The sequence below is a fragment of the Nicotiana tabacum genome, chromosome 11 (genome assembly GCF_000715075.1).
Source record: "Nicotiana tabacum cultivar K326 chromosome 11, ASM71507v2, whole genome shotgun sequence".
Classification (NCBI taxonomy): Eukaryota; Viridiplantae; Streptophyta; class Magnoliopsida; order Solanales; family Solanaceae; genus Nicotiana; species Nicotiana tabacum.
In genome coordinates, this window is record NC_134090.1 from 25,572,469 (window position 1) to 25,644,557 (window position 72,089).

The 72,089-nt window shown below is 36.9% G+C and overlaps 2 protein-coding genes across 3 annotated transcripts; both read left to right on the plus strand.

The window, feature by feature from the left end:
- The first annotated feature begins 24,685 nt into the window (after positions 1–24,685).
- LOC107804708 (uncharacterized) lies at positions 24,686–31,733 on the plus strand. Of its 2 annotated transcripts, none has more exons than XM_016628640.2 (3): positions 24,686–26,247; positions 26,358–26,634; positions 31,179–31,733. In XM_016628640.2, the coding sequence occupies exons 1-2, from the start codon at positions 25,173–25,175 to the stop codon at positions 26,366–26,368; spliced, it is 1,086 nt and encodes a 361-aa protein (XP_016484126.1). In that variant the 5' UTR covers positions 24,686–25,172; the 3' UTR covers positions 26,369–26,634; positions 31,179–31,733. The 2 variants fall into 2 exon arrangements, with proteins under 2 accessions (XP_016484126.1, XP_016484127.1); XM_016628641.2 differs by lacking the exon at positions 31,179–31,733 and adding an exon at positions 27,954–31,169.
- Positions 31,734–52,029: 20,296 nt separating this feature from the next.
- Positions 52,030–55,160, plus strand: LOC107777528 (GDSL esterase/lipase At5g33370). Its single transcript, XM_016597574.2, has 5 exons — positions 52,030–52,469; positions 53,271–53,401; positions 53,536–53,778; positions 54,361–54,613; positions 54,691–55,160. Exons 1-5 carry the CDS (start codon positions 52,193–52,195, stop codon positions 54,921–54,923), a joined length of 1,137 nt encoding a protein of 378 aa, XP_016453060.1. The 5' UTR covers positions 52,030–52,192; the 3' UTR covers positions 54,924–55,160.
- Positions 55,161–72,089: the final 16,929 nt, after the last annotated feature.

Sequence of the window (72,089 nt, forward strand, 5' to 3'; positions counted from 1 at the left end):
TTTCTTTCATTATTAAAAGCGGTCGAATCTTATGGGGATTGCCTACGTATCACGTCCCCGCGTGAATCAGACCAGGCGTAGTTCTGCCTTAAAGTAAAGAAACACAAAATTCTTGTGAAATCGTTAAATTCATTCTCAAAATTTTGCTATTACAAAATACTTCAAGCAAGGAATAGCAATAGTACAGACTCCACAGTTCTTAACCCGTTTTGACTAAAAGAAAAGAAAACAACATATGGAAAAGCAATAAAGCCAAATAAACAAGACTCAACCAAAGATTAATTTTCCAACTTAGGGGCCCGCGAGGCATCATTCGGCCTTTCCGCGGCCCTTGGTGTGAGGTCCCTCTGCAGGCTTTTCAACTCATTCATGATTCGGTAGACGCAACCCATGATGGAAACAAGGAGGGTCTTCCGAGGCATTTGCTCCCATGCCAGGCATCTCATGTAGATGTAATGCCCAATCTCGTCGATCCTTCCTCGAATGTTGTCCCTTTCTGCGAACAAATGCCTTATCTGTCGGTTCTTCAATCCTAGTGTTTGCGCATTGTTGGCAAGCTGATCCTGGAACATCTCCATTTGTCTTTCCATTCTGGTCATTGCATCGTAACATCGCCTTCTGTCGGCTTGGGCATCTCGTGTTTGCTTGAAGATCCTCTCTTGAAGAGAGGCATTCGTTTCCCTTAATGTCCCGATGCTCAGTTCATAATCCCTTATGACTTGTTGCAGGCGCTGCCTCCGGGCCATTGTACCCTTTGCCCACTTGGTCCGCAATCTTGCTGTGCTAGCCTTGGCTCTTTCCAAATCTTCCTGGCATTCCGCAACCTGATCCTTTAACCCCGCTATCAATCTTTTATCCGCCCGGCTTCTCAGCTGGTTATTAGCCTCCTTTTTCATCCTCCAGATCTGAGCTTTGAGGATCTCACCTTCTCTGATTAATCTGTTCTTTTCTCCCATGTGGGCAGCAAACTGTAATTGGCATTCAAACCTCATATCCTGAACTTGTTGCTTCAATTTGCCTGTTTCGGCAAGATATTCCCGTTCTTTGGCCAACCAGCCCCACTGCTCTTGTGAAGATTTGGCAAATTCTTGCAGGTGAGGTATTTTGGTCGGCCTTCCCGATGATGTCTCCCCTTTGTACCAGGCCTGATACCCGGGCGAAACTTCCCCTTTTGCCCGATTCATTATACAAGTATTAGCTTCTAAGTATTGACATTGGCTCCAAATTTGGCGAACCCTTGCTTCCGGAAACTGGCCGTCGGGACTGATCTCAATCACCTGGGTGCTTAGATCCTCGTCTTTCGGCACTATCTGACACCTCCCAAGTTGCCTTAAAACCCGATGCGGCGCGTATGGTTGAATGCTCTTAAGTCCCATTAAGAGAAAATGGGGCCTGGCTGCTGGCATGTATATGACTTCGTCGATCGGTAACCATCCTAGCGCCCACTGTATTTGACTGGTGTTGAGGGTATGGAAATATGAGGTCCATGCTGTGACTCCTTCCGGTAGGTAGGTCTCATTAACTCTGGTATAGAACTCCTCTATGCAGGTCTTTTCAGCGGATCCATGGCTCAGAAACTGGGCTCGGTGACATAGGTGTTCGGTCATCCATATTTGCAACAACAAATTGCAACCCTCGAAAAAGCTTCCTCCGGCTTTGCAAGACGTGAGAGCCCGGAACATATCAGATACTATCATGGGCGCCAACGTACTATCTCTCTGTGTGAGCAACGTACTGACGACCCCTGCTATCTTTATGTCAATATTCCCGTCTTTTCTTGGGAATACTAGTAGTCCTAAGAAAGTTATCATGAAAGCAATCCGTCTATGTTCTTCCCACTTTTGACGATTACTTTTGCTGCACAACTGGTTTTCTGGCTTGTCGAATCCTCCTATGTGACCATATCTTTGATATATGAAACTCATGCTGCAAAAACCTTTTGCCAAGTCAGGGTTATGAATTGTTCTGACTATCTTTAAGGAGTCCAGAAACCGGTGTATTGCTACAGCTCTTGGAGCAATCAGATATTTGTGCCTCAAAGGAGTCTCAGAACTGCCGATATACCCTGCTATTTCTTCTAAAGTTGGGGTAAGTTCAAAATCCGAGAAATGGAAGACATTGTGCGCAGGATCCCAGTGGGGGACTAGTGCCCTTATGATATCTCCTCGTGGCCTGATATCCAACAAACTCGTGAGGCCTTTCAGATACTTCTTGATTTCGTCATGCCCTTCTTTGCCTAAATCATTCCACCAGAGCCGCAATTGGAGGGGGATTTTACTCATGATTGAAAAGGGTTCATTTGGAGTCGTGCTCATTCTGCACATTTATTAATAAGATTTTAACAAACGACACTTATTCTGATAAAAAAACAAAAATATATGCGATTTTTCTCAAAAGGATTTCTGAACACGACCTCTCAGCACTTCATGAACGAAGATTTTTAAGGTTGTGTGAGGGAAAAAAACGAGGTGGCCGTCTGTACCAAGGCACCCTTCCGGAGTTCCTTTCGGGAACATTTGGCCATTTTTGACATAAGCGGCATCACCCGGACTTGTTCATGACTCTTTTATCATTTTTCAAAAATAGAAAACTCAACATTGCAAACACGGCCTTTCAATGCCTCGGGGACGAAGATTTTTAAGGCTATGTGGGTCGACTAGACCAAGTCTTAAAAAATGACCCAAAGGTGGCTGTTTAAGCAAAGTCAGCCTTCCGGCGTCCCATTCGGGAACATTCGGCTATTTATGACAAAACAACATCACCAAAATTAAAATTTGACATATACTTTTTGTTATTTATTTATTTTTGGCTTTTTTAGCAAAAGGTGGGGTTGGACCCGATGAGGGTTGCCTACGTATCTCACATCCGGTGAGAATCAAACCCGCGTAGTTCGGGCAAATAAGAATAAGTAGGCAAATAATAATAAGCAGCTGAACTAACTTTTTTTTTTTGAATTTTCGTTTAAAAGAACTACTTTAAAAGAAGCAAGGAAATATTATTTTTTGATTGATTTTCTTTTTAAAAGAAAGACTAATATTTTTTGAATTTTCGTTTTTTTTTTTATTCTAAAGAAAAGAAGAAAATATTATTCGGAATTTTACCTTTAATATAAGAAATGCTCCTAAAATGTTTTTTTTTTGAATTTTGAATTTTCTTTTCAATTTCTGAAAGAAGAATCAAAATATTTTCGGATTTGTTTTTTTTTATATATTATATATTTTTTATTATTTTTTTTATTTATTTTTTAAAGAAACAACTAGAAAGACTTTCTAAAGAAGTCAATAATGGAAAATATTTTTGGATTATTTGTTTTGAAAATTGGGATTCTAAAAACTTTTGGTAAGACAAATGTTCTTGAAACAGATAAAGATATATATATACATATTTTGGAAATAAAGAAAAACTTTTTTGGATTTTTTATATATATATATATATATTTGCAACAAATAATAAAACTACTTTCAACGCCCAACTCTTTTTATTTTATTATTTTTATTTTTATTTTGACATTTTCATAAACAGATAAATAAATAAAAACCCATTTTAAACCAAAACCTTTTTTTTATTTTCATTTTTATGGCAAAACAAACTATTTTCTTTTCTATATTTTTTTTTAAAAACAAGACAGAACAATGATGATTTTTTCTATATTTTTCCTTTGCTTTTAATATAACAAACTAATAAGACATTCATTTTCATTTTCTCAAAATTTCGGCAGAGTTTCGATACTACTCGGACATTGATTTTTCTCTAAAAATAAGTAGTTATATCTCTACACTGTCATTTTTTCTCCTCTTTTTCACGATTTTTTTTTAATCTGTGGAAAATAATGAAAACATACAAAATCTTTTTGAATTTTCATGCTTTGTTTTATTTGTAATTTTATTTTTTATATTTATTATTTCTTTCAAAAATGTGGCATGGGAGACATAACGATTTCCAAGACTTCTTGGATTCCGCAAATGCTTCCCATGCGCTTTTCCCAACATATGAAGCGTGGGGGACATATGGGAATTCCAAGACTTCTTGGATTCCACAAATGTTCCCCATGTGCTTTCCCAAAAAGCAAGCGTGGGGGACATAGGGAATTCCAAGGCTTCTTGGATTCCACAAATGTTCCCCATGCTTTGATTAAAATAACATCATGCTGGAAATGACCAAATGACTCATTCGCCCTTGACTGAATACAACATGTAGCACATAGGATGCCATAAGATGGTCTATTATTTTCAGGTTGCTTGTCCTAGACGGACCCAACCCCTGTGTTGAGTCCCCTAAGTCAAATGCACATGATGCAAATAAACGTTCCTACTAGGGATCCGGCATGTGGCTTTGTTATACTAGGTTCAAAAACCTGGGTCGGTGTTCTAGACAGTGTACCCGAGCGGACAACTCGAGCTGAGGAAGGAGCTCCTTTCCGGGAACCAAAAGGCCAGCCGACTTAGAAACTTTCCGAGCCTCTTTTATTCAGGGTATGACACTAACAGAATAGGGAGTCTCAACCAGTAAGCACATCCCCGGAGGTAAGAAGAGAAAGGTTTCGGCACAGTTTATATACAGTTCAAATAATATCAAAGCGGTAAAAGCAGCATTTAGCACATTAGGCTCAAAACATGTAATAATCAGATAATAAATAAATCCAAATAATAACAATTATTCTAAGCTCGAATTCTTAACCCTGAACCAGTGGTTCTGGGTCTCCAAATCCCCAGCGGAGTCGCCAGAGCTGTCACACCTCCTTTTTCCGCACCCGCGAGGGCGCAAGGGGAGTTTTTCCCAATTAAAGGACAATCGAAACGGGATTGGTTTATTAATTTCAGAGTCGCCACTTGGGAGATTTAGGGTGTCCCAAGTCAACAATTTTAATCCCGAATCGAGGAAAAGAATGACTCTATATTATGGTCTGCGTACCAGAAATTCGGATAAGGAATTCTGTTAACCCGGGAGAAGGTGTTAGGCATTCCCGAGTTCCGTGGTTCTAGCACGGTCGCTCAACTGTTATATTTGGCTTGATTATCTAATTTTATACATGTTAAAACCTATGTGCAAGTTTTAAACTCTTGACCGCTTTTATTATTATTATTATTATTTTTTTACGAGAATTGCAACGTCGTAAAAATATATCTCAAACTACGTTACATCAATGCACCCGTGGTTATTGACATATCTCGACTCGGTTGAGATATTGGATTTGGGTCACATAAATGTGCACCCGAATTAGGAAAAATACGTTATTAAGACGCACCCAAAGCAACTAACGTATTGTTATTTTGGAGAAGGCCGCAAAATTTGCTAAACGGCATGTCCCGAATTCTAAATATTTTTAATATATATACATTTAGAGGGCCCCGCAGCTTCTACATTTTTGTTTGTCGAGGCTCGTCTCATTCATTATTTTTAAAAAGAATTTGCAACGTCATGGAAATGCATCTCGGGCCACGCCATAATCAATATACCCGCGATTAGAGACACATTTCGATTCCGTTGAGATTTAGATTTGGGTCACATAAATGTGCACCCGAATTTAGGAAAATTAAATTATTAAAGGCGCGCCTAAAGCAACTAGCGCATTATTATTTTGGGTAGGGCCGTGAAATTTGCTAAACGGCCCGTCCCGGAATCTAAGTATTTAATATACACATTTAGAGGGCCCCGCAGCTTGTATTTTTTTTTTGGCGAGGCTCGTCTCATTTTATTTATTTATTTATTTTTTCTTTTAGAAATAGGACAAGGCTAAAATAACTATGTTTTTTGCTACTTCGCGAGATCATAGGTTATAGATTGAACCTATTTGATGAAGCGAGCATTTTTCCGCGGAATTAAAATTGCTACTATAATTTCAACATTACTACCACATGTATAAACAACTATTAAGACAAACTAAATAATTAACACCTTTCAGAATATGTGCAAACCTCTATTACGACAAATATTTGGATAACAACAATTTAAACATGAAGAAACAAAATGTCAAATGGCTACTTAAAATAACGAAACAACGGAAAAGACATTCACGGCCAAATTTCAATACCATACGGGGTTAATTATCAAATATAGCAATTCGCAATCATCATGTATATATGTCTCGCGTAATGTCGCGTACTATCCGCATGAACTAGGATTGTATTTCAACAAACGCATGTACATGTTACTAAACAGCAAATATGAAGGACACGGACAGAGACGACCTACTTGATATTATCGTCCGATGCGTTGGACCTGCGACGAAACCTCGGACAACAACCTCGAAGCTTCGATGCTCGCCTCCGAACAGACCTCAACAAACGATCTCCCAAAAATGGACTCAAACTAACGGGCTGGGATGCAACGACACTTTGAATGACAAAATAGAGATCGCACAACAAAATGGAACGCGGGGAAGCAACTGCTGGACAGTAGCGTGAATGACCAATTATGGAGGTTCAACTGATCGTGTGGTTGTGGTGTGTGGGGAACGACGGACGAAGCAGAAATGGTGGACTGCTGGTGGTCGCCGGGGAGTGACGGACTGGGCAGTGACAACGAGGGGAGGGCTGTTAACGGGTGTTTGACGGACGAGGCAGCTGGAGAGGGTTTGGAGGTGGAACGAGGGTGGTGGTGTTTGGTGGGGGTGACGACGAGCAGCAGTGTCACCGGGGCCGTGGTCGAGGATGGTTTTGGTGGTGGTTTGGGCGATTTCGGACGTGAGGGAGTCAAGGTTTTGGAGTAGGTTTGGCTGCGACAGTAGTGGTGCCGGGGAAGGTGACGGAGTGGTCGCGAGGGAGTTTGGGAGGAGACGGGGTGGTCGTTTGGTGGTGTCGGACAGGATGGAGCTGGTTGTTTGGGGTGGTTTTGGCGTTGGTTGACGAGGGATGGTTTTTGGTGGTTTGGACAATGGTCGTTGGGTCACGGTGGAAGGTGACGGACTGGGCTGGAGGTTGACGACGAGGGAGGGGGGGGAACTGTTGGTCGTGGTGTTGGGTTGTGACGGGGTGGTGTTTGGTGATGGGTGATGGTGTTCGGTGGTTTTGGGTGGTTTTCACGATGGCTTAGGGCTTCTGCTTCTTCTTCTCAAAGAAGAAGATGAACAGTATTTGTTTTCCAAAAATCTTTCAAGTCCTCCTCTCAAAGTTTTGTCCGTGTATTTGTATAGTCTTTGCCCAGAAAAATGAGCCCCACGCGTGGTGGGGTTCGAGGCTTATGTTCCCCACGCGCGGTGGGGTTCCCCATGTGTCCTGGACTCGGTTTATTATGGGCTAGGTCCGAAATTAGGCCTAAAACCGGGTAGTTTGAACCCGAATATTATTCTTTTGCCCGGACCCGAGAAATAGGAACACGTTGCTTAACTAGTCCTATGTAAGCAAAATAACTACCAAAAATAAGACTAGTATTTAAACAAAACTATATCTTTTTAAATATTTTTTTCAAGATTTAAAATAGCTACAAAAATATTAATGGAACTATTTTTTTTTGTAATTTTCGTTTTTATATAAAGATAAAATATAAAGTAATATTTTTGCATTTTTTCCAAATTAAAATGACTACAAAACCTTAATAGAATTATATTTTTTTTGTAATTTTCGAAATTATATAAAGTACAAAAATAAAGTGCATTTTTTGATTTTTTTCAAGTTTATGAGAAATACATAAACTAAAATTTATATATATATATTTTGTGATTGTTTTTTTTTTCTTTTTGCAACGAAATAAAGTAAAAATAGTTAAAATGGCTATATTAGACCCAATTTCATATTTATGCTAAAGAAAATGTGAAAATCCTCGGGGAGGGTCAAAAATCACGTGCTTACACTCAAAATATCATTTACTATCATTATTCACCTCGAACCGGTCAAATCTCTAACTCGCGACGCCTTTGCCCCTCGAATCGGCCTCCACTCGCGTCGAATCTATCCAAAATCAGAACGAGGACATCAAAATATGCTAAGGGAATGAAGCTCAAGCGAAAATAATCAAAATATGACACAAATCCTGAAATTCCCAAAACTCGACCCCTGGGCCCACGTCTCGGAATTCGATAATTTTTACAACAATAGATTCTTTATCTCCCCACAAGTTCATACATAATAAAAGTTCTGAAATCTGACCTCAAATGGTCCTTCAAATCCTCAAGCAAAGGTCTAAGTTTCCTAGACCTAGTTTTCCCAATTTTAGCCCTTAAATTCCATTAATCATAGCTCTAATCCGTGAAATAATAGCATAGGAACGAGTTTCAGGTCCAAATTCCTTACCTCAATGAAGTTCCTTTGAAATCCCTCTTTAAAATCGTCCAAAAAGCTCCCAAGCCGAATTAGAAATGGTGAAAATAGCTCAAAATTGCGAATGACACAATTTATACCTTCTGCCCAGGCATTTTCGCATCTGCGACCCTATTTACTGCTTCTGTGGTACCGCATATGCGTCCAACTAACCGCTTCTACGGTCCTTCACTTAACGGCTAAAATCGCATCTGCGATCCACATTCCGCATCTTCGACATCACAGATGCGGTCCTCCTTACCGCTTCTGCGGTTTCCTACCTACACCCCAACTTCCGCTTCTGCAACTCCTCTTCCGCATACGCGGCATTGCACCTGCAGTGCCCAATCCGAAGGTGAGGAAATACTAGAAGCAGCAAAATTTGCAGTTGCAACAATTCCTCAGACTCCCCGTCAACCATCCGAAATCACCCGAGGCCCCCGGGACCTCAACCAAAAGCACCAACATATCCCAAAACCTTATTCAAACTTGTACCAATCTTCAAAACAACATCAAATCAACCAAAACGCATCAGATTCAATCCTAAATTCCCAAAATCTTCCGAATTCCGCTTTTGATCAAAAACCCAACCAAATCACGTCCGAATGACTTGAAATTCACATCCCAAATGACACAATGGAACTACTGCAACTCTCGGAATTCCATTCCGACCCCTATATCAAAATCTCGCTTACCAATCGGAAATCGCTAAAATATCAACTTCGCCAATACAAGCCTAAATCTACTCCGAACCTCCAAAACTCATTCCGATCACGCTCCTAAGTCCCAAATCATCTCCCGAAGCTAACTGAACCATCGAAACTCACATCCGAGCCCTCTAACATATAAGTTAACATCCGATTGACTTTCCAACTTAAGCTTCCTCAAAAGAGACTAAGTGTCTCAAACCTTACCAAATCTTTTCCGAGCCCGAGCCAACCAACCCGATCATATATAGAACCGATAGACAAAGCAATAAGAAGCAGAAATGGGGAAAACAAAGAGGTAACTCATGAGAAGACTGGTCGGGTCATCACATCCTCCCCAACTTAAACAAACATTTATCCTCGAACGAGTCAAGAAACATACCTGAAGCCTCAAACATGTGAGGATATCTGCTCTGCATCTCCCGCTCGGTCTCCCAGGTAGCCTCCTCCACGGGCTGACCTCTCCACTGCACTTTTACTGAAGCTATATCCTTTAACCTCAACTTTTGAACCTGACGACCCAAAATAGCTATTGGCTCCACATCATAAGTCAAATAATCATCCAACTGAATCGTGCTGAAATCCAAAACATGAGACAGATCCTCAATATACTTCCGGAGCATAGAAACATGAAATACCGAATGCACACTTGACAAGCTGGGTGGCAAAGCAAGCTCATAAGCCATCTCCCTAATCCTCTGAAGCACCTCAAAAGGCCCAATGAACCGAGGACTCAATTTCCCTTTCTTCCCAAATCTCATAACACCCTTGATGGGCAAAACCTTCAACAGAACCTTCTCGCCAACCATGTAGGACACATCTCAAACCTTCTTGTCAGCATAACTCTTTTGCCTCGACTGCGTTGTACGAAGCCTCTCTTGAATTACCTTCACCTTTTCCAAAGCATCCTGCACAAAGTCTGTCCCTAATAGCCTAGCCTCACCGGGCTCGAACCAACCAACTGGAGATCTACACCGCCTCCCATACAAAGCCTCATATAGAGCCATCTGGATACTTGACTGGTAGTTGTTGTTATAAGCAAACTCTGAAAGCGGTAGAAACCGATCTCATGACCCTCCGAAATCAATGACACAAGCACGCAACATGTCATCCAATATCTGAATAGTGTGCTCGGACTGCCCGTCCGTCTGAGGGTGAAAAGCAGGAATGATCAGCACTCGGGAGCGGGACCAGATACGCCTGAATCTGCACACAGGGTGCAGGGAGTAAAGTGAGTACTCCAACTCAGTGAGTAATAATCATAAATAAAGACTGAAAGCAGGAAATCACGTAAGGCACAAAAGCATGCTATAATGAAGCAGTGAAAACCCTTTTAAAACAGTAAACCAGTGAAAGATAGGTAAAAATCCTTTAACTCAAATTTACTTCCTGAAAAGCCTTTTTCAACAATTCAGCACGTAATTGACAGTCAATTATGAAAAATAAACACATAAAGGTTCGCCTCTCGGGCACAATATCAACAAATCCGCCCCTCGGACAACATCTTAGAACAGTACCAGCCCCTCGGGCTCAATTTCATATCATAATGGGTACCCGCGCTCACTAGGGGTGTCCAGACTCCTGGAGGGGCCCTTACGGCCCAAGCGCAATATCAAGCCACCTCGTGGCGTACATATCTCAGGCCCTCGGCCTCATAATCAGTATCAATTATTTCCTCACAACATAGGCCCTCGGCCTTACTCAGTCAAAATCCTCACAAGCCACTCGAGCAATAGTAAAACATGATTCTCAGCCCAAAATATTATTTAAAATATCATGTAAGTGTTAAAACAGAGTAAACATGACTGAGTACGAAAAAACAGTGAAATATAACATGACAGAGTTCAGTAAAAAGTCAAAACGGTGAGGAAGTACCAGTAAAAATCCCCGAAGGGTTCAAATAGTTGGCACAAGGCCCAAATATGGCATTCAACCCAAATCATGATGATAGCAAATAGATTTCAGTCAAACACGCGGTAAAATAGTGATTTGGGACGGACTAAGTCACAATCCCCAACAGTGCACGACCCCACGCTCGTCATCAAGCGTGTGCGTCACCTTAATATAGCACAACGACAAGTCTGGGGTTTCATACCCTCAATGTCACACCTCCTTTTTCCGCACCCCAAACCGGTCAAATCTCTAACTCGCGACGCCTTTTCCCCTCGAATCGGCCTCCACTCGCGCCGAATCTATCCAAAATTAGAACGAGGACGTCAAAATATGCTAAGGGAACGAAGCTCAAGCGAAAATAATCAAAATATGACACAAATCCTGAAATTCCCAAAACCCGACCCCTGGGCCCACATCTCGGAATTCGATAATTTTTACAATAATAGATTCTTTATCTCCCTACAAGTTCATACATATCAAAAGTTCTGAAATCTGACCTCAAATGGTCCTTCAAATCCTCAAGCAAAGGTCTAAGTTTCCTAGCCCTAGTTTTCCCAATTTTAGCCCTTAAATACCATTAATCATAGCTCTAATCCGTGAAATAATAGCATAGAAACGAGTTTCAGGTCCAAATTCCTTACCTCAATGAAGTTCCTTTGAAATCCCTCTTTAAAATCGTCCAAAAAGCTCCCAAGCCGAATTAGAAATGCTGAAAATAGCTCAAAATTGTGAAGGACACAATTTATACCTTCTGCCCAGGCATTTTCGCATCTGCGACCCTATTTACCGCTTCTGTGGTACCGCATATGCATCCAACTAACCGCTTCTACGGTCCTTCACTTAACGGCTAAAATCACATCTGCGATCCACATTCCGCATCTTCGACATCACAGATGCGGTCCTCCTTACCGCTTCTGCGGTTTCCTGCCTACACTCCAACTTCCGCTTCTGCAACTCCTCTTCCGCATATGCGGCGTTGCACCTGCAGTCCCCAATCCGAAGGTGCGGATATACTAGAAGCAGCAAAATTTGCAGTTGCAACAATTCCTCAAACTCCCCGTCAACCATCCAAAATCACCCGAGGCCCCCGGAACCTCAACCAAAAGCACCAACATATCCCAAAACCTTATTCAAACTAGTACCAATCTTCAAAACACCTCAAACAACATCAAATCAACCAAAACCCATCAGATTCAATCCTAAATTCCCAAAATCTTCCGAATTCCGCTTTTGATCAAAAACCCAACCAAATCACGTCCGAATGACCTGAAATTCACATCCCAAATGACACAATGGAACTACTGCAACTCTCGGAACTCCATTCTGACCCCTATATCAAAATCTCGCTTACCAATCGGAAATCGCTAAAATATCAACTTCGCCAATACAAGCCTAAGTCTACTCCGAACCTCCAAAACTCATTTCGAAACTCACATCCGAGCCCTCTAACATATAAGTTAATATCCGATTGACTTTTCCAACTTAAGCTTCCTCAAAAGAGACTAAGTGTCTCAAACCTTACCAAATCCTTTCCGAACCCGAGCCAACCAACCCGATCATATATAGAACCGATAGACAAAGCAATAAGAAGCAGAAATGGGGAAAACGAAGCGGTAATTCATGAGACGACTGGCCGGGTCATCACATCCTCCCCAACTTAAACAAACGTTCGTCCTCGAACGAGTCAAGAAACATACCTGAAGCCTCAAACATGTGAGGATATCTGCTTTGCATCTCCCGCTCGGTCTCCCAAGTAGCCTCCTCCACGGGCCGACCTCTCCACTGCACTTTCACTGAAGCTATATCCTTTGACCTCAACTTTTGAACCTGACGACCCAAAATAGCTATTGGCTCCACATCATAAGTCAAATAATCATCCAACTGAATCGTGCTGAAATCCAAAACATGAGACAGATCCTCAATATACTTCCGGAGCATAGAAACATGAAATACCGAATGCACACTCGACAAGCTGGGTGGCAAAGCAAGCTCATAAGCCATCTCCCTAATCCTCTGAAGCACCTCAAAAGGCCCAATGAACCGAGGACTCAATTTCCCTTTCTTCCCAAATCTCATAACACCCTTGATGGGCAAAACCTTCAACAGAACCTTCTCGCCAACCATGTAGGACACATCTCAAACCTTCTTGTCAGCATAACTCTTTTCCCTCGACTGCGCTGTACGAAGCCACTCTTGAATTACGTTCACCTTTTCCAAAGCATCCTGCACCAAGTCTGTCCCTAATAGCCTAGCCTCACCGGGCTCGAACCAACCAACTAGAGATCTACACCGCCTCCCATACAAAGCCTCATATAGAGCCATCTGGATACTTGACTGGTAGCTGTTGTTATAAGCAAACTCTGAAAGCGGTCGAAACCGATCTCATGACCCTCCAAAATCAATGACACAAGCACGCAACATGTCATCCAATATCTGAATAGTGCGCTCGGACTGCCCGTCCGTCTGAGGGTGAAAAGTTGTGCTCAACTCAACCTGAGTACTCAACTCTCGCTGCACAGACCTCCAAAACTGCGATGTAAACTGAGTGTCCCTATCTGAAATTATGGAAACTGGGACACCATGCAAACGAACAATCTCTCGGATATAGATCTCTACCAACCGCTCTGAAGAATAGGTAGTACACACAGGAATGAAGTGCGCGGACTTGGTTAGCCGATACACAACCACCCAAATAGCATTGAACTTCCTCAAAGTCCGTGGAAGTCCAACTACAAAGTCCATAGTGATCCTCTCCCACTTCCACTCTGGAATATCTATCTGCTGAAGCAAGCCACCAAGTCTCTGATGCTCATATTTCACCTGCTGACAATTGAGACACCGAGCTACAAATACCACAGTGTCTTTCTTCATTCTCCTCCACCAATAGTGCTGCCTCAAATCCTGATACATCTTTGCGGCACCCGAATGAATGGAATACCGCGAGCTATGGGCCTCTTCCAGAATCAACTCCCGAAGCCCATCCACATTGGGCACACAAATCCAGCCCTCCATCCTCAACACCCCATCATCACCAATGGTCACATCTGTGGCATTATCGTGCTGAACTCTGTCCTTAAGGACAAGCAAATGTGGATCATCATATTGGCGCTCTCTGATGTGATCATATAAGGAAGACCGAGAAACCACACAAGCTAATACCCGACTGGGACTCCAAAATATCTAACCTTACGAACTGATTGGCCAAGGCTTGAACATCAACTGCAAAAGGTTTCTCCCTAACTGGAATATATGCCAAACTTCCCATACTCACTGCCTTTCGGATCAAGGCATTGGCCACCACATTGGCCTTTCCCAGATGGTACAATATAGTGATATTGTAATCCTTAAGCAACTTCAACCACCTCTGCTGCCTCAAATTGAGATCCTTCTGTTTGAATAAGTGCTGGAGGCTACGATGATCAGTAAACACCTCACAAGACACACTATACAAGTAATGCCTCCAAATCTTCAATGCGTGAACTATGGCAGCCAACTTCAAATCATGAACGGGGTAGTTCTTCTCATGGGGCTTCAACTGACGGGAAACATAAGCAATAACTCTACCCTCCTACATCAATACACAACCAATACCAACTCTCGAAGCATCACAATACACAGTATATAAACCTGAAGCTGATGGCAAAACTAATACTAGAGTTGTGGTCAAAGCTGTCTTGAGCTTCTGAAAGCTCTCCTCACACTCGTCAGACCATACAAATGAAGCATCCTTCTGAGTTAACTTGGTTAAAGGCAATGCGATAGATGAGAATCCTTGAACGAAACGGCGATAATAACCCGCCAAACCAAGAAAGTTGTGAATGTCTGGGGCTGAGGACGGTCTGGGCCAACTCTGAACCACTTCTATATTCTTCAGATCAACCTGAATACCCTCGCTAGACGCCACGCGCCCCAAGAAAGCCACTGAACTGAGCCAAAACTCACACTTGGAGAATTTTCCATAAAGCTTCTCCTCTCTCAATATCTGCAACACAACTCTCAAATGCTTCGCATGCTCCTCTTGACTACGCGAATATATCAGAATATCATCAATGAAGACTATGACAAATGAGTCAAGATAAGGCCGGAACACACTGTTCATCAAATGCATGAACGTTGTCGGGGCATTGGTCAGTCCGAAAGACATCACCAAGGACTCATAATGACCATATCGGGTCCTGAAAGCTGTCTTAAGTATATCCGAGTCCCTGATCTTCAACTGGTGATAACCTGAACAGAGATCAATCTTGGAGAACACTCTCGCTCCCTAAAGATGGTCGAATAAATCATCAATGCGAGGCAAAGGATACTTGTTCTAAATTTTTACCTTGTTCAATTGCTTATAATCAATGCACATCCTCATAGTGCCATCCTTCTTCTTCACAAATAGAACCGGCCCACCCCAAGGTGACACACTAGGCCTAATGAACCCTTTATCAAGGAGTTTCTGAAGCTGCTCCTTTAATTCCTTCAACTCCGTTGGTGCCATACGATATGGCAGAATAAAAATGGGCTGAGTGCCCGACACCAGGTCAATACCAAAACAAATATCCTTGTCCAGTGGCATGCCCAGCAGGTCTGCAGGAAACACATCAGGAAAATCCCTCATAACTAGAACAGAATCAATACTGGGAGTCTCAATATCGACCTCCCTCACAAAGGCTAGATACGAAAGACAACCATTCCCAACCATACGCTGGGCTTTCAAGAATGAGATCACTCTACTGGGAACATTATCAGTCACACCTCGCCACTCAATCCGTAGCACACTCGGTATAGCCAACGTGACTATCTTAGCATGATAGTCCAGAATAGCACGACACGAAGATAGCCAATCCATACCCAAAATGACATCAAAATTCACCATACACAATAATAAAATATCCACATAGGTCTCCAAACCCCCAATAGTCACCACACACGACCAGTACACACGGTCTACAACGACAGTATCACCCACTGGGGTAGATACATGAACAGATGAAGCAAGATACTCACGGGGCGTACCCAAATAACGAGCAAAGTATGATGACATATAAGAAAAGGTGGAACCCGGATCAAATAATACAGAGGCATCTCTGTGGCAGACTAAAACAATACATGGAATAACAACATCTGAAGCAATAGCATCGGGTCTGCCTGGGAGTGCATAGAAACGGGCCTGACCACCACCTGATCGACCTCCCCCTCTAGGGCGACCCCTAGCTAACTGACCCGCACCCCTAGCTATTTGGTGATGAAGCCGATGATTGATTCACCCACACATCTCAAACTGGAACCAACATAGCACATAACCGTGCAATCGACTAATTAATAGTGGACTCCCCCACTTGGCTCGAAGCCATAGACTAAAACATACACAATAACTCATAACACATATGCTTTATTGCTGCCATAATACCATAGTGAGATTAAACTCAATCATTCATAAACTCGTGGAACACAGACCATATGGTACTTTATATATTCTGCAAATCTCGCATTCACTCTCGTAGTAGTCAAGCCTACTCTCTTGAGCAACACAAATTCAAATTGTAAAACATATATTTCCCTGGTAATAGAGATCTTCCAATAAATGAAACAAGGGATTACGCAAACTTCATAACAATCCGCAGGAGATAACCTCACCCGCTTTGCCTCAAACTAACATTTCTGTATACCTTCCACTGTCATAAATATTACGCAGTCACTTAAACTTCCTAAGTCTGAACTCAGACCGCAACATGAAATTTACTCCACTCCCAACTAAGAAACAGGGAAAGATTCTTCACACACCCATAACTCAGGGTTATACCTCAAATCAAGATGAAAATCGAGCACCTAATAGTCCTTCTATCCTCCAACAGACCCTCCTTGTTGCTTCCAAATCACATGAATATATCTCGCAGTCACATCACACTCATCACGTAACTATCCAGTCATCACCTCCCTTAATAGGGACACAACAGAACATATGGATCCAGAAACATGCGCTCACGAAATCAACAACTTAGTGCTCATGCTATAGGCGAAAAATCCGGCCTCGAGTCCTCTAGACTGCCCAACATCAACGCACAAAGATCACATCTTGCCCCTCGATCAGGGAATCACAAGCCATCGATGCATATCTAATACCGAGCGCTTATGCGCGCATATGACTGTGTGGAAGGAATTCAAAGAGCTACTTTTCAAGCTGAATCAAGGACGCACGATAAGAATTCAAGAATGTGAAACTTTTCCTAAAGGTTCTGCAGCCTCTCGAGGATAAATACAGATGTCTCCGAACCGATCTACAAAACTCTATTAAACCTGCTCATGACTCGTGAGACCTATGTAACCTAGGCTTTGATACCAACTTGTCATGACCCTAAATCCGGACCCGGTCGTGATGGCGCCTCTCATGAAGACAAGGCCAGCCGATAATTCCCATATCCAATTATTAATAGTTAAAACATAAGAAATAAATCTAAAGCATGATAAGATAATCCAAAGTTAATAGATAATAGCATAATTCGCGGAAAATAACCCAACACAGCCCGATACTGGGGTGTCACTAAACATGAGCATCTAACAACACGGAATATTCCAAATTGACTACAAAGTTTAATACAAAAAACTAAGAACATGTAGAAATAAGATAGGGAAGAGCTCCGGGCTGCGAGCGCCAACAGCTACCTAGAGACTCCTCGGATCCGCCCGAGCCGGAATGATCAGCACTCGGGAGCGGGACCAGATACGCCTGAATCTGCACACAGGGTGCAGGGAGTAAAGTGAGTACTCCAACTCAGTGAGTAAATAATCATAAATAAAAACTGAAAGCAGGAAATCACGTAAGGCACAAAAGCATGCTATAATGAAGCAGTGAAAACCCTTTTAAAACAGTAAACCAGTGAAAGATAGGTAAAAATCCTTTAACTCAAATTTACTTCCTGAACACCCTTTTTCAACAATTAAGTAGGTAATTGACAATCAATTATGAAAAATAAACACATAAAGGTTCGCCCCTCGGGCACAGTATCAACAAATCCGCCCCTCGGGCAACATCTCAGAACAGTACCAGCCCCTAGGGCAACATCTCAGAACAATACCAGCCCCTCGGGCTCAATATCACAATGGGTACCCGCGATCAATAGGGGTGTACAGACACCTGGAGGGGCCCCTTACGGCCCAAACGCAATATCAAGCCACCTCGTGGCATCATTACTAAGCCATCGGCCTCATATCAATCAAGCCACCTCGTGGCGTACATATCTCATGCTCTCGACCTCATAATCAGTATCAAATATTTCCTCACAACATACCCTTGGCCTTACTTAGTCAAAATCCTCACAAGCCACTCGGGCAATAGTAAAACATGATTCTCAGCCCAAAATATCCTTTAAAAGATCATGTAAGTGTTAAAACAGAGTAAACATGGCTGAGTACGAAAAAATAGTGAAATATAACATGATTGAGTTCAGTAAAAAGTCAAAACAGTGAGAAAATACCAGTAAAAATCCCCGAAGTGTTCAAATAGTTGGCACAAGGCCCAAATATGGCATTCAGCCCAAATCATGATGATAACAAATGATTTCAGTCAAACACGCGGTAAAATAGTCATTTGGGACGGACTAAATCACAATCCCCAACAGTGCACGACCCCACACTCATCATCAAGCGTGTGTGTCACCTCAATATAGCACAACAATGTGCAAGTCCGGGATTTCATACCCTCAGAACATCATTTACAATCATTACTCACCTCGAACCGGTCAAATCTCTAATTCACGATGCCTTTGCCCCTCGAATCGGCCTCCACTCACGTCGAATCTATCCAAAATCAGAACAAGGACGTCAAAATATGCTAAGGGAACGAAGCCCAAGCGAAAATAATCAAAATACGGCACAAATCCCAAAATTACCAAAACCTGACCCTCGGGCCCATGTCTCGGAATTCGATAATTTTTACATCAATAGATTCTTTATCTCCCCACGAGATCATACATATCAAAAGTTCTGGAATCTGACCTCAAATGGTCCTTCAAATTCTCAAGCAAAGGTCTAAGTTTCCAAGCCCTAATTTCCCCAATTTTAACCCTTAAATTCCATTAATCATAGCTCTAATCCATGAAATAATAGCATAGGAATGAGTTTCAGGTCCAAATTCCTTACCTCAATGAAGTTCCTTTGAAATCCCTTTTCAAAATCGTCCAAAAAGCTCCCAACCCGAATTAGAAATTGTGAAAATAGCTCAAAATCGCGAAGGACACAATTTATACCTTCTGCCCAGGTATTTTCGCATCTACGACCCTCTTTACCACTTCTGCGGTACCGCATATGCTTCCAACTAACCGCTTCTGCGGTCCTTCACTTAACGGCTAAAATCGCATCTACGATACACATTCCGCATCTGCGACATCGCAGATGCGGTCCTCCTCACTGCTTTTGCGGTTTCTTGCCTACATCCCAACTTCCACTTCTACGACTCCTCTTCCGCATATGCAACGTCGCACCTGCGGTGCCCAATCCGCAGGTGCGAAAATACCAGAAGCAGCAAAATCAGCAGCTGCAACAATTCCTTAAACTCCCCGTCAACCATCCGAAATCACCCCGAGGCCCCCGGGACCTCAACCAAAAGCACCAACATATCCCAAAACTTTATTCAAACTTGTACCAATCTTCAAAACACCTCAAACAACATCAAATCAACCAAAACGCATTGGATTCAAGCCTAAATTCCCAAAATCTTCCGAATTTCGCTTTTGATCAAAAACCCAACCAAACCACGTCCGAATGACCTGAAATTTTGCACACATCTCAAATGATACAACTGAACTATTGCAACTCTCAGAATTCCATTCCGACCCCTATATCAAAATCTCGCCTACCAACCGGAAATTGCCAAAATATCAACTTCGCCAATTCAAGCCTAAATCTACTCCGAACCTCCAAAACTCATTCCGATCACGCTCCTAAGTCCCAAATCACCTCTCGAAGCTAACCGAACCATCAAAACTCACATCCGAGCCCTCTAACACATAAGTCAATATCCAATTGACTTTTCCAACTTAAGTTTCCTCAAAAGAGACTAAGTGTCTCAAACCTTACCAAATCCTTTTCGAACCCGAGCCAGCCAACCAACCCGATCACATATAGAACCGATAGACAAAGCAATAAGAAACAGAAATAGGGAAAACAGAGCGGTAACTCATGAGACGACTGGTCGGGTCATCACAACAGTACCTATTTTGGTATTTGTTTTCGCCCTAATTATCTTAGTAAAGGATTACAAAGTGGATAACATTGTTAGATCCACTTAGACTCCAGCAAAGTTTGCAAGAAATATACAACTACCAAAAGTGGTTATATTTGGTTATCTCATTGTAACTAAATTTTTTTAACCACCAGAAGTGGTATATGTCTATGACCACCAGAAGTGATAATTTAGGCTTTCTATGGTTACAATTGAAGATAAGCTAGAGACATATTTTCTATAGTACATGCACACCTCAATTTGCTCCTGAAGTAGCATTATCGTAAAAGAGCTTCTAAGACATCACACAATTTGTGTGATTAATGCGCGTTCATATAATTATGTTTCGTTCCCTGAAGGATGAGAACTTTTGATAACTTTTAATCTATTTCCTGAAATGAATGTGATAATATTAATAAAGCTCGTAAATATGAACGCGCTCTTGATGTAAACATATTACAACACACCTCCAAAAAAGGTAATATGATTGAGAGAATATATACTCAATATTTTGTATTTTCTCCTAAAGAAGTAACACAATTGAAATTTCCTCATGAAGTAGGAAAATATTACGAAGAGGTGTTTTCTTGTGCTTAAATATTTATATTGTTTATTTGATTATGATTTTGTCTCATGATACCAGAAGCGTTGGAGCAATATTTGATAGTACAAAATGTATCAACAACTCTTGAAGAGCTAACTGTTTGTCTAGAAGACACATGATACAAGTAGTGTCTGAATAATATTTGATTATGAAAAATAAATTGAAGGCTCCCGAAGAGCTTATGTGCAAATTTATCATTCATATTATATGATTGTAGTCAAAGCATATGTTGTGGTAAACCCGAAGTTTACTAATACAAATGGCTATTATATTGAGACTACAAATGATTGGAAGATTGAACATCTTCGTGTTTCCTCAATCATAGGGGGTAAAATAATATGTATCTGAGAAGTGACCCGCCTTATTCTTCAATTTATACTACATCATGTATCACGGTAAACTAGAAGTTTACTAATGCAAAAATAGTCACAATAAACCAAAAGTTTTACCGAGGCAAAAGTAGCTACAGTAAACCAGAAATTTGCTAATACAAAAGTAGCCACGGTAAATTAGAAGTTTACTAATGCAAAAGTTTATGCCATAGTAAACCAGAAGTTTGCTAAGAGATAGCACATGTCATGATAAACTTGAAGTTTTTATTTGCCATTTTTAAATGAGCTATTTGAGAATTCAAATAAGCATATACTGAAGAACGAGAAGATTCTTCAAGAATTCTCATGTGTTGTTTGTTCTCATAATAAATTGATTATACCAGCTAAAGTTGGGACTAAGACCCCTAATTCTGAAATATATAAAAGTTGAATATGGGCCCATTTACCTATCATGTGAACCACTTATAGATGCATATATGAGATGGTTACATGTGTGATTATTGTCAACCTGCAGTTTGGCATTTGGAATTGCTTTTCTCAGTTAAGAGCATAATTTTCAGATTATGAAATCAAGACAGTTCATATTGATAATGTTGGTTTATATCCAAGCTGGTTTAGCATTGAATACCTCCTATTAATGGCTAAACCATTGCATATGAGAGCACATGTATTGGTCTAAGATTTTCTAAATTGCATATAGAAGCACTTGTATGCATGAGACCAACAATATATGATAAGTCCTCCTCTCACGATTGGTTTAGGATCAGAAACCAAATATTTTTACTATCTTTTGATGTGTGGTATATGATTAATTTATCTACCACAATACACAAAGATATATTTCCCAAAGAAGATTGGGGATATATGTTAGTTTTTCTGACATTTGGGGGATGAAATAAACAGCTGAAAAATATACTATATGAATCGAACTATCATTAATATGATCCTCACTTAGAAGATAATTCAAGTCAAATGCCAGAAGCATTTGTTGATCCAAAATTAAATATCATATTTCAGCTGCAAATGCTCCTATTAAAATTAAAGTCCCTAAAGGATAGAGTTTACTATACGAATGAAGCGTGGTAGACCAATCAGTTCCAAAGGTAACAATCCTTGAAAAATGATAAGAGCAAATAATCAAAATAATCATAATGAGGAGAAAATGAGCTGTAGAAGAGCCCACGACATAACATTTCATGAAACTCCAGAAGAAGTTCAGGTACCTAAAAATAAAGAAAGTGATGAGATCTCAACAAGTTATGTCGCTTGCGAACCGATACGAAATGATCGCCGACGATATATTTGATATATTATAGTGCACAATATTGTAAAAGATTGTGAGGATCAGACCTGTAGTCTAGACACCTGACGATGCTATGCCATTTAAATGCATGTCATAACTTATATGACTCATTTGATCAAATTTATGTGAAGATCCCTAAAGGATCTAAAATGCTTAAAGCATATAATTCAAAGTCTTGAGAAATATATTCGATCAAATTACATAGATCTTGTTAGAACTCCAGCAGAGCTCCAAAAGGTAACTGAATATCTTAAGAAAGAATTTGAGATGAAAGATCTTGGAAAGACAAAACTTTGTCTTGGTCTACAAATTCAATATTTAGCAGACAGAATCTTTATCTATCAATCTGCCTATACAGAAAGGGTCTTAAAACACTTTTACATGGACAAAACACACCTATTGAGTACACCAATGGTTGTTCGATCACTTGAAGTGAATAAGCATCTGTTCCAACCTCCAGAAGAGGATGAGGAACTCCTTGGTCCTGAAATACTCTATTTCAATGCAATGGTGCACTGATGTATCTTGCTAATGCTGACAAAGGTGGTGCAGATCGTATTGGTTAAGAAGATGCAGGTTATTTATCTGATCCCCATAAAGCTCGATTTCAAATCGGGTATATGTTTACATGTGGAGATACTGTCATATCATGGTGCTCCACAAAGCAATCTATTGTTGCTACTTCTTCAAATCATGTTGAGATAATAGCTATTCATGAAGCAAGTAGGGAATGCGTATGGTTGAGATCAGTGATTCATTTCATTCGAGAAAAATGTGGTTTGGAATGTGATAAAAGATCCACAATTTTATACGAAGACAATGATATATGCATAGCCCAATTAAAGGGAGGATATATAAAAGGAGATAGAACGAAGCACATTTCACCAAAATTATTCTACACGCATAATATTCAGAAAAATAGTGACATTGATGTGCAACAAATCCGTTCAAGTGACAACCCCGTAGATTTGTTTACTAAATCTTTGCCAACTTCAACTTTTGAGAAGATGGTATACAAGATTGGAATGTAGAGATTCAAATATTTGAAACAAGGTTTTCATCAGGGGGAGTGAAATACGCGTTGTACTCTTTTTTCCTTACTAAGATTTTTTTCCATGGGGTTTTTCTTATAAGGTTTTTAATGAGGCAGCTAGAAATGCGTATTACTAAATATGTGTACTCTTTTTCCTTTACTAGGATTTTTCCCACTGAATTTTTCCTAGTAAGGTTTTAACGATGCACAATATCTTTTAATGAATATCCAAAGGGGAGTGTTATGAAAATAATTATATTATGGATGTTCATTTGATACTCCTCTATACATAATCTTCTTGAAGTTTATCTAAAAGCAGCTGATGCAGGCAGGTTGCAAGCAACTCAATGAAATGATTTGCAGCAGCTTATTATTAAACAGGCAGGTTGCAAGCAGCTCATGCAGACAACTTACAAACAACTAGGGATGTTCAAAAGTGAACCGAAACCGAAAATCGAACCGAACCGAAACCGAAGCTTAATGGCTTATTGGTATCGGGTTAACGGTTTAACGGACGGGGAACAGATTGAAATTTTTTGATTAACAGCTTATCGGTTTGGGGGTGGATTATTCAATTTTCTTAATGGATAATCCGTTAACCCGTTAAGAATATATAAGAATATATATATACATATAAAATTTATTTTTATCCATATATATATATATATATATATATATATATATTAAATAATCAAAAACCCTTCTTCCTCTAGTACTCTATCAAAGTGAATTAGAATAAAAGAAAGCCAAATAAAAGGAGTCATCCAACTATGACAAAAGACAGAATTTGCTGTCTAAAACAAGATAACAACACCAGTTACACCACTGCCTCATCAACTTTGCCTGGGTTTTAAGGCATCCTAGAATTCTAAGCATGACGAACAATTGTTTTAACAACGGCCAATTGGAAATCTTTCACATGGACTAAGGCCAATGTGCATAAACATAAATAAGATTCTAGACAGATGATTTACCCATCACGGTGTCTCTTCTGCTTCGTCCCTCTTAGTGCGTCGACCATCTATTTAAACATGCAGAGACTAAATTTTATTTTATTTTGATTGAATTAGGCCGATAAACCGTCCGATAAGAGCTAAACCGATGCCTGATATCTTATCCGGTGGCTAGCGAATTAATACATTTAAAAGCCGATAACCGATAAGCCAAACCGTTAAAAGTAAATAACCGCCCGATGCAGCCCTACAAGCAGCTCAAGAAAAGCCTCTGCTTCCTTGAATAATATATCAATCTCTCACTCTATACTTATTTTCAATTTATTTACTTTATAGTTTTGATTTTATAACACAGGTGATTTTATTGTCCTAAAAAAATAAAAGTAACTTTAATGGAATATTCCCATAAATTGGATGACATTTAAGAAATTAACTCACCTACTAACAAAACCTGTTAAATTAACTATAGCTCCACACGCCGCCGGTTGAAACCTCCATAGCTCCTCAGCGCCGCCTGACACGCCGGAATCTTACATCATCTCCACCGTGATTCCACCTTAAACAGCCCATTTCATTTCCTGAGACAATAGAACAAACACTGCAGAGCGCAAACATTTTCCCGCCAAAGCCCATTCCTCTTTTCCAAAATACATAACAGCATATAAGTTCCAACCACAAACAAGCAATTTTGTGCTAAGGCGACATAAATCTTCTCAGCAAATTCATCCCGAACAGTGCTCGCAAATTCCTCAATCAATATGCTTAGTGCGTTCTAACCCTTCTTTTTGAATAATTCTTGTAATTAAGCATATCTCCTTTGTGGAGTATCTGAACAGTAAACTGGGTTTTTTTTGCCCTCTATAGTATCAAGAAAGCCTCAATTTTTTGTTCTTTTTTATCAGAAGATGATGAAACTTGTCAAAGCTAGCACCTTTATCCATGCTATTCGCTCCTATAAAAGATTTTGTCACTTTGAATCCAAATCCCTTTTGGGTTTTGGTTCTTTAGGCTCATCAGTTAGAACCAATGTTGGGATTTTCTGGGATTTGGATAACAAACCACCTAAGTCATTCCCACCATTTGAAGCTGCCACAAAGCTAAAAAATGCAGCTGGGGAATTTGGGGTTGTGAGATATACAGTAGCTTATGCTAATCGACACGCGTTTAGTTATGTTCCTCCTTTAGTTAGGCAGCAAAGGAAAGAGAGGAAAACATTGAATTCTTTGGAAAAAAGTGGGGTTGTAAAGGTAGAGGAACCTTATTTTTGTAGAGTGTGCGGGAGGAGATTTTATACTAATGAGAAGCTTGTGAATCATTTTAAGCAAATTCACGAGCGCGAGCATACGAAAAGGTTGAATCAGATAGAGTCTGCTAGAGGAAAAATGAGGATAAAGTTGGTGGCTAAGTATGCAATGAAAATGGATAAGTATAAGAATGCTGTTAGGGATGTTTTGACTCCGAAAGTCGGGTATGGTTTGGCGGATGAGTTAAAACGAGCAGGCTTTTGGGTTAGGACTGTTTCGGATAAGCCACAAGCTGCTGATGTTGCATTGAGGAATCATTTGGTTGATGTGATGGATAAGAGGATGGTGGAGTGTGTGGTTCTTGTGTCTGATGATTCGGATTTCGTGGAAGTCTTGAAGGAGGCGAGGTTGAGGTGTTTGAAGACAGTAGTTGTTGGTGATTGCAATGACGGTGCTCTTAAGAGAACAGCAGATGCTGCTTTCTCGTGGCAAGAGATCATGATGGGAAAGGCCAAGAAAGAAGCTGTCTCTGTTGTTGGCCGGTGGAAAGACCGAGATGTTCTGAAAAGATTGGAGTGGACTTATGATCCAGAGGCAGAGAAAAAGCAGTATTACTCCGAAGTTGAGAGCGATGATTCTGATGGACTCTTTTCAGGGGAAGATGATAACAAGGATGTTGGTGCTTCCATCTCTAAGGAAGATGCTCGTGCATGGTGGGAGTTGGACTCTCGTTCAGGTACTTTTGATTTGATTTATCGTAACATTTTGGTGCAAAGTTAAGTCTCTGACAATGATGTTCTCCACTTTGGACTTCCGAGCAATCATTTTGCATTGTACTTTATTCAGGACATGATTGATGCAGCAATTGATTGTTGGCTTCAGCTTCATTCTTATAAAAAGGAGAGATGAACTGGTGATTCCACTATAGATCCCATCCTATGAAGGATTTCGTAACGTTGAGGAGATGGACAGAGATGATGGATTACCTTTTTCAAATAACTTTGCTGCCAATTGTACATACTGAGGTTTGGTATGCTATAATCCAGTGGAGAGACTCGGAGATTGAGGTTAATCTCAGAGGCAAACAGAAGGGTCTAAATTAATGACAATGTCTTCACAATAGGTAACTAAAGTGCTACTCATAAAAGTACCTGAAGTTTTCTCCAAGATATTGTTATGGATTGTAATTCTAAAATCAACTTCAAGTGAACCCTGATTTAATTCATGACCAAGTTCTCTGATGGGGGCTCAGTTTACCTAAAATTTGAGTTGAAACAAAGAGATATCTTTTTTTTCTTGCTTGGTGAAAGATATTCATAATTATCTTTTAAATTGCAAAGGACTTGGAATTCTCCATCTTTAGTTTACTGGATTTTTTATTCAGGAATATTGTAAACATTAGGTCTCCTCCCTAAGGTCTGCGTACACACTGCCCTCCCAAGACCCCACTTGTGGGATTCACTGGGTTGTTGGTGTTGTTGAATATTGTAAACATATGGGTGCACACATGCACATAACTTTGTGTGTATGTCTCTGTGTGTTTGTGTCTGTCTATCTGTTTGTACATGCACACATTGCTTGTGATTTTGCAAGTTTAGTTTAAGTTTGCTCCTTCATTTTCAAAAAAAAAAAAAAAAAGTTTGCATTTGCTGCAGATATAACAAACAGTTTTCACTTCCTACCTCCACTTTACAGCTAAACATCAAATTCGGATCCCATAATCTTCAAAAGCCTGAACCTCAACACCTTGATTCTCACGCCCATTATCACATTGTATACCATATTGCATGTCTATCAGAACGTGATGATGTAACTCTGATCCTCGGCACCTAAAATTTCACTTTCTTTTGCTCAAGTTTTAAATTGTAGGATTTGATTCATAGGTTTCAATTTAGTGTCCGTTGTGCTTTTGATGTGGATAGATATCTGAAGGTTTAGAATTTCTTAGTAAGAAAGAACACATTAAGTTCTCTTATTTCCTTCCATCATCTGGAATATTTGAAACTTCTATATAAACAAGCATCAGCTAATCCAATTTTCTAAAGAATAAAGATTGTCACTAAAGCATCATTTGACACCGTAACTGACTGTGCTGAAGAAAATCATCTTATTTGTATCCACCTTTAGGTATGGAACTAGCCTTTTAGGTCGATTCATTAAGTAATTCTGTTAATTGACCAAAAGGTTCATAACGGTTCTTCTAGTTTAGGTAGTAGCAAAAGAAGGTTTTATGGATGCATAGACATGTACAGATACTAACAAAATATACGTGATGAGCCATTGCCTTTGGGTGCTAAGAAGAATGATAAAACAAACTGGCAAGGGGTAGTGGATAGATGTACTATAAAGCTCACTTCATGGAAAACACAATATTTATCACTTAGAGGCAGACTTTCTTTAGCCTTGGATGGAATGCCTACTTATCTTATGTCTATGTTTCAGCTACCTGTGTATGTGGAGAAGAAACTGAATACTCTTAAGGAGTAATTTTCTGTGGGAAGGCATGGCAGAGAAGAGGAAGCTACATTTGGTAAAAAGGCAAAAGGTAATGATTGACAGAAAGGGTGGTGGCATGGGGGTTAGAAATTTGAGATTACATAATAAGAGCTTATTGCTCAAATGGCTAAGGAAATATAATGATGGGAGTGACAAAACCTGGAAAAATCTGATAAATGCAAAATATGTGAGGAAAGGCTCACGGTGCCCCCCTGTGGCTCAAAATTCTTCAAGAGGTAGTATCTGGACTAATATGAGTAAGTTGTGGAATGAATTTCAACAACACACTAAATTGAAACTTGGTTACGGGGCCAAGATAAAGTTTTGGTCGGAACTTTGGGTGGGGGAGGAAAGTTTGAAAAACAGATTCCCAACTCTTTACAATTGTTCCTTTAATAGAGAAGGTTGTGTCTCTGAATTTTACTTTCCTGATGGGCGGCAATTGAATTTTAGAAGGGATTTTAATGATTGGGAGGTGGTGGAAGTTGGGCAACTATTACAAGTACTGAGTACAGCAGTGGTTGTAGAAAATAAGGAGGACACTATGGTATGGACAGCAAGCAATGATTTGAAATTCTCTGTTAAAAGTTGCTATAGCATTCTACAAAAGCAATCAGAATATTGTGACCCAACTGGCCATGGAAGATGTTATGGAGATCCAAAGCACCTAGCAAGGTGGCTTGTTTTGGGTGAATTTTCATAAGAAAAGCATGCCTAACCCAAGATAATCTACAGAGGAGGGGTTTCATGTTAAGTAACAAATGCTATCTTTGTGAAGAGGAACTAGAAACAGTTAATCACCTGTTATTCATTGTAGAGTTGCTAAGCAGTGTTGGGAGCTCTTCCTGAATCTATGTGGTGTAATTTGGGTAATGCCCTCAGATGTCAGGTGCTACTGGATAGTTTGAACGATCAGAAGATAGCAAGAACCCAGAAAATGTTTTGGAGGACCATCCCTTTGTGTATTTTCTGGACCATTTGGAGTGAGAGGAACAATGCTTGCTTTGAGAATAAGAAGAATCATATCTCCGGAGTCAAGAACCTTTGCCTTCACAGTCTTTTTTTTGGTGTGAGAAAAGTTTGCTTCGCAATATGGATCAGTATTTGGATTTCTTGAATTCATTTGAGAATTATGTAGCTTGAAATTGGTGTAGGGGTTGTATGTTTCTTTGTACTTTTTATATACCAGCTTGGTACTTTTATTAATAAATTTTTTTACCTTATCAAGAAAAAAGAAGTCCACACATCATATCTAGCTTCTCCCTTAAAATTCTCTGCAGTTCTTACCACTCTGCCTTTTCTGCTGTATTCATAACATGGATTTTCATCTCTCGGCTAAGTCCTCTCCTTTTGGCGGCTTGAAATTCCCGGAACAAAAGGGGTGCAAAAGAATTGATGACAGAGTGACAGCTCCAGCAATTATGCAATGTAATGAAGGAAAAGAGAAAATTAGCCTTGTGCCTAATAACCTCTAGAACTTTCATGAATTAGGTCAGAGGAGTAAAAATATACTACCGTGTCTTCTTACCTTAGTACTTCTCAGCTTTTAAGTCTTTTGCTAAAACTTTTTTGTGCTCTTTTTTTTTTTAAAATAAGAGTAAAATTTTGTAACAGATTACGAGGTATGATTGCTGGCTCAGATTTCAAAATTGAGAAAACTGTCATCTAAGTTCTGTTGTAGTGTTAAAACATGACATTGGCATCTGGTATTGCTGATAAATTTATCTATACTGTGGTCTGATGTAGGATCCCTGTCTCAACTGGTATTGTCAGTAGTGCTTCATTGATGGTTCAAAGTAGATGAACTTCTGCAGCATTATGATTTATAACTGTTACTTCTCGCTCAGTTAAATAAAGCGATCATTGTCAACTTACTTGTTCTTTCTTAAGAAGAATGTTGGCCTGAACTAAGACATCAGAAGAAGCCCAAGTCCACCTGAGTCGCAGATAGAATGTAGAAGAAACCTCTATCTTTACAATTTTTAACTCGATATAAAGGAAAAAAAATGCAAGAAATGGAATACTTGAACCTGACATCAAAAAGCGAAGTATTTCCCCTCTGTTTTTATAAGTTTTAACTGCGTATGCGATACTAGAAAAGATCTTTTGAATTTTCTTGGATTGGCCTTTCATAGAGTTCTTAAAATTTGTAAGCATTCAAACTCAGTCAGTCTTGCATTTGTATTGGTATGGTTTCTGTTTGTAATAGCCATGAACTTTTAGCATATAGTAATATATTTTGGTATCTTGAGAAGTGTGTGTGACTGAAGATAACAACAAGTATACTGCTGGTCAAGGCATGTAATACTGTGAAGCTGGTGCAATGTTTCTCCTAAGAGTAGTTCCCATACCCAAAGTAAAGCATCCAGTTTACAGTGCCTATGCCTTGTGGTTCACTATCTGTTCCTTTATAATCGTTTAGTGTGTTTTGTCGTGGATGTTGGATTTCATGAGTTGATAGCATGTAAGGAAAGAACCTAAGCTATTGAAAAAACTAAACTAAGTGGACAGGCATCTAAAATAGTAGCCGCCATTTGTAACCATTTTTTGTATGGTGTTATTGTTATAAACACTATCAAGAGGGGTTGCTCTGATGGTAAGCAACCTCCACTTCCAACCAAGAGGTTGTGAGTTCGAGTCTCCCCAAGAGCAAGGTGGGAAGTTCTTGGAGGGAAGGATGTCGGGGGTCTATTTGGAAACAGCCTCTCTACCTCAGGGTAGGGGTAAGGTCTGCGTACACACTACCCTCCCCAGACCCCACTAAGTGGGATTATACTGGGTTGTTGTTGTTGTTGTTGTTGTACTATCAAAGAGAGGATTTTCGTACCTTTAAAATGTGTTTTTATTACATGGAAGGAAGGGAAAGGTAAATGGGATAATTAGAATCAAACATACACGTATTGTGTTTGAAACTCCTACTGAAGATACTTGGTGTAATTTAGTTATTTCTCATTTATTTCCAACAATGTTCTCAACAATTCTTGAGCCGAGGGTCTATCGGAAACAGCCTCTCTACTCCTCCGGGGTAGGGGTAAGGTCTGTGTACACACTAACCTCCCCGGACCCCACTTGTGGGATTTTACTGGGTGGTTGTTTATGTTGTTGTTTTTGTAATGGTCTCCTAAGAATCTGCACACCTAATTTGTTGTCTATTTTCTTTCCTCGCCACAGATTTTGGGTCATGAGAAAAGAGGGACCTTTGAAGCAGAACAAAAAAGATGATAAGCTCGTCAAACAACAAACCTGGAATGTTGCAGCTATAGTAAGGAAAGTTCGTGGGGTACAACAGTACAAAAGGCTGTTACTGTCAAATAAAGAACATTTGCTAAATTTAATAGAAGAGCAGCAACGACAAGCACTACAACAACCATGAATAGAAGCCCATATTCAGCAGAAGCATGTCGATTTGTAGAACATCAAGTAGGAACAAGTGCAACTGGATTCGACCACGACTGCAACAAATGGACAAGCCGAAGAACAAGACTAGTACGCATATATTATGATTTAAAATGTTTATGTTTAAAAGAATTTTTACATAGTTATTTCGATTGAATAGAGAGCTATTTTCCTTCGCATACCGAAGCTACAACATTTTCATGACAATACTTTCGGTGTTATTGCTTGAAGAATTTATGCTTCAGCTTGAGATCTAAGCACCCAACAGTCCTGTACTTTTAAGCTCCTCTCCCTTTTCTCAGCTGAAATAGAGAGTTGTGTTTGAGACCATCATCATTTATCATTTTCATTAGTTATTTCATTGAAAACCTTTTCCTTTTATACAGCCATACATTGCTCTTTTGAGGCATTGAGAACATGAACAAGTAGCTCTGTTAATGCATCATTGAGTTAGGAAAGTTGTATAATAGCAGGTACTTGGTGGAGATCTTGGGCTTAATGTTCTCTAGTTCGAGTTTCTTCTTTTACATCAGGATAGTTTTATCCTCTTGAGGTTTCTCCTTTCCACAATTTTGCGGTAGAGCTTTACTTTGCATGTCAGCAAATGAAGTAATTACAGTTAACCAATTGCAAGTTGTCTGTTCTATTATTGTTTTCTTACAAGGATATATTTTTTTTGTTTAACCATTTGGTATTCGAAACCCATTGGCCCGACTAATCCAGATTCACGCCTCCTGGGGCGTAGTTAAAGGGGAAGCACTCCTTACCAGGAATTTCTCCATTTACCATGGTTCGTATCCGAGATCTCAGATTAGAGATGCAGAGATTTCATCCATTCCACAACATCCCTTGATGTTATCCGTATAAGGATCTGCTAAACATTATGCCTGTCTTTGAAGAAATTTGGTAATAACCTTTTGAATTATTCTGTGAAACAGTTCAGGGTTTGTTGAAGTCCCTCATTCAGTAGCTTTTTCATGCTTCTGGTGATCCACATGAAGGTGAGGATTTTAGTTTCGTGGTATTCAAGGATTATCTCTAACCATGATGTCAATCAAAAGGATTATCTTTAGCTCGATTCCGAGCAAGTTGGTGTGGTTACATGAATTTTAAGTATCCATGTAGTCTCATTTAAGCTCGTCTTAATCTAATATTATAGGGGGAAAACAGCATCACTACTTACAATTTTTTTAATTTTTTTTTTACTTATAAATCTCTAACAAAACTAAGGAACTTTTGGTGAAAGTTGGACCTAAATATACAATTCGGAGAAGAATGACTTGCACCAACAGAGTTTTTGAGTAATTATTTCTGAGGGATGTATGTATTATAAGTTGGTTGGCATGTAATAGTAGTTTTCTGGTTGAGGCTATCTTTAATAACAAAAATATTGATTTGTCCGTCAAGGCTCCGGAGAGCATTTTTATTGGTTTTAGTGCGGATGTTGGAGCAGCTCTTCTATGCTGTGGGGTAGAGGGGATGTCACCGCCGGATAGAAGCAGAAGTGGGGGCCACCGGAGCTATCCGTGTCGAGTGTTTCGATTGAAAGAGGAAGGGAGACGATGTATTAGAAAAGTATTTTTACCGTTTAAATACATCTTCATATTTTGAACTCTTATCAGAATGATTAATTTTCTGTCTTTTTGTTTTGTCAAATAGCCAATAGATCATACAAGAAAAAGAGAAAAAGCAAATAGCTTCATTCATAGGAATACCCATATATACACAACGAATAAAAATATTACTCCATATATAGTGTCAACAACAATAACTTAGTGAAATTACACAGGCGGAATTTGGACTCCGTATATAGTGGATTTCGAACAAGAGCTTTCTTCTTTTCTCTATTGCTCCGCAACTTGATTTGCTTTTTTGAAAGTATGAGATTGACAGGAGGTAGGATTTTCTAATTTCTAGCCTAACTAGGAATAACATGCAATCGGTCAATGATATATCAAAATTAGTTTTTTTATCACTCGAGTTAAAGCATATTTAATACTTCGTTAGAATCTGTGACAATTTCTGGTGGTGTAGGCTGTACTGTATAGATATGTCTGATTCTTCTTGAATGTAAAAATTGCACGGGCATCTCTTTTTTATCGCCTCATTTAATCTATACTCATTTTTTAAAAAAGTTTTAACTTGTACTTATTTTTTAAACAACTTCAGCTCTCTTTCTCCTTCTTCTTCTTCTTCTTCTTCTTCTTCTTCTTCTTCTTCTTCTTCTTCTTCTTCTTCTTCTTTTGCTGCTGCTGCTGTTGGTGCTGCTATGAAACTTCAGTTCATGCGGTTAACTACCATAAATATGTTTATCAGATTATTTAATAATAAATTATAATTAACTTTCTAAAGTAAGTTTTGAAGAAGATGATAGTAACTTGTTGGATTCAACTTTGTACATTATCAATGCATTTCAACATGTTGTGCTAAATCATTTATCTAGTTTTTTAAGTTACTAATTCTACTTATGATAAACTTATTATCTGTACAAAAAATCAATTACATGATAGCATAAAACATGCTGAAGTTCAGCAAATATAGAACAAAACTTTAGCTAAAACATGCTGAAGTTCAGCAAATAGAGAACAAAACTTCAGCTACTAGAATGCTTAAGTTCAGCAATTACAAACAAAAACTTCAGCCAACACTAAGTTTACGTGAAAAACTTTAGCTAAACATGCTGAAGTTCAGCAATTACAAACAAAAACTTCAGCAAATAGAGAACAAAACTTCAGCTACTACAAACAAAAACTTCAACACACTTGGTTCAGCAATTTTTGCTACTTCAGGCCCGTCTACTAGAATGCTGAAGTTTGCGTGATTGTCTTTGCTACTTCAGGCCCATATGCTGAAGTTACGCAAAAAAGTGGCTACACTTGCAATTTTTTTGCAAAGCGGGTATAGATGCAAATGCCCCTTCTTGAATTGCGACAATATCATTTCTACAAAGGAAAATTTTCGTTCATATACCATATAGGAAACTATATTACCAAATATGTTCATAGCTTGCATATTACCCTTCATGCTAATAGTATTCCTACAAAATATAGACAATGTATTAAATAAGGAATCATTGTAGCTGTAGGATTCCTTATTTAGGCACGCTAAAATTGAGGAATTAAATATTCTTCAAGATCTTCCACAACGCAGATCACGCACATTCCATAATTATTATCGGCTTCACTCTGATCTTCCACAACACAGATCAAGATTTTTCATACTCTATTTTTGTGATAAACTCTGTTTCCAGAATTCTCTCTACATCTCTCTCTATCTCTCAATCCCAAATTTCAGTAACACAAAGCAAAGGAAAAGAGAGCAGCAATTCCACCATTACAGCCATTAAAAAGTTTGAAAGCTTTGAATTCAAATTTGGGTTTTCAAAAATCATTATTGGATTGGGTGTTGTTGAAAATAATTGGGAATATGGTTTGGAGTTTATATCCCAATTTTGAGGGGTTTTGGTGAAGATTAAACTTGATTTTGACTGAATTTCAGATTGAAACTAGAAGAAGAAGAAGAAGAAGAAGAAGAAGAAGAAGAAGAAGAAGAAGAAGAAGAAGAAGAAGAAGAAGGAAGAAGAAGATGATGATGATGATGATGAAGAAGAAGAAGAAGAAGAAGAAGAAGAAGAAGAAGAAGAAGAAGAAGAAGAAGAAGAAGAAGAAGAAGAAGAAGAAGAAGATGATGATGATGATGATGATGATGATGATGATGATGAAGAAGACATGACATACATTATATTGTAGAAATTGTAGAGAAATTGTAGACTGTTGTTTATTTATTTTTCTTTTATTCATTTACCTATTGTATAAAAGTTGAACAATATTGTATAAACATTGTATTTAAGTGGATGATTTAGTACTGTTTTGGACAAAAATATGTATCAAAAATATGAAACATACATTTCAGGGGAAGCATGTCGAGTCCAAATATGTACCCAGTTTGTAGATATTTTGTAGATAAATTGTAGATTATTTGTATTCTGATTGAAGATGCTTTATTTTCTGTTTTCACAAATAAAAAATGACTAAAACTCCTACAAATCTTCTGAAAAAACGCAATTATGTCAAAAATCCCAATTATGCTACAATTGAATGAGAATTGAGATATTAAAATTCAATGTACCTAGTTTGTAGATATTATGTAGATAAATTGTAGATTATTTGTATTCTGATTGTCAATGCTTTGTTTTCTGTTTTCACAAATCAAAAACGACTAAAACTTCTACAAATCTTCTGCAAAAAATGCAATTATGTCGAAAATCCCAATTATGCTACAACTGAATGGGAATTGGGATATTAAAATTTAATGTACCCAGTTTGTAGATATTTTGTCGATAAATTGTAGATTATTTGTATTCTGATTGTAGATGCTTTATTTTCTGTTTTCACATATCAAAAACGACTAAAACTTCTACAAATCTTCCGCAAAAAACGCAATTATGTCGAAAATTCCGATTATGCTACAATTATGTGATTCTCCTATATGCTCTTGTTACTCCTTACGAAACTGCTATGCTAAATATGAATCCAAAAAAACATGACGAAGGGATAGATCTTCCTAAGAAATTTTGTAGATAATTTGTAGAAACATTGAAATTCTGTATTTTCATATTAATTTTTCAAATGATATGTAGTTTTGTTGTAGATTAAATGTAGAAAACAAGCCATTGTGAGTCTTATTTGACTCATTCCTCACATTCAACTTATTCTACAAATTCACGCCTCTTTAAATACAATACAACCATACTTTCTTGAATTTAAAGGTATAGCAATATATATAACTTAAAAAACATCTTCTCCTCTGCACAAGTTAGCTCCAAAACAGACGAAGTGGAATAACAAGCTCCCATCAAAACTTTTAACACAAAAACACAAAGCTCAAAAATAAATAAACAACAGTCTACAATTTTTCTACAATTTATCTATAATTTCTGCAATATAATGTATGTCATGTCTTCTTCTTCTTCTTCTTCTTCTTCTTCTTCTTCTTCTTCTTCTTCTTCTTCTTCTTCGAGTTTTAATCTGAAATTCAGCCAAAACCTAGTCTAATCTTCACCAAAACCCCTCAAAATTGAGATATAAACTTCAAACCATATTCCCAATTATTTACAACAATACCCAATCCAAACAAATAATGATTTTTGAAAACCCAAATTAGAATTCAAAGCTTCAAAGTTTTTTAATGGCTGTCAATGGTGGAATTGTTGCTCTCTTTTCCTTTCCTCTTATATTACTAAAATTTGGGATTGCGAGATAGAGAGAGACGTAGAGAGAATTCTTAATCTTTGCAACAACATCCAATCCAAACAAACAATGTCTTTTGAAAACCCAAATTCGAATTCAAAGCCTTGGCTATGGAAGAAATAATAGGATTTTGATACAGAAATCGTGGGTGTGGGAGGGAAACGTGGGTGAAGGTGTGGGAATTGGAGAGAGAAACGTGGGGGGAGTGGTATTAGAAGGAATATACGATACCATTAAATTAGGAGTGTAATTAATACCCTTAAAAACCACTAATGGTATATAATTGGTAATTAGGTATACTAAATGTAATTATATCAAACTTTAAACATTGAGAGTAATATAGTTTCCAATATGGCATAGGAATATAAAAATTCCTTTTACAAAACATGTTTGTATTTAAAAGCTTGTTGCACGACCCACTTGTTTTGCTGGGTTGGGGGGTCCAGCTGAGTTATTTTATAATGCACAGTTTGTTTGATCCTTGCTTTACTTGTGAAGATGATGCACTCTACGAAATACGTGACAAACTGACAATTGAATTAGGGGAGATGTGCCCCCCCCCCCCCCTCCAAATAACCCAAAAAAGAAAAAGAAAAAACCTTTCTTAAATTAAAACATAAACAACTTGCTTTACTTGGGAAGATGTGCACACTGCGATTATCACTGTTGTTTTCACTTTAATAAAATTTGCATAAACTCGTATCGTTTGAGGTTTGGCGAAGATAAGTATTAAGTTCTTTATGACTGAATTAAATTAGATTTCGACGATTAGCACTGAATAAAAAGTCATTCTGGAATATATTCACAAACTCTTTTACAAGTTGAACCCGAATTAATATATCTGGGAACAAAAGACAAATCCAGAGAACAACCTTTTATTTTGATAGTAAGAAAAGAAGTCTTTCCACATGAAAGGCTCGGTAAAAAGTTTAATTGTTTACAATGCAACATAATTTAATCTATTATTTAGGGGCTTTGTCAGCATTATTGTGGATGGTTGTGACAGAAAAAAAAAAAAAAGAGTCTTTTGCTTTTTAAAGAGGAGGAAAATAGGTTGGGTTGGTTGGAGAGATATTGTGGCTTGTTCAAAAAAAGAAGGAAGAGATAATTTAAAAGAATCACATCTACTTCCTTAGACATGCTAAACTAATTTGTACTGTGAATATGTTTTAGTTGGAATTAATTAATTGCCTGAAAATATAGGTTTCATGAAACGCCGCCTCCCTCTCATCCTTTTTTTTTTTTTTTTTTTTGCTTTATAATTTTGATTATGGTTGAAGGATTACTTAAAATTTTAATTTTAATTTAACAAGTTATACTACGACTCGTATTACGATCATTTGATTATAGTGGAAAAAAAGTTGTTTCTAACGAAAATAGAAATTTATTAAGCTGGTTCGGAGAATCAGTTAGATATTCTAATAATTATAAGGATCAAACAGACTATAAAAAGAAGGGAGTTCCCCCCCCCCCCCCTACATATAAACTAGCCTTATGGTACGCGCGTTGCACGTGTACCTATATTAATGAGTACACAATTTTTAAAAAATTACGTAAATATTATTCGTACTAATTTTAAATTATATAATAAAAGTTAAAGAAATATTCTTGGAACTGCTGAATGGTGTTCCCATTTAGTTAACTCAATAAATGAAGAAATCTTAGCCGATAAAATTTTTTAGATGATTTATTGTGATTTATGAGTATGTGTGAGGTCTTATGAAAATTATTGTTATTTTAAAGACTTAATACTAAAAACAAAACACAAAAGAGAATAAAAGGTTAGTCTTATAGCTCCAAAAATTAATATTGACAATGTAAAGTCTAAAAAATGAATGTGATTGAATTAATATCTTATAATAAATAATTTAATAAAAAAATAGAGCTAGGCATTGTCATTTGTTGGACTAAATGCAATGAAAAAAATGACAAGTTGTTTAAAATATATTTTTTCCTACTATTTCATTCTTAAATTTCTTATAAAAATATATACCATTTATTAGTATAATTTCGATATATAAATTTATCTTATTTATGTTTCACTTATCTGATTGCGTTTGAGCTTTAACATGTATACGTTCGACAAAAATATTAAAGTACATTATAGTTATTATTACTATAATTATATTATTTTCAAATATAGTCTTGTCATTTTTAAACTTAGTTATAGATAGTTCCTAATATGTTTATAGGTTTGGTTTGCGATGTACATGAGACTTCAATATGTATAAACTTGATATTATAAAGTTATAAAAGTAATTACGATTGAGTTAATAACTACTATAAATAGTTTAATATAAAAAAATATAGTGAGATTAGCATTCGTAGGACTGGATACCAGAAAAGGAAAACATTAAAAATGACGACTTATTTATAATATACTTTATTTTTTACTATTTTATCCTTAAATTTCTTATAAAGAAAAGGTACAATTTATTACCATTAATTAAGATATATAAATTTTGGTTTCTTATTTATACTTCAATTATCTAACCGAGTTTGTGCTTTAACATGTATAACTTCAACGAAAAATTTAAAATACATTATAGTTTATTATTACTATAATATAATTGTAATTATTTTAATAATTGCATTGTTGTCTTTGGTAAACTTATTTATAGATATATTTTTTTACTCATCATGTTAGGTTTATAAGTTTGATTTACCATGTATAGGAAACTTCAACAATATGGACCTAAAATTAAATCTATTACTTATTGGTAAATTTTAATGCACATGCACCCTTTCATTACTTTAAGTTTTTTTTTTTGGTCAAATATTAAACTTTTATTTAATCAGTAAAGAATTTACAGCTCCTCTAACTACTTTGGACTTAGGAGTTAGACTCAAATAACATCAAATAAACATAAAGACTATCTAGAAAAAACACAGCTTTCCTTGACATATTAATAGTTCCTCTACTTCTACATTTCATAGAGGGAAACTATCTACTCCTTCTAATATCTTCTTCCATTTTATCCTCTGTTGTCCTTTGATATGTAGTTGAAGAACAATGTCACGCATGATCTTTTTTGTATCTGTCTGTTTCCCCTGAAACCTGCGCATATTCCTTTCTATCCACGTGTGGTATATCACTGCTGCATACAAAAATGCCAAGATGATATTCCAGGGTCTGGCATTTTTTGTTCTTTTCATCAGCCACAATACTTCCTCATCCCAGGTACCAATTTGATGTCATTCTCCCATCCAGTTTAGCAGTATGTTCAACATGTTCCTTGAAAATTAGCAATCAAAGAATAAGTGAGACATTGTTTCATCTTTTCCACGGTTGCATAGTATGCATCTCATATCAACTTGTATTCCCCATGCTGTCAACCTATCCACTGTGACCAGCCTGTAGTGAAGTGCTAGCCATAGAATGAAGTTGTGTCTAGGTATCGTGGTATCTAATATTAAGGCTTTCCATCGAACCTTTGGAAACTGAGGTCTCGATAAAGTGTACATCTTTTGTATATTGAATTGCCCCTTTCTGCAGAATTTGTTCATGTTTGCAAAGGAGTCTATATTCAGGTACCATTCTCTAATATCAAACACCTTTCTTACCAACCAACAAGCTTGATTAGGAGTACTCATTGTATGGAAGTCCTGCTTTTTTATGTATATAGAGTGAATCCATTTGATCCAGAGAGCATCTTTTTTTGTATGTATTGCCCACATTAGATTGCATACTGCTGCTTTGTTCTACCATGTAAAGTCCATGACATTTAGTCCACCAGCTGAAGTTGGCATACAAATACTGTCTCAAGATATCAAGGCTCTCTTTGAAGAGATCTGGCTACCTGTCCATAGGAATGATCTGCACACAACATTCACCAATTGTATAATCTTCTTTGGCAGCAAAAACACTTGTCCCCAGTATGTTTGCATCTCAAACAACACATTTTTGATTAGTTGAACTCTACCACTATAAGAAAGGAATTTTGAGGTCCAGCATTTTATTCTGTTGGTGATCTTCTCCACTAATGGCATGCATTGTTGTATTGATAGATTCCTTGAGGATAAAGGGACTCCTAGGTATTTGAAAGGTAGAGCTTCCCGCTTGAACTGATAGTCGGTATTGATTATGTCTTTGAAATCCTGAGTGACTCCAGCTACATAGATAGAACTTTTCTCCAAGTTAGCTATGAGTCCTGTCACCTTTGAGAAATGATTGAATTTGTCCAGCATTAATTGAATGGATATTTTATCAGCTCTGCAACATATAATCAGATCATCTGCAAAACAAATATGAGTTAGGTTTAATTTGGCACATTTTGGGTGGAAATTGAAGTCTGGGATGTCTTTAAGGGTCTTCAGTGTTCTACTCCATCACTAGGACAATCAGGTAAGGGGACATGAGATCCCCTTGCCTTAGTCCTTTCCTTGCTTGGAATCTTTAGTAAGCCCTCCATTTATCAGAATTGAGTAGTTCACATTGGTGACACACTCCATAATCCACCTTACCATCTTGTTTGGGAAACCATATTCCTGCAGAACCATTTCTTAGAAAGGCCATTCAACAGAGTCATAGGCCTTCCTTATGTTCACTTTTTATAATGCATCTGGGAGATACTCCTTTTTTGCTATATCCCTTAACCAATTCATGAACAATAATCATATTATCCAGAATGCTTCTTCTTTCTATAAAAGTTGATTGAGCAGGTCCAATAATGAGGTCCACCCCTGTTTTCAATCTTGAAGTGAGAATTCTTGCAATGAGTTTGTAGATAGTTGTGCAGCATGAGGTCGAAACTCCTTTACATAGGAAGGACTGAATACTTTTGGCACCAAAGTAATAGTAGTACTGCTGATATTCTTCAGTAGTTTCCCTGATTTAAAGAATTCCTTGATTGCCTTTATCACTTCCTCTCCAACTATATGCCAGTACTTCTTAAAGAATTCAAATGGGAATCCATCAATTCCTGGTGCTTTTTCTTTTGACATGCCTTTAAGTTCTTGTAAAATCTCTGTATCAGTTACATTTTTGACAAGTTGTTGCTGTTGTTCTCTATTCAAACAAGCTCTATTTCTAGCAATATTGACATCAAGGCAGGGTAATTCAGTAGCCCTTGTTCCCAGTAAACCTTCAAAGAAAGCTATGAACTCCTGTTCTACCAGCCTGGGGTCAGTTAGCATATGCCCCAGGTCATTACATATAGTAGAGACTCTATTTCTGGCTTGCCTCGCTTTTAAATGAGCATAGAAGAATCTTGTATTGGAGTCTCCTGCTGATATCCACATAGCCCTTGATTTCTGCCTGTACACCTTTTCTTGAATACCTTCCCATTTCTCTACTTATAGTAATAGTTCTTTCTCCTTCAACATCAGTGATCTATTGAATAAATCATCATCAATCTCCTGTTGCACTTGTTGCAGTTGATCCTTTAGGCTCTCAAGTCTTTTGTCCACTGAGTTAAAAGCTTGATCATCTCCTTTGCTTTGTTCCCTAGACTCTGCAGCTTCTGCCATACTGAGTACATAGCATATCCACTGATTTTTTGGCTCCAAACCTCTTGGACCATCTTGGTAAATTCATCCTCCTGCATAAGTACAGTCAACAACTTAAATGGTTTAGGCAAAGAGTTTCTTTTGACCTCAGTACACAATAATATGGGAGAATGATCAGAAACACCATAATTCTCATAAATTGCCTCTATGGTGTTATACTTCATGAACCAGTAGGGGTTCCCTAGGGCCCAATCAATGTTGCTATATATTCCATCATCAGCATCTCTTTTACTACACCATGACCATTGGCACCCCTTTCTATTTAGCAGTCCCAGGCTTGTGTCCTCAATACAAGTTTGGAAGTCTATCACCTCACTTTGACTGACTGAATTTCCATTGAGTCTATCATTTACAGACAGCATTGTATTGAAATCTCCTAGCACAAGCCAAGCCTCCACCATATTACTGTTAATCTATCTCATCTGTTTCCATATTTTCTGCCTTTCTACAATGGTATTATATCCATAGATAAAAGTTAACCAACAGTGGAATGTTGAGTTTTTGTCTCTAACTTCACAGTGTACCATTTGAGCTCCAGCATAAATTATGGTTAGGTCTACTTGTTGTGCCTTCCACAATATCCATATTCTCTCATTAGGATAATATGAGTAGTTTGAAAATATGTCCCAATCCCCAAACTTCTTTCTAACTTTCTCCTTATTCTTTATCTTAACTTTTGTCTCAAGGCATCCTAATATGGTTATTTTATTTTTCAGCAGAAAGGCCTTGAGTTCTTTTTGCTTATAGGGCTTATTTAGCCCTCTAATATTCCAAGAGTTGATGATCATGGGGTATGGGCAAGGGGTACTCTTCCTTCCTTAGATGTTTGGCTAACATCCTCCCCTTCTTGAATTCTTAGAGCCTTAAATCTGTTCTGATGTAGGAAACTTTCAATGGCCTCATCAGACATACCCTTGATTGATGTTTTCACTTTTGGACTCTGCACTTGTTTCCCTTTTGATTTGACTACCTGGAATTCTTCTTTTTCTTTATTCTCACTTCTTGAAGTAACTACTTCTTGTATTGTAGTAGTCACTTGTTCTTTGTTCACTTCTTTTCCTTGTACTTCCACAGTAGGTTTTGGTTTGGCAATCCATTTAGTCTGTGGTTTCCCTCCCCTTTTTTGCTGGATTTCTCTCTGACCTTTAGGTATAGGGCTAGGCTGCTTCATCACCTCTGCTGGAGCTCTACATTCCCCTGTCCCATGACCAATCACTAAGCAATCTTGGCAAAAAGTAGGCTGCCAGTCATAACTTAGTCTTTGTTCCCTATTTTTTCCTTCAGCCATTTCTATCAATATTGTCTCAGGTAAAGGTTGAGACACATCCATTTCAATCAGCATGCGGGCATAAGATATCCTTGCTTCTTGAGCTGTCAATTTGTCAGTGCAGATAGGATTCCCAATTGAGCTTGCAATTCTTCCTAAATTCTCCACTGTCCAGTATTTTATAGGCAACTCAGGAAAATTAACCCATACTGGGATATTCTTTGTATTCTCCTTGCTCATTTGGAAATCTGGATCCCATTTCTTCAAGATCATTGGTCTGTTATTGAAGGTATATGGTCCATTATGAAGTACTGCATCTCTATCCTCATCAGATTCAAATTTGAATATGAAATAACCTTCATCATGGATTAATACCTGAGGGGTCGTAACAAATTGCCATACCCCATACACGAATTTCAACATCTCCTTGAATTGAGGGGATCCGCCTATGACATAGCCAATTAGACTTGTGCTCCATCTTCTACTCTGTTCCTCCACTTCTACTTGGTTTAGTCTAACAATTTTTCTTCCATCCTTGATAATGGGGGGGGGGGGGGTTAATAATTCAACTTCAATCCTTGTTGAACAGATCTATTACTTCGGACTATCTCAGCTAACGTTGGTTTTGCCGTTGTTGACGAGAAGGTTAGCTTCCTTGCTGTTGTCGCTGTATCAGCTTCTTTGAGTGCTGGATCTGCAGGTGTCTCTTCAATTTGAGCTATCAGAGCTTGATTCTTCACCGGCTCCGTCAGATCTTTCTTGTCCTGTCCATGCAGAATCGTTGGTGCACTACCCATGCCTTTCATCAAATGGAACAGTTGCACCGACCAAGTGTTTGGGGGATCCTTGTTTCTGGTATAACCAGTCTACCATCTTCTTCTTCGGCCTTCTCATCCTCTTCCTTGTTCTTCACCTTAGCTATGGAGTTCCTCTTCTTCTGTCTAGCCATCCCTAGCGGCGTAGGTTAGCAGTCCTTGCTTAACGTGCGCCGAGAGAGCCTAATGTGTATGCATCCTTAATCATACCTTGCTTAATCCTTGCTTAAGTTATTTGTTGTAAAGAGAATAGTGAATAACCTTTAAAATATTCACACTAAAAGAGTAATAATTTATATTTATTCTCTTTCAATTAATTTTCTTTATTTTTTACTAAAATAGTAAAATTCTAAAGAATTAACCGGCAATAATTCTAAAACAAAGACAACACTCCTAAACCTTGAATGAGTTCTAGTACAACGCTAGTTTCTTACATTGATTATGCTGGTATGTCTTTTATAAATATGGTATATTATATAGTTTAAATAAGGAAAAAGATAATATTGAAATTTAGGTAATTTTAAAGTCATAGATATTAGGAAAATAGTTAAATGACTATTTTGTCTAGTGTATACTTTATTTTCAAAGGGTAAAAAAGGCGAACGATATTTCGCTAAGGGCCTTCGTGCTTTTAATATATATAGATAGATATAGATATACTAATCGCCAACTAAAATTATTTCTGTATATACTAAGAAAAATGCTTCTCCATTTATTTGTTTCTTTAAATACTAACAAAAAAGTTTCTTCAGTGATTTGACCAAATACAAAGTGTCATTCTCTTAAAGTAGTGAAACTTTCACTTTTAATCTCTAAAATATTTATAAATTTTGATTTAGTCCCGGTGATATACTTAACCAATATTTATAAATTTTGATTTGATCTCGATGATATACTTAACCATAAATTAATTAAAATATGCACATTTGATCTTTGTGCTTGTGAATTTTTACAAATTTAATCTTTTAAACCATTCAATTACAAATGTGCTATTTTAAATATGTATTGTTACTCCATTTTGGGGGTAATGTAGCTCTAAAAATAATTGTAATATAAGTATATAACATATTATTCATACATAAAGGGTAAGAAATAAGATTAAATATACTTAATAAAATATTATAAGGACCAAAATCAGAATTTACCAATAGTTACGGCTAAAAATGTAAATATCCCTCCAAAATATTTCTCTAAAAGTTCATATTAACAAAAGTGGTTCTCATCAATATAAGCAAATTATGGAAATTTAACCAAATGGGCCCTTATAAAATAGAGTGATCACTGATCTCTTTTCTTCCTTTATTATTTTTTTAACAAGAATTAACTTAAATAATGTTCATCCAGTTGTTTAAATTTAAAATAGTCCTCAAATAGTCAAATGTATAATATATGTATAACTGTGTATAATAAGTATATAATCCATGTATATCAATTAGGAAAGTGACACTGCATTCGGCCAGCCATTTATGTAAAGATCCCTTATTTCATGAGGGCCGGCCGAGGAGGGGGGGGGGGGGGGAGAATCAGGGTTAGAATATGTATTTGACGATAGAATGTAGTCAAAGTAGTTGAAATCCTCTATTTGCCTATGGCTATGAAAGATAATCAAGACTAATTTGTTTAATCATTGTACGAACACACAGTTGCATTATTTGATTTACTTCCTATTTTCCATGCATAACTTAAATAAGTTGGTGATATATTTGTTGGCCTTTATTTACTCTGATCACATGGACTCTGTCTATCTCCACTAGGCCTTAAGTATCTGAACTACCACTCCTCTCTCTACATTAATAATAAGCATACCAACTACACTAACTACACTATATATTATCTTCCTTTAAATGTGTTCAAAAAACAAAAACCAACGAACAATTAATACAAAGCAAGAAAGCAACAATTTTCCAATCTTTATATAAAATATATATGTGATGAAGCTTAATTAGCTTAATATAAGTATCTATTTAACCACTCAAAAAAAAATATTGACAAATGAAGACTCATAAAAGAAAGATTCTAGCTACCTCCTTAATTGTAGTAGTGGAATATAAGTTTTAATTTCTTTTTAAGATAAAAAACCATAAGTATGCAAAACTGAGGTGGCATGGAGATATATACATGTCAACCACAACATATGCTAGATTTTGTGCAAGTAGTATTGGTCTTTTTTCAGCGACATGGTTTCGTCCAAATTTTACGAAATATATGTAATAATACTGTGGAATAATATGAGAAAGGAAATAACACCAATTGGTACATATTGTTGCGAAAGCCAAATGTATATAGTGTGTATGAGTCACAACTACTATACCAAAAATTATGACAGTCACCGAATAATAAATAAGATAATAAAGCAACAATAAAAGGAACACCAGAATTTACGAGGTTCGGCCAATTTTGCCTACTTCCTCGGACACAACCAATATTTTATTCCACTCCAAAAATACAAGTGAAATAATACTAAAGAGAGAAGATACAAATGCCTTAAGAAGATAAGAAGGCAAATGAGAGGTGTATCTAAATCCTAAACATTAGGCCTCCTTTTATAGGGAAAAATTCCCTACCAAATGGCTAAACCACCGATGTGGGATTTGCCAAATTCAACAAATCTCCACCTTGGCAAAATTCCACATCTTCAATTTTCTCTCAATAACAAATTTTGGTTGTGTCTTCATCTTCAATCTTCAGTGTTCAACAATGTTGATCAAATCCAAACAATGTTGAAACTTGACCGCAGTCACCACTTTTGTCAGCATATCAGCAGGATTCTCTGTAGTATGAATTTTCTTCACCACGACTCCACATTCTTCTATGATTTCTCGTACGAAATGATATCGAACATCAATGTGTTTCGTCCTTGCATGATAAACTTGGTTCTTTGCTAATTGAATAGCACTTTGACTATCACAAAAAATTGTGATACTATTTTATCCAATACCAAGCTCTTTTAGCAACCCCTGAAGCCAAATTGCCTCCTTCACAGCCTCTGTAATAGCCATGTACTCTGCCTCTGTTGTAGACGAAGCAACTGTTGACTGCAAAGTAGACTTCCAACTAACTGGTGTCTTTGCAAAAGTAAACACATAACCAGTAGTTGATCTTCGTTTGTCCAGATCACTCGCAAAATCTGAGTCACAATATCCAACTACAGACTGATTGTCTTCCTGCTCAAAAACTAACCCAACATCTACAGTATTATGAATATACCGTAGAATCCACTTCACAACTTGCCAATGCTCCTTTCCTGGATTATGCATATATCTGCTAATAACTCTAACAACTTGTAAAATGTCAGGTCTCGTACAGACCATTGCATACATCAAGCTACCAACATCATTTGTGTATGGTACCTTTGACATATACTCTCGTTCAGCTTCATCTTTTGGCGACATAGTAGTACTTAGCTTAAAATGGGGAGCAAGTGGAGTACTAACTGGCTTAGTCTTCTCATCTATGCCAAAGTATTGTAGTACTCTCTTTAAATATTCTTTCTGAGATAAACAGAGTTTCTTTGAACGTCTATCTCTTATTATCTCCATGCCAAGAATTTTCTTTGCCTCACCCAAATCCTTCATCTCGAACTCCTTCTTCAGTTGAATCTTCAACTTATCAATTTCTTCTGAATTCTCGGAAGCTATCAACATATCATCAACATATAGGAGAAGATATACAAATGATCCATCTTCAAGCTTGCGCAAATACACACAATGATCGTATTTGCTTCTCTTGTACCTTTGCCGCAACATAAACTTGTCAAATCGCTTGTACCATTGTCTAGAAGATTGTTTCAATCCGTACAATGATTTTTCAAGTTTGCATACCATATTTTCTTTTCCAGCAACTTTGAATCCTTCTGGATGAGTCATGTAGATTTCCTCCTCCAAGTTTCCATGTAAAAACGCGGTTTTTACATCCATTTGAACTAGTTCCAAATCCAATTGTGCTACCAAAAGCCAACATAATTCCAATGGAGGAATGTTTTACAACTGGAGAAAACACTTCATTGTAATCGATTCCCTCCTTTTGAGCATATCCTTTGGTCACCAATCTTGCTTTGTAGCGAACATCTTCTTGGTTAGAAAATCCTTCTTTCTTTGCAAATACCCATTTGCACCCAATTACTTTCTTTCCCTTCGGAAGATTGGCCAATCTCCATGTATGATTCTGATGAAGGGACTGTATTTCATCATTCATGGCAATCCTCCACTTATCTTCTTCTGAACTTTGGACTGCATCTTTATAAGTTGTAGGAACATCATCAGCTACAATTGAGGCAACACAAGCAACCGTCTCTATAAGACGAACAAGTTTTGTTATTGTCCTTTTTGGCATGCTGGTTGCTATTAATTCAAGTTGTTGTTGAGGTTCCTGAGTTGGAATCTCCCACTGTACTGGCTCTTCTTCCAGAGGATACATATGTTTCCTCCTCTGCTTCTTGTGTAGGAAAAATAAACTCCACCTGCTTAGAAGCACCCTCATTTTGTTTGGTATCTTCTGTTACCTTATTTATCATAGCAGATTCATCAAAGGTAACATTCCTGCTGAATGTTACTTTCTTTGTCATAGGACACCATAAGCGATATCCTTTGACTCCAGAAGTAATCCCCATAAAAATAGTCTTCTTTGCCCTTGGATCCAATTTTGACTCTGTCACATGATAATATGCAGTTGAACCAAATACGTGCAAAGAGTCATAATCTACAGCAGGCTTTCCATACCATTTTTCAAATGGTGTCTTGCCATCAATAGCAGCAGATGGTAGACGATTAATGAGGTGGCATGCATATGTAACTACCTCAGCCCAAAATTCTTTGTCCAATCAAGCATTGGACAACATACACTGTACCTTCTCCAGCAATGTCCGGTTCATACGTTCTGCCACTCTATTCTGTTGTGGTGTATGTCTAACAGTGAAGTGTCGGACGATGCCATCATTTTCACAGACCTTATTAAAATGATCATTTTTGTATTCACCTTCATTGTCTGTGCGAATACACTTAATCCTCCTGCATGTTTGATTCTCCACCATAATTTTCCATTTGAGAAAAATTCCCAACACTTCATCTTTGCTCTTTATTGTATACACCCACACTCTTCGGGAAAAATCATAAACAAAGGTTACAAAATAGTGCTTCCCACCCAATGAAGGTGTTTTGGAAAGACCCCAAACATCAGAGTGTACATAATCCAAAATACCTTTAGTATTATGGATTGCTGTACCAAATTTAACCCTTGTCTGTTTCCCTTTGATACAATGCTCGCAAAACTCCAAGTTGCAAGCCTTTACTCATTTTAACAATCCTTGATCTGATAAAGTTTTCAAGGATTTACCTCCAGCACGTACCAAACGCATGTGCCATAACCCGGTTGCTTCTGCCTCTTTTTCGTTACTGGATGTTATTGTCGTTGTCCCAATAATTGTACTACCGCGATAACGGTATATGTTATTGTTCTTCCGATTGGCCTTCATTACCACTAGTGCACCAAGCATACTCTCATCACTCCATTTTCTGCAATGATTTTGAACCCTTTTGATTCTAAGGCTCCCACAGAGATGAGATTCTTCTTCAAATCCGGTACATATCGAACAACTATTAATGTTCTGATCATTCCATCATGGTTTCTTAATCGTATTGAACCAATGTCATATGAGGTAAGAGGGTTGTTATCCGCTGCGTGGACGACTCCATATTCTCCTTCTTGAAAATCAACGAACCAGTCCCTACTGGGACACATATGATAGCTACAAGCCGAGTCCATCAACCAAATAATGTAATGATGTTGATGGCTCTATTGTAACTAATGAGAAGTCTGAATCATCACAATCAGCTACATTTGAATCCATAATGACCTTTCCATTGTTATGTTTGGCCTTATTCTTCAACTTCGGACAATCTTTCTTCCAGTGTCCCTTTTCTCGACAAAAGGCACATTCATCTTTGCTGGGTCTAGATCTTGACTTGGATCTTCCCTTCTTTGTCCTCATTTGATTTTGAGGACGACCCCTCATAACCAGTGTTTCTCCTTCTCCGCCCTTTTGTTTTTCTCCATTTCTTTGTTCATAGCTGTACAAAGCCGAACAAACTTCTCTGAGAGAAATTTCGTCATTCTCATGGAGTAAAGTAGTTTCAAGGTGCTCGTACTCATCAGGAAGTGACCCCAACAACATCAAGGCCAAGTCACCATCATCAAAAGTTGCATCCATATTTTGCAAATATGTGACCAACTTATTGAAACTGGTGATATGTTCGTTCATTGTGGTACCAGGAACATAGGTGAAGCGAAACAGTCTCTTCTTCATGTACAATTTATTTTGACTGTTTTTCTTCAAAAATCTATCCTCCAGTGCTTTCCATAATTTACTTGCAGAAGTTTCCTTTGTGTATGGATATTTCTGCTCTCTAGCAAGGTAGGATCGAATGGTACAGCAAGCAACACGATTGATAATTCTCCAATCTTCTTCTCCAATAACATCTGGTCTTTTTTCTTCATTGGCAAGATCTAGCCCTTGTTGAAAAAGGACATCTAGAACCTCGCCTTGCCATATCCCAAAATGTCCTGACTATCAAAAATTTCTACCGCAAATTTCGCATTTGACACAATTCTTGTCATAAGCGAAGATGCCAATGATGACGTATTGTTGACACTTGATGTAGATTCTTCTTGTTTATTGTCTCCCATCTTTGACACAACTATTATTTAATGGCTGACGACACAAATCAAGATTATTTTCTTTCTGATGTGGAAGATCAGACCAAGCTGCAACCACAGAGCATACTCAGACAGAACCTTGACTCAGTTACCAAGATAAATCTTTTCTGATGTGGAAGATCAGACTATGCTGCAACCACATAGCATACTTAGACAGTACCTTGGCTCTGATACCAATTATTGCGGAAGCCAAATGTATATAGTGTGTATAAGTCACAACTACTATACCAAAAATTATGACAACTACCAAATAATAAATAAGATAATAAAGCAACAATAAAAGGAACACCAGAATTTACGAGGTTCGGCCAATTTTGCCTACTTCCTCGGACACAACCAATATTTTATTCCACTCCAAAAATACAAGTGAAATAATACTAAAGAGAGAAGATACAAATGCCTTAAGAAGATAAGAAGGCAAATGAGAGGTGTATCTAAATCCTAAACATTATGCCTCCTTTTATAGGGAAAAATTCCCTACCAAATGGCTAAACCACTGATGTGGGATTTGCCAAATTCAACATATATTGTCGTTTGACAGTGCAAGTTAAGTTCCTAAATTTCCTCTAAGAGTTGTGGCTAGGTAGAATTGAACTCACACCCTCTTCTAACTTAAGACTCAACAAGCAAAGACCAATGAACTAAGTTTATTTCTTGTTGAGTAATATGATAATTAATGTTATTTATACTTCGCTCTTATATAAATATCGATATCGCTTGGAAAAATCCTGCGTACGAACCTGAGTCTATTATATAATAATATTAGAGTATTATATATATTTAGTGAATGTTCTCGGCTCTTGTGAACAGTGCCTCCACCGGCACCAATAACAATAACAACAAACCCAATAAAGTCCCACAAGTGGCCATTGCCCGTAAAAGGTTTCAACTTTCAAAGGAAAGATTAGTGTTAGGCTCGAAAAAGAAAAGCTTTTGTCTTATGATTAGAAATAACTAGAGTAGTTACTAGTACTACCCAACGAGTCTTCATCTGTCCAAATTAAATACCTCAAACTACCACTATAATCTTTGCTATTGCTTATTTGGTTCTAGTGGTCCATTTTTTTGCCTTTCCAACTGTGCCACCCTGTACTATTTAATTCACTCTCTAGTTTTCACTCTTGTTGCATGTTTTTATATATAAATACATGTCCATTGCTTACAAGAAAGTGCATTCAGAACTAACTTTTTCTGTCTACACAAAAACAGTTAGAACTTAGCTTGTAGGTGTGTTTTGTCATGTCAACATTTGCAAAAATGGCCATGACTAGTTCTTTAACACCTACTACTACTACACTTTCCCTTTTTTTCAGCCTTTTCTTGATTTTAGGAGTGGCTATTTCACAAACTGAGGCTCGTGCATTTTTTGTGTTTGGAGACTCACTTGTTGATAGTGGGAATAATAACTATTTGGCTACTACTGCAAGGGCAGATTCACCTCCTTATGGTATTGATTATCCAACTCGCAGAGCAACTGGTCGTTTCTCCAATGGCTTCAATATTCCTGACATTATCAGCTGAGTCCATCACCTCCTTTTTTCTTTACACTAGCACCTAATTATATACACTCATATTGTAAAAATATTTATATCTTGAGTGAATTTTAATCAGTTGTAGGGAGCAATCTGTCTTATTTTTCAAGTCACGAGTTGGCCACTTTTTAGGGAGATTTGCATGAATAGGATCATTTTTAGGCTATTTTTTTTTTAACTTTTGTCCTTGTTTAAGTAAGTTACGCAAGAATAAGTTGGTGAGGCATAACTTGCTCAAAGTTATTCTATGGTGCGCGTAAAAGTTACGTTGCTTGGTCTTATATCTGCAAAACTTTTAAAGCTAAGGACATAACTTAAACATTAGTCCTCAAAGCATCCTATTTTTGCAAATCTTCGCAATTTTTATGATGGTTACCTATAGTTTTCTTTTAAATTGGGACCTAACAGAACTGTCAAAATTCTTTAACACTGTCGATCGATGCATAAAATTTAAACTCGGAAGATGCAACATTTTGCATCTTTTTACAAGAGTTGTCAAGACAAGAGGTCTAACATGAAGAAGGCTAACATCTTATGTTGCGTGGACTCTCCAAAATATTGCTGTACCCGTGTCGGTCCTCTAAAAATATATTACTTTTGGAGGATTCAACATGCACTCGACGACATTTTCGGAGAGTTCGAGCAACATAGCTGACATCTATATATAACATTACAAAATTAGCTTGATATATATATATGTATATCTTTTACTACAAAACAGGAGAGCAGCATTACATGCATATTTAGATACACAGTTGATCAACGTTGATTATTTACCTTTTCAGGTCAGCAAATTGGTGCTTCAGAATCACCATTGCCATACTTGAGTCCGGAGCTTAATGGACAAAGGCTTTTAGTTGGTGCCAATTTTGCATCAGCTGGAATTGGAATTCTAAATGACACTGGCATCCAATTTGTACATACAAAAACACTAGTCCAAACTCAATTTATTTTTATTTAACATGCTAACTTCTCTTGTTTAAATAGTTCAATTTTGTTGGTTAAGTTAGATATCTTTTGGTTTAATGTAAAGTTATGCTATATGTGCAGATAAATATTATTCGAATTCCACAGCAATTGGAATACTTTAGACAATATCAGAGCAGAGTGAGTGCACTAATTGGAGAAGAAAGTACCAAACAACTTGTAAATCAAGCTCTTGTTCTTATGACTCTTGGAGGCAATGACTTTGTCAACAACTATTATCTCGTGCCCAATTCTGCGCGATCGCGCCAATATGCTTTGCCAGATTATGTCCCTTTTCTGATATCAGAATATCGTAAAATTTTGATGGTAAACGTCTCCTCTTGAACTTCATGCAAAGTGTATCCCCTAAGTCAAATCTCTCTTTAACAGTCTCGTTTGTTTCGTATTTTTTTTGTTGCTACAGTGAAATGTTGTTATAAAGAACATATATTATAACATAACATTAGTTCCAAAATAAACTTGGATGTTATATAAATTGTTGTAGTAGAGGATGAGTGTTAAATCTTAGTGAGAATAAAATACCTACAATATTAGGGCCATCAATATTCTACCAACAATAAAAGAGGCCATCAATATCATACCTAAAATATTAGGGCCTTCAACATAACAGTTATTACCACAATAAAGTTTTCACCAAGATATATAAATGGTTGTCAACTGAGGTTGCTAGCTGTACTTATTTATTTAATTTTTTTTGGTAAATAGCTGTACTTAAAATTGACATGACATTAGATATATTCAGACAGCAATAGTGTAGGCAGATAAATACCTGAAGGTCCCCCCACCCCTTTAATTTTTTCCATATTTTCGATAATATATATCAGTAGAAAATATAGAGAACTTCGAGTGTCTGATATATCTGGACTCGGCTTTTGAATGTCATTGCAGAGGGTTTATGATCTGGGAGCTCGACGAGTGCTTGTTACTGGTACCGGACCCTTAGGTTGCGTCCCAGCAGAACTTGCCCAACGTAGCAGAAACGGCGAATGTGCAGTGGAATTGCAACAAGCTGCAGCTCTGTTCAATCCACAACTTACACAAATGTTGCAGGACCTTAACAGTGAATTAGGCAGCAACATTTTCATTGCTGCAAATACACAACAAATGCACATTGATTTCATTACTAATCCACAAGCATATGGTAAGCAGTTTAGTATAAAATCTATGCTTTAATATTTGCATGTCTTATTATATTGACATTCATTCTGTTAACTGCAGGATTTATAACATCAAAAGTTGCATGTTGTGGACAAGGGCCATACAATGGTCTTGGCCTCTGTACACCACTGTCCAACCTGTGCCCGAATAGAGATGTATTCGCGTTTTGGGATCCGTTCCACCCATCCGAAAGAGCAAATAAGATAATTGTGCAGCAAATCATGACTGGTTCTTCAGAGTACATGAATCCAATGAATCTCAGTACAATTCTGGCCATGGATTCTATGGCTTAATATGTTTTCGGAATTTGTTCATTACCTTTTATCGTTTATTGCAAAAATTTTGGCTGCAATAAGTTGTATCCAGCACCTCATGTGCTATTTTTAAGTTTCAAAAGTTTGGGAGTGTACCATGTTCATTCACAAAAATTGAGTAATCTAATTTGTAGGTGGGAGTGTAATGTTGTTTGAAATGTAAACCAATTGCGCTTTTTTTTTTATATGAAATGAAACAGTTTTCATGGCATGTAATTCAGGCATATTCATATTTCAGATAGTGTGATATAGTGTAATCACTCAAAGTGTAAATGGTAAGAACATGAACGTTGAATCTATCAAATTTAAATATTAGATTACCTCAATATTGTTAATTACTTTTTCGTTTATATTTACGTTTATACGCTAACTTTCTTTTCTCTAGAATTATTATTTACAAATACAGCAAGTAAGAAGATAACAACCCAGTAACATCAAACGATTAGAATTTCGAACCCATAATCTTGGCTCTGCCTATGTGTGTAAGTATTGTATTAGGAGTTAATTCTGTTGAGTTTCTTTTTAAGATGAAAAAGTCTTAAAAAGAGAGTGAATGGGAAATTGAGGGAAAATGAAATTTTTGAGTAAAATTTAAATTTCCCTCTCTTGACAATGAGACATTGTTCCATATTGGAAGAGGAAAAGGCTTTTGGTGGGTATATATACAATTGCTCTTCTTGTAGCTCTTAAAGAGTTAAGAAGAAGGCAAGTCTTGCGCCGTCGTCGCTCGCTCGGCTCGGCTTCGGCTACAACTTCGGCTTCGATCAAATGATCGATTGATTAATTTTTTGGACCAATCCGTAGAGAGAATCCAAGTGTCCCACCAGTTCGGCCAAGTGCATGCTCCATTGTCCATTGGCAGCCTAGTGCTCCTCCTACCATGACCAAGTGTTTGCTCCACATCAGCCTAGTGCATGTTCCACCATGGGTAAATGAGTGGTGGCCGGCTTCAGTCAAATGATCGATTGATTAATTTTTTGGACCAATCCGTGGAGATAATCCAAGTGTCCCACCAGTTCGGCCAAGTGCATACTCCATTGTCCATTGGCAGCCTAGCGCTCCTCCCACCATGGCCAACTGCTTGCTCCACAACAACCTAGTACATGTTCCACCATGGATAAATGAGTGGTGGCTGGTCATTCTCTTAATAGCTGACTGCACTATAAATATGTGTAGCAACTGTTAGAGCAAAGACACCGAAAAATAAACATAAGCAGCTGTTAGGAGAAGGCTCGGGCAGAAACGGAATTGAGAGCTTCACTGTTGTTGATCTCCTCTTCAGTTAAAACTCAACGTTGGCTATAGATTGCAGTCCTTCCTCTCAGAATTTCCATTCGATTTCTGAGTTCTTCTCCTTTGTTCTGCATTGTTTTAAACTACAAACAAAGCAACCGTAAGTGTGATTTGCTGCCGAACTTTGTGTTCACTGAAATACTAGGGTTTGAAGTACCGCTACACCAGTATATAATTCGTTCTATCCTGAGAGGAAATAATCCATAACCTTGGGTACTAGGAGGGGATTAAATTCCTTAAAGAAACACTGTGAATTCAGTGGGCTCGAATTAATTACTTTTTCGTTTATATTTACGTTTATACGCTAACTTTCTTTTCTCTAGAATTATTATTTACAAATACAGCAAGTAAGAAGATAACAACCCAGTAACATCAAACGATTAGAATTTCGAACCCATAATCTTGGCTCTGCCTATGTGTGTAAGTATTGTATTAGGAGTTAATTCTTTCATAGACATTTCGTGAAGAGGTTGCAGAGACCTATTTGTCGGGCGTTGTAGCTATGCTATATCAGCTATGGTGCCTACGGATATTTAATCCAGAATTTTAACTTTATGGGTTTTGGACTTAGAGCGACTTTAATATTTATACATATTTAATATTTACACAACATTAAAGTCGTTCTATCTTCTGGAAAAAAAGGTTCAATTTTCTGGTTCCTCATCTCGTTTAAATCTCCTCATCTAAGGGGAAAAAGGAGGATATAGATGAGAGGTAGCTTATAGCCTGTTTGGCCAAGCTTTTTGTTTTTGTGCCAAAAGTGCTTTTTTGGCCAAAAGTATTTTTGACCAAAAATTGAGGTGTTTGGCCAAGCTTTTAGAAGGAAAAAAAAATGCTCTTGAGGAGAAACAGAAACAGTTTTTGAGAAGTAGAAAAATGTAGTTTCTCTCCAAAAGCCTTAGAAGCAGTTTTCAAAAGTTTGGCCAAATACTAATTATTGTTCAAAAGTGTTTTTCAAATTAATTAGCCAAACACAAACTGCTTCTCACCAAAAGCACTTTTTAAAAAAAAGTACTTTTAAGAAAAATATTTCTCAAAATAAGTTGATTTTAGAAGCTCGGCGAAACATGCTATTAGCAGTTTCGACCATATCTAGGGGCTTTTTGTTATGATTGTACATATTGTCCCTTGGTAATACAATTTTACTTAATTAAGAAAAAAGAATGTTTAAAGAAAATCCAAGAAAACAAAAATCTTGTACTAATGTTTATTCACTTACTTTTATGCTCCAATTAAATAAAGTAGTATTCATGTTTTCTAATCAAAAAAAAAAGAAAAGAAAAAATTGATAGTTGTTTTTATAGTACGTAAAAGTCGAAATGAAGTTCTATTTGTGTTGCCTTTGAAATTAGAGCTGTCAATATGGGCCGAGCCGGGTCCACTATTTTGATGGGCCTTATAATGGTCAGCCCATCCCAGCTTTATGTGGGCTGCGGGCCCCCATGGACCGGCCCATCATTTTTAAAAATATAATTTTATATTTTTTCTTTAAGTTCTGACTTAAAAAAAGATAATTATTTTAAAGATAAAAAATATCTTATGGGAAAAAATTCGCAAAACTTAATAACTTTTTATATTGTTCCAATATATCACAATAAATAATAAAAAAGTAAAAGACAGGACTATATTTCATTCACTAAAAGTCAAAACTTAAAACAAACTATTCGAAAGAACGTTCATGATGCTTATGAGATATCCAACACATCTTCTTCATCAAACACATTTGAATCCGCTTGTGACAAGATTGTCTTAACATCTTCACTTTCATCTACAATTCATATGCAATATTAATTAGTTAAATATTAAAAATAATTAAATTTTAAAAATTAATAATATTTAAATTCAAATAAAACAATATTACCAGTTTGAGTTCGGGAAAACCTGTGCAACCAATTTCGAGTAGTAACAAGTGTTTGGACATTTTCATAATAAATGCAACTTCTGTACTTTGTAAGAATACGCCACCAATGCTAAATGGTTATTTCGATGGTACAATGGTAATAAGAAGGAATTTTTACACCCTATAGAAAATCTTAGTACCCTATTTATTTTAAATAAATACCATTTTAAAATATTACATCCTATAAATACCTTTTATCCTTTATAACAAAAAATCTAAATATAGTTACATCCTACAATTAAGGCACCATATATGCTAAATATTATTTTTCTCTCTCCCTTTTTGTAGTTTCTCTCACATAATTACCGCGTATCTGCAAACCCCAATACAATCTCTCTCTGTTTGCATACAATCAGACTCTCTTCTCCCACAAACCCTAGTTTCTTAACTCTTCTCCCACCCAAATTCTCAATTTTCTGCTCCGCATCACCAACGTTATCATCAGCCATTGTCTGAGCCGGAATAAGAGCAACCACACTCGCGTACTTCACAAAAGATCCGGATTCGGGCTGAGCTGTCAGCAACAGCATGCGAGCACCGTTCGATTTGACCGGATCTCGTGTGGCGGCGGTCGTTTTTTCGCCCACCGGAAAGCCGTACACTTGCGGCAATGTTAGTTCTGCAATTGAGAGGCACTTTTCAAGTTTTTCAGAGTCATCATCGTTTGGGCTGAATTCTCGTCATTCTAATTCTAATGATGTTTCTGGCAGTTCCTCGGGCCCAATTGGAGGAGTGTTCATGTCGAAGACGCAGTGGGCTGACAAACCCAGCCTATTTGTATTCAGTTGTATTCGAATGTATTCTTCAGCTGTATTCACTTGTATTCAGGTTTAATCAGTTGTATTTAACTATTTTATTTAGCAGAAGTTAGTTGTATTCAAGTATTTTATACAAGTGTATTCAGTTGTAGTTAATTATATTCAACTATTTTATTCAGCAGAAGTTAGTTGTATTTTTTTGCATTCAAGAGTTTATTCAGTTGTATTCAGTTGTATTTTTGTTGTATTCAAGTATTTTATTAAGATGAATTAAGGTGTATTTTGTTGTATTCAACTGTATTATTCATATGTATTTCTCTTTATTCAGCTATAATCTTTATTATGTATCTTTCAAATACAGATTAATGAGGGATCGTTTTAGTTCGTTGAGTTAAATTAGGAGAATATCAAGTGATTATATTTCCTTCCGTTTTTAGCGCAAATACGTTACTGTATTTAATGTTAATGTCGCTTGAATACAGCTAAATACATGTCAAACTTAGCTGGAATTCCAGATTTTACGCCTATATTTTTTGTTGTATTAATGAATACAACAGCTTAAATACATGAAATACATTGTATAAAAACATAAAAGATATCTATAACACGTAATATAACAAAGGATATCTATAAATGGCTAATTAGACCAAAAAGATGGTGCTTTATGAAAAATTCCCTAATAAGAATGCTAAGTACATCACACACCATCATTGAAAGATCAGGATATTTTCTAGAATGGTCCTTCCAATATATGACAACATCATCTCTTGAAACTTCTCAAGATCAAGTTTTGGTTCCTCTTAGTAAAAATCCAATTCTGACTTTCCACCTCTAAAGGCAGTATACTTTTTATTTTTTTATATATTTTAAATAAATATTTTATTAGGCCCACGGGCCGGCTCAGCCCAGCCTCAGTCAAGCCTCACGGGCCACGGGCTTACTCAGGCCGGGCTTAAAAGCCCCATTTTTAAACGGTCTCCAAAAATTCTAATCCAACCCTGCTAAATCACGGACTGAGCTAGGCTAGCCCAATGGGCCAAGCCCATATTGACGGCTCTATTTGAAATCTATAATTTCAATCATTTATTCGTGTTTTTGTATGTGTGTGTGCCTTTTTTCAAAAATAAATCTACTTTCAGAAACTATGAATTTTATCTTGAAAAATCAACGAATTAAGGTACAAATGGAATTGGAATTGGTCATTTGACCTTCTTAAGTTAAATGAAATCCAAATTTTGGGACAAACAATTAACGGAAAAATGTTTCTATCTAACCTTGATAAAATAATAGAGTCACTTTTATAATTCACAATTTCATTAACTTCAAAATCACATGGAGCAATAAAAGTTTTACCTATCGAAATCCTATGACAGAGAAGATAATTCAGAAAGTTATTAGTTTAGCATGTGAAATTATTTATAAATAGGGCCAGCTTAAAAGTTAAATGTAATACCCCAATATTTTAAATGAGGACATATTGAACATTTAGCAAATAATAATAATAAAAAAAAGAAATGTAAACAAAACGGCCAAAGCCCATTACAAAATAATTTGACCAAAAATTGAAAAGGGTTTAGGGGAAGGGAACGAAGAATGGCTTCAGGAGAAAAGAAAAAAAAAACAAAAACAGAGAACGAAACGAAGAAAACTTTTCTGGGGTTCTTAGTGCCGAATACTGTGTTTCATCTTATCATTGATATAGATTTTTGAGCTTCAACAATATAATCCAGGTAATTTCATATAATTCTTCTTCTTTTAAGACTATTATTTTATATTCATGATTCTTTATGGGACTAAGTAGAGATGATGTTGGGATTGGATTAAGAGTTTAAAAGATAAAGTTAAAGGAATTAGGAGTAACCCATGAGACTTTTCCAAGAATTAACTGAGTATAATATATGAATAGGTTGTGTTTGGTGGATTTTCTGAATTTGATTTAAATTAGCACTAGCAGGAGTAAGTATAAATTGACAAATATGAAACCTCGAGGGTTGGATATTTTATATTAGCCATGTATTAGCCTATATAAGAAAATTAACATGAGATCGACGTTGATGTGATTATAGATTGATTGAAGAAAGTTGTACAGATCGCTTGAGGTGACGAGTTTGATGTTTCGACATGAGTATAGTGAGTTGTAATCCTACCACAATTTGTGTTTTCATAACCTGCATGGTTTATATATGATTTTGAAAATAAATGTGTTACCAAAGCTTTGAAATTGCATGTGGGATAAGTCCTTTACTTGATATGGTACCGAACATTTTACTTGAGATGTTTACCAGTTAATCTAAATATTTTTACCGTTACTAGATATGTTTTACCGTTATTTGAGATGTTATAGTTATTTGAATTATTCTCACTGTTACTAGACATGTTTTACTGTTACTTGAGACATGATTACCGTTACCAAAATAAAATTACAAGATTTGATAAGAAATGATATGCCCTTTATTATTTTGAAAATGCTTCTGTACGAGTATTTACTGTTTATAAGAAAGAATACAAATGGAATGAGACTTTGAAGGATCCTGTAGCTAACAGCGGGTTCATTAGACCTGGTGCACCTTGTATTTACAGATTACCGATTACAGTTATAGCCCTCGCTAGTGGAAAGGTAGAACTAGCATACAGTTACAATTTCCCTCGAGTAAGGACCTACAGTTATATTTGACTCCTTTTATGAAGGGTCCACATAGTGATATAGATTACATGATCCTTTCTTGGAAAACTCCCAAATATAAATATTTGCTATGACATAGTATTTACCGAGTTTATTACTGAATTATTAAATTGATTTTATTACAGGAAACACATGATGAGACTGATTATTATTACATTTTTAAAAAGGGCATTTTATTTTGTGATTAATATGCAAGCATGTTTTCTCACTTGTCCCCAATTAAAACGGTTGTGGTTAAGTGTTATTACTCACTGAGCTAGCGACTCATTCCCCGCTAATTATTTTTTTCAGAGACAACAGTTGACGTGGACGAGAATTTTGTTAATTAGAGCACACATGTTGATAGTTCTTGGTGAGCCTCGCACTTTTTCGCGTGGGCGGAAATTTTATTGTTATGGTCTTTTTCTTGAAATTCTTATAGTCACTACATAGTCATTTTGTTAGTGTCATGAGTATTCGTTCATTATTTTAGATGTATGACTAGTATTGAACTCTCTTATAGTATTTTAGAGATGAATTTAAGATTTGTGTATTGCAAGTGATTGATTAATAGTGGTGAATAACTATTTGATTAGTTGATGAAGAATATGAGATATTTTGGTTGATATATGTTGGTTCTGTTGATTTTTTTTAGACAGGGTAAAATTTTGGATAATCCTAAAATAGGAAAAACTCTATCCAATTTTTTATAAAATACCGGTGAGGCATACTTGGGAGCACTTGTTCTTAAGCGCCGGTCATGATCCTATATTGGATGGTCACATTAAAACTTTACCCTTTTGTCTGAAAGCTAGCTTCTCAGGGGGGAAATTGGGATACTATTGACATTTTCCTTTCTTCGCTTAGTGTAAAGAACTAAACAAGTAAAGGAAATCCTTAAAGAATTAAAGGAAATTCTGAACATCGGGTTAAAAGTATCTATTTAACTTTTATTCGTAAGTAACATCTTGCGAGATTAATAATATGAGATCTTTATACAAATAGTCGGTCAGATTCATTGTTTACTTTTGTAGCGGGTATACAAAAATTATACATTGATTATATACAAGTTATACATAGATTATACACATATTATATCTATTAATTATATTTAGTTTAATCGGTTGAATGAACGGTTATTTAGGTTAATTCTTTTAGTATTATTAGTATTACTAGGAAATTTGCCGCGCTCCGCGCGGTGTTGAAAAACACTATTAAATTTAAAAGTAATATTTATTTTAAAAATTTATTATGAAACAAATAATTTTTTCAATTATGTGAATAATAAAATTAATTCTATACATTGATAAGATAACAATATAAAACTTTCTGTAGAATTAGAGCTTAAATAAAATAAATACTTGATTTTTGTTCTTTTTTGCTTTCATTAGATAGTGAAAATAATCTTGCATAAGTTCTCTTCAATTCAAGTAGAGGAAATTCATAATAGAAGGGGTATGTAGAATATCTATGTCCCCGGATATAAAATATGAATAATGAAAGACGAGGAAGAGTATACTCTGTAGTGGGCTAGCTGTTCTCCTAATCGACTACTTATTATGATAATGAACATTCCACTTAAAAACTAAAAAACGACTCTCCAGGCGGTTAGTTGCGAAAACTTCTGGATAGGTATCCTACATCTGAACCAAATTCTTTCTGGTTAAAGAATCTCTTTCTAGTTGTTCTGGAACAATTAGGAGATTCTCTAGAAGAAATACGGGGTAGGGGGAGTCACTCTTGCGTTCTCTCTTGGGTAGGTCAATCTCGGTCTCTCTTGTCGGTAAGTATATCTGTTATGGAAGGGGGAGCAGAATCGTATCCGGGAGTGGTTCTTCGGATCGATCACAGATTCTCGGCCCCGTCCTTTGGCTTCCACTCCAGTTTACCGCTCTATAAGTTCTCTTCAATTCAAGTAGAGGAAAATGAAATGAAAAATATAAAACCAAAAGTAAGGGGAAAAAAGAGTTTCTATTCCGTTTCCTTTTTTATTTTATTTTTACTTCAATTTTCTTTCTCTATCTATTCCTTAGTTTCTTTCAATTTTGAACCCCAATTACAGACGTTCCCTTTTTCCTTTGCGATTATGTTTTAGGGGAAGTCACACACTTTTGCAGCTCGACTAAAAATATTAACAATCCCTAAAATATACATAAACTATACACTAACTATGGACAACTACACACATATATACATATATTAAACTCCTTCCGATTTATCTTTTTTTCTTTTCCATATATCCCTCTTTTTGTACTGCTAAACTTTGACCCGTTCTTCATGCTTACAAATTTTATGTTCTTCTTTTAATTCTCTGCATATTAAAATATATAATAAATTTTACTTATATTTCAATATTATTATTTTTGGTAATGAAAGACATACATTAATAATTAAGCGTCATTACAAACGTGGACAAGTCTCGGCGATATGGTGCCTGCTTTGTCTCTTTCAAAAGAAGATACAACAAAAGAAAGTGGATAATAAAACAAGTTTAAATCCCGAAAAACATCGAGCTGCTTCCTTTCTTAGCCAGTTTGTCTGCTACTTCATTTGCCTCCCTAAAGATGTGCTTCAGCGGTGGATCCTCCATCTCCTGTCATAGCCCTCTGCAATCATCAACCAAATTTTGATAATATCCGTCATTGCTATTCATCAATTTAATTAATTCCTATATCTCAATATTATCGTTACTCGTGTTATAAATAGAGAAAGGTAACCCTTTAAGAGAATTTGTAACACATCTCCTTCAGCATCTTCCTAAAAGAAACTAACGACGAATAAAAAATTTCGGCCCCAAATCCATTATAAATGTATGAGTCTCTCATATAATTTCCACTCTTATTTTTTCCTTTCTTTTGCTTTTTTTTCTCTCGTGTTTTTCTTTTCTCCTCCCCCTCCTCTCGTTTCATAATTACTTCTTATCCATTCATTTTACAATAAAAATATCTATTTAACTGTTCTTTTTACTTCTTTAACTTCCAATGATCACCTTCCCATAGTCAGTCACCCGTTCACTCTAAAATCACTCATTTCATCTTCAAATCCATCATAAGTCGAGATAATAGCTTCAACGGAAATTTTAAGTTTCGGTCTTATTGAAAATAATCTTTTTGATAGTTAGAATAGTTTTCACTGAAAGTATGTAGACTAATTTCTGATAAAGCTTATCTTCAAATATCTGCACCTAACTATTATTGATATAGTAGAGGAAATAAGAAGTATAAATTGTTCTAAAAAGAAATAGAAGACAATGTGGATAGATTGACCAATAGCCTGTTTGGCCAAGCTTATTTTTGGCCAAAAGTGCTTTTTTTTGCCAAAAGCACTTTTGGCCTCAATTTGAGGTGTTTGGCCAAGCTTCTGGAAGGGAAAAAAGTGCTTTTGAGGAGAAGCAGAAGCAGTTTTGGAGAAGCAGAAAAAAGTAGCTTCTCTCCAAAAGCACTTTTTTGAGAAGCACTTTTGAGAAAAATACACTTAGAAGCAGTTTTTTAAAGCTTGGCCAAACACTAATTGCTGCTCAGAAGTGCTTTTCAAACTAATTAGCCAAACACAAACTATTTCTCATCAAAAGTACTTTTGAGAAAAGTACTTTTGAAAAAAAACACTTCTCAAAATAAGCTTATTTTTGCAGCTTGGCCAAACGACAAACGGGCTATTAATATCTTGACAGCTTTCACATCAAGAAAATTCATACATATTAGACTTCAAAATAGGAAGGTGTACTTCCAGGTCCCAAATTAAAATAAAATAGAAGAGAACAACATCAATAGAAAAACATATGATTATCAGCTAAAAACATATGAATGAATCACCAAAAAGTAAAAACAGGGAAAATAAAATTACTACGCCAAATCAGAGAAATAAAAGAGAACAAATAGTGTTTGAAAACAATTATTATCAAGTAAAACACATCAATGAATTACCCAAAACAATTAGGTAAAAATTAGTTACATCAAATACAATTCTTCAACCGAACCGACTCTATCTCGTGTGGAGCCAAATCATTTCCTTTCACTGTCGTGGTGTAAGTCGTGATATGCTCCTACGGACCCAAAGTTCCATCATATTCTAGGCCAATAAATTGAAAAAAGATATAGAAAGAAGGAAAAATGATTCCAAAGCGATCGACCTGGTATAAGAATACATTGAATTTGTCCCTCCGAGAAACTTTGTCTCCTTCCTATTATATTACCATGATTAATAATGAGAAAGCAATAGGGAGAGATTTCTATCGCTCAGAAAAAGAAGCAAGAGGGAGAATTCTAAAGCTTTGCCTGATATAAATCCTTCTTTTGAGTATACGCAGTTTTTGCTCATTACTGCTTCTAATGAATCTCAATATTGGATTGGCAATTAGGAAGATAGAATGAAATACAACCAATTTGTAGAAGAGAAGAACCGTTACTATAAACCTTTTCATTGTTCGTAGCGTTTCAGCTATTATTTGCATGACAACGTTTCAGGTATAGTTATGTGTAATTGATTGTTAGAGTCGGTTACAAAATACATAATTATAGAAAATAAAAAAAGAACCAAACAATGAGAGAAAAAGCCAAAAAAATAAGAAAAAAGATAAATAGCAATCCTAGTCTATGAGAGGTGTCAAAGTCATCATTTTTATTCCCTCCTTTATATATATATATAGATATATAGATAGATTTTCCTTCCTCCTAGTTGTCACTTAATCTGACCACCCTTAACGTACATTTCAAATAATTTTTTGACCAGGTTGTCAATGTAACACTGTGCTTTTAATGAATAAACTGTGCTGAAAATCTGAAAAGGTCGCAAACACTACAGGTAAGAGGAAAATTTTATTTTATGTCTTATACAATTGACACTAGTTGTTTAAGGCATCTTTTTTGTCTCACAATTTTGTGAACCCAGAAGTGTAAGATTGTGGTCCACAAATTTATGAGACAAAAAAAATTCTCACACAACCAATGTCAGTTGTGTGAGGTATACAATAAACTTCTCCAAGTAAGACCAATCAATTCTAGCAATCGTTTTTAAAGATGTGATTGTCATTCTATAAAATTTAAATTAAACTTTTATAATTTAAGTCATATACACCTGTAGTGTTGATTTTTTGTGTTACCAGCTATTTTTAATCTCTGATAACAAGTTAGTTACCTTACAAAATGTTCAATAAATGTTTATCATATAAAATAAATTTATAATTATCTTATAACTATTATGATTGTACAAATAATTTTTAAACTGTCAGTGCTAAATAGATTGCTAAGCTCTAAAAATAATACTTTTGTTTAACCCAAAATTCGATTATTAGGAATAAACAATTAAATTTATAATTAAAGCCTGGAAGAAACGGACTCAATCCGAAAAAATAGCTGAACAATTATGATTAAGTATGAAATAAAATAAGGAATTGTAAAGCAAAATGAGAAAAGGATATTATTTGATGGTTGCTTGAGACTTGAGTGCTCGAAGCTCGATTACAAATGATTTTGTAAGACTGCTGAAGGTGAAAGAAAAATATTAGAGTTTCTAATGTCCATAGTGAGTCTAATGATTATGTAACGATTCGGTTAGTCGTTTTGAGAGTTATAGTCCCGTTTCTTCCATTATGATTCTTTATATGTTGTTTAGCTGTGTTAAGTTGTATTGAGTTGGTAAGTTTGGGTTCAGAGTAATTTTGAAGTGAAATGATCACTTAGTCTCTTAGTTAGAAAGCTAAGTTAGAAAAGTCAACCAGAAGTTGACTTATGAGTAATCGAATTCGGATTGAGATTTTTATGATTCGATTAGCTTCATTGGGTGATTTTAGACTTAGGAGTATGTCCGAAATATAATTTGGAAGTTCGTGGTAGAATTAGGCTTGAATTGGCGAAAGTTAGAAATTTGGCAATTTTGGTCGACAACGGAAAATAGGTATCAGGGTCGGAATGGAATTTCAGAAGTTGAAGTAGGTTCGTAGTGTCATTTGTGATGTGTGTACAAAATTTGAGGTTATTCGGACTTGGTTTGATAGGTTTTGGCGTCGTTGGCGAATTTTGGAAGTTTAGAAGTTCATAGGCTTGAAATCGAGGTTGATTTAGTGTTTTGGGTGTTCCGGAGGTTCGACTATGTTCGAGTAATGATATATGACTTGTTGGAATTATTGGTTGAGGTCCCGAGGGCTTCAGGTGAGTTTCAGATAGGTTTGGGTTGTGTTACGCTCGTTTTTCTTATGTTTCGACGCCATTTCTTCAAGCATAAATGATACCATATTGAACAAATGAGCTTCGATTTCTTTTTTGATTGAAACATTAAATCCGTATTGTAATTACGGACCCGAAGCAAAAAGAATCGTCGAATTTGGACATCGTATGAGGATTTTATTGTCATTTTACTAAGAATTAGATTGCTAGATTTTTCAGATTAATTACGAAATTGCCACTGACAGCATATTTAAAAATGTGCACTAGTTGCAAATATTGAAACCAACATATCTCATTCATTATAAGGTCAAATTGAGAAATTCAAAAGCCTAACTTGACTAGAATTTCACAAGAAATCCATTGGAGGCATAAAAACGAGTTTTAGGATCGTTTGGCACGAGAAACGAGGCAGAATAACTGACAGAAATATATATATAAAATAAGGATTTGTTCATTCGGTCATATTTTGAGTTGGGGAGTTCGGATTTGGGCGGTTTTGGAGGCGATTTTCACCATATGGATTGGGGTAAGTATTCTCTATTTGGTTTTGATTATATTTCATGAATCCATCTTCGTTTTTGGGATTTGATTGATGATTTTAAAGTGAAATTGAGGGAGTTAAGGCTTGAGTTTTGGAGAGGTTTAAGTGAAGATTTAAGGAAACAAACGGAGTCCGATTTTGATAGATTTTATATGGTTAGACTCGGGAGAGGACGAGGATTATTATTCTGCCCTTTTTTGATTGGTTTCGAGACGTGGGCCCAGGGGCCGAGTTTTGGCCGGTTTTAGATTTTTGGCCAATTTATGTAGTTTTTCTATTGGAATTTGATTCTCTAGCCATGTTGATAATATTATTCTGAGTTTGGTTAGGCTCGGAGCTTTTGCTGACCGAGTCCAGAGATGAGGGCATCCCGGAGTAGGATTTTACGCTGTTAAGGTATGTAATAGTTTTAACTCTGGCCTTGGGGGATATACCCCTGGAGAATTTGATATCATGTGATTGTTTGGAGGTGATACTCATGCTAGTGACGGGTGTGTGGATGTACACCGCGAGAATTGAGACTTGGTCCGTCCCGTGAGGCTATGAGGCCTAATGGCTGTTATCTGTGGTTATGTATTTACTTGTTGTTGAACTTATTTGCATTCATGTTAAAGATCATGTTTATGCTTTATTCATGCTCACATTATTTGTACTTAGTCATAGAAATTTTTGTACATGTTTACCTTAGTCTCTATTATTTGCTAATATGCTGTGATACTTGATGTGGGCTGTATCCCCTTATTTGTTGATGATGGTGAGGCTAGTGAGGTACATGACTGAATGAGGCCGAGGGCTTGGTTGTGAGGATATTAATGCCATAGCGCGTGAGCTGTCCACGTAGCACGTGAGCTGACCGTGCAGGTCCAGGTATAGATACCATAGCGAGTGAGTTGTCCATGTAGCACGTGAGTTGACAATGCAGATTCAGGTATTGATATTCTGGCACGTGAGCTGTCTGTGCTTAGCGCTTGGGCTTTGGGAGCCCCTCCGGAGTTTGTACACACCCCCAGTGAGCGCAGAGTGTTGAGTGTGTTGAGTGTTGAGTGCGAGTGATGAGTGATGGAGTAGTACTGTTGTGAGGTTGTATTTATTTGTGTTATTTCTGCATTTATCTGTTAAATTTCTTTGTGGCATTTACCGAGTTATGAAATTTATCCATTTATTTCTGTTTATTTTTAAATTATGAAAATAAATAATTTAACTATTTACTTATCTCGTCCAGGCCTGGCCAGCCTCAGGCCGCTTCTGCGATCCCCCAACTCGCTTCTGCGAGCTCGCACCTGCGAGCTTGCACCTGCGAGCTCGCACCTGCAGCCATAGCCTCGTAGGTGCGATTCCACCAGAAACATGGTGCTTCAGTTATACTTCCAAGTCCAATGAGTTTCGCACTTCATCCGATTAACACCCGAGGCCCCAGGGGACCCGTTCAAACATATCAACAAGTTTGAAATTATAAAACGAACTCACTCAAACCCTCAAAATGCGTAAAACAACATCAAAATTAAGAATTACACCCCAAACCAAATTGAATCAACTTATGAACTTCTAGTTCTTCCAGCTTACTTTGAACGTGCCGAAACATACTTAAACTACTCGGAATGACGCCAAATTTTGCGTGCATGTTACATCTCGCATTTTCATACGTTAAAAGTTTCGTCTTCAGTTAATTGACGTAGACTTGGGGATCATATGACGTTAACGAATTTACGCTATTTATAACAAGCGATAAATAAGTGTTATGAAGGATAAAAGGGTACACGAATTAAAGAAAACGAGTTTCGTTGAAAGTGGCCAATTTGGAATAAAATACGGGTCGAGCAATAATACCTGATAATTATGAATTAGTACCATGCAAGGTACCATATAATCACGGTAGTATAATGTTTGAAGTATATTAAAAATAAGTAGAATTTTAAGTAATTTGAGATAATTTTTAAATTATGCGGGCAATTGATTAATTACCAGGTAACAGAACATTACCCAGTTAACTAATAAGTGGAAAAAATTAATAAATTAACCCCCCAAATGTGGCAAGAAGCCACAAACCTAGAAAATGACTAAGTAGTCATATAATTCTAGGCGGCTATCTAAGAATTTTCAGAATTGAATAAGCAAAAGTCTAGTTCCACTCATTTTGGACAAAAAAAGAACCAAGAACGTGTGTAGTCCAAAAGAAAGAAACAAAAATGAACAAAGAACGTGTATAGTCCTAAAGAAAGAAACAAAAATGAACCAAGAACGTGTATAGTCCCAAAGAAAGAAACATTTTCATTTCCTAGTTCGAAGATCTCAAGAACAGTAGCTATTTCAATCCAGTTCTTGCGATTCTAAGTTCAATCCAACGTGCATCAACATAATTCCAAAGAGAATTTGTGAGAATCGTAGCAATGTAAAATTTTACGGTTCTAAAGAAGTACGTGCAATCTTCTCCAAGAGTATTATATAGAGTTTTCTTTACTCCAGGTATGTTAAGGCTACCCCTTCTTTCTTTTGACATGGTACAAATTATACTGAAGAAATGAGCAAACACACAGTTTTCATAAATTACTCTATTCATAGAGATACTAGGGGTATCTATATTCTTGATTCCCCATGAAAATCATTATTATCTTCTGTTCATGGGTCTCAGAATTACCCAGTTGAAAAATTTTATCCGAAAGGAATATTGAGATTTTTACATATTTTTCATGCATTTCACCCATTTATACATGTGCATTGACCCATGACAAAATGGCGTTATATTCGCATATGTATATAAATATATGTATATGGGATGTGGGAAAAGGTTGCGGCGTTATATACGCACCACCACCTGATCAGCTGGTATATGTTGATGATGTTGCCCATAATGGCCGAGACGATATGATGGGATGCCCTCAGTGGCTTGATGATATAATGTACACTCATACCTATGCATGACACGACATTTATACGCATCTGCATGACATTATAAACGTTTCAAAATTTACAAAGTTATTCAAATTTAAATATGTGTTTCTGTATTCCATGTTTCATCTATGTCTTTTACGTACTAATTTTTATGCCTTACATACTCAGTACATTTTTCGTACTGATACCCTATTTCACGGGGCCTGCGTTTCATGCCCGTAGGTGCAAGTAGGCAAGTTGATGGTCCCCCTTCTTAGGATCCTTGATCAACGAGAGTTGGCGTACTCCACTTGATCCGGAGCTGCTTTTGATTTTGGTACGGTGTGTGTGTATATATATATATATATATATATATATATATATATATATATATATATATATATATATATATATATATATATATGGGTATGACGTGGCTTAGTCCCGTCTTTGTACAATTATGTTTCTATTAGAGGTCTGTAGACAGTATGTCTAGTTGGGTTATATGTGGCCTTGCCGGCTTTCAGTTTTGGATGTATAGTTGTCTATAGCAGCCTTGCTGGCTCGCCCACTGTATTCTGCATGTATACGTACATATGCCTTATAGGCAGGTTTCCTTCATGTATGTTATTTTCATAATTTAGCAGATGTTATTCATGTTCATATCTTAGACGCATGCTTATGGGTGTTTGACATGTAGGACTCAAGCACCCATCGCGGCCCATCGGTTTGGGTCGTGACAAATATGGTATCAGAGCAGTTCTGTCCTATGGTTGTCTACAGACTGTGCCTAGTAGAGTCTTTTTTATGGGTGTGTTGTGCACCACACTTATAAACATGAGGCTATAAGACATATAGGATGTTATCCTCTCTTCTTATATTAGATCGTGCAATATAAGGATTTATGTTCCTAACGATATGTTATATTTTTAGTGATGCCTCCAAAGACTACAACCACCCAG

What these genes read in the sequence shown, in the direction of transcription:
- LOC107804708 (XM_016628640.2), top strand. Translation starts at nt 25,173, where the DNA reads ATGATGAAACTTGTCAAAGCTAGCACCTTTATCCATGCTATTCGCTCC.
- LOC107777528 (XM_016597574.2), top strand. Translation starts at nt 52,193, where the DNA reads ATGTCAACATTTGCAAAAATGGCCATGACTAGTTCTTTAACACCTACT. An exon ending in AATATCGTAAAATTTTGATG is followed by an intron (nt 53,779 to 54,360) that starts GTAAACGTCTCC and finishes ATGTCATTGCAG; the next exon opens with AGGGTTTATGATCTGGGAGC. An exon ending in TACTAATCCACAAGCATATG is followed by an intron (nt 54,614 to 54,690) that starts GTAAGCAGTTTA and finishes TGTTAACTGCAG; the next exon opens with GATTTATAACATCAAAAGTT.